This window comes from Schistocerca nitens, chromosome 12 (assembly GCF_023898315.1).
Source record: "Schistocerca nitens isolate TAMUIC-IGC-003100 chromosome 12, iqSchNite1.1, whole genome shotgun sequence".
Classification (NCBI taxonomy): Eukaryota; Metazoa; Arthropoda; class Insecta; order Orthoptera; family Acrididae; genus Schistocerca; species Schistocerca nitens.
In genome coordinates, this window is record NC_064625.1 from 176,886,946 (window position 1) to 176,959,034 (window position 72,089).

General features: G+C 38.0%; 2 long non-coding RNA genes across 2 annotated transcripts; one reads left to right on the forward strand and one right to left on the reverse strand.

Annotated features, from left to right (window-relative positions):
• Window positions 1-11,316: 11,316 nt before the first annotated feature.
• Window positions 11,317-13,717, reverse strand: LOC126215218 (uncharacterized). The gene is made up of 2 exons (XR_007542106.1): window positions 13,302-13,717; window positions 11,317-12,474 (listed from the first exon to the last, which is right to left on the reverse strand). It is a non-coding gene; the product is annotated as an uncharacterized LOC126215218 (long non-coding RNA).
• A 1,786-nt stretch (window positions 13,718-15,503) lies between these two features.
• LOC126215219 (uncharacterized) lies at window positions 15,504-42,202 on the forward strand. Its single transcript, XR_007542107.1, has 3 exons — window positions 15,504-15,965; window positions 23,880-23,963; window positions 41,718-42,202. It is a non-coding gene; the product is annotated as an uncharacterized LOC126215219 (long non-coding RNA).
• Window positions 42,203-72,089: the final 29,887 nt, after the last annotated feature.

Genomic DNA, 72,089 nt, shown 5'->3' on the forward strand with positions numbered 1-72,089 from the left:
AGAAGTGAAGTAATTTTCTGGTCATTCATTAATCCTATACCAATGACTACAACATAACTACACGCTTTACAATATGTTGTCAATAGTAGACAGCAGAAAGATGCCAAATTTACCAATCCAATCCATTTTCACCAACACCACGATATCAATGACAACAACACACTTACAAATACATACTCATTAAATAAACCAAAAATGACTCCACGGTATAAAGACAAGCTCAGTGAAGTTATTTTGTCAATTCACATAAGAGAACTGGGTAGGCAATGCTGGGGATGTATAGCCTGTCTATAAACTGAAAAGTGCGCATCACTTATGGTAGGGAAAGTTGTGTTTTCTGGAAGAACATTACACCTGCCATACAGGATGGCTAAGAACCAATTTTCCCTACAGCTGCATAGGTGTGCAGAGATTTATGTAGATTCTATCCATAAGCATTTCTTGCGTTAGCATTATTAGTAACTCATATCTGCATTCTGCGTAGTGTTAATGCATTTTGTAGAAAATGTGTACACTGAGTTGCTAGTAACTCATAAAGTGCACTGTGGAGCGTTGGTATAACTTTGTGAAACACCCCATAGTTGCTTCTTGCTACACAGTGGGGTACATAGCATGGGCATTCACCAGCTCAACCTTCAATTTGCAGACCTATGAAGGAGGGACGCACACGAATGCAATCCAACAACCTACCTCCCATTGCACTTCTATCGCACACTGACCACCCTCCACCATGTCACACCCCCAGGACACAATTTCTCCCTTAATACGGCTCTACTGCACTCAGACATGATAAATATACTTAACATTTGTTTTGTTCATTTAAAGACACATTAATTTCACACCATTAAAATAATATTTTTAATAATCTGTAACTTTTCCATCCCCTGAACACGGAAACTATTAATCCTAGAGAAAAATTGAGTATGACCTTTTTTGTAGGAAATTTAATGTAGTTTAATTTTGTACCTGGAAATGTTTTCACTAGACTTCTTAGTTCAGAAATTAAAGAAAAACATAAAAAGTGATGGATTTTTAGTGTGTTGTTCATGGCACTCCCTCCTACCACTGAACAAAAATTTATGACTGCACAATTTTTTCTAATTTTTCTTTGCTGACTTTGACACAGTGTCAAAACTCAAGTTAATAGCATTCTGTGAAAACATAATATACAGAAAGCTGGTGTTACCTTCTACTGGTACTAACAGCACGAGCTTCCTCAGGCTCCACATCATCTTGAGAGAGTACAGCTGGCAAAAGTTGATTAGCTCTTCCACTGCTTGGGCTACAGCGGCGAGCTGGTGCATGTCTTTCCACCCTGGGTGGTCTGAGAAGGCGACCACTTGTCGCGTGGATGTAACTGACAACAGACACTCGTCGCCTCTGCTGAGAGTCTCGGTGAGCTTTCATTCTGAGGAAAACAGAAGCTGTGGACAACAGAGCTTAAGCTGTGGCTCTAATTTCTAATAATGATGTGTATGCTGCTATTTTCTCTTAAGGTTACTACCAAATCAACACAATTTTTATCAGAACAGACTTGTTGCAATTTTTGTCCTGCTTCTGTTATGTAGGAGAGTTGTAATGAAACTGGCCAAGAAAATATTTACAAGACTGACATGAGACTGATCCTTGTTAACAAATACCACAGAAGATGCTAGAAATGGTCACCACTGCTGTCAATGCAGCACTGTGCTCAGTTTATCGAACTGTGGGACATGTGTAGCAGGTCTGGGATACCAGCAGTACTGCTGTAGCTCTTCCAGTGTGTCAAGATTATTTGACTGCATCTGACACTTCAATTTAACCCGCAGGTAAAGCTCACAGGGAGAGAGATCAGGCGATTGAGGTGACCAGGAGGTTGCAATGCCTCTTCCACTTGTGACAAGGTTGTCGGGGGAGTATATGCTATTGCTCAATATTGATGAAAATTTCCACACAGTCTTTCACCCTCTGGGAGTTGATCTTAATTTAGATTAGAATGTTTCTGGACATACTAGTCAACATTAACAGTTTGGTTGAATAATAACGTTACAATGCAGAGACCAAAAATTGTGCACCAAACATCGATCTTAAGATTATGTGATGGGTCTTCAAACTACTTCAGTAGCTCTTCTATGCATAATGGCATATGTCCTATGAATTTACATACCCTGACAGACTGAGATGTGCCTCATCTGAAGAAATTAAAAACTAAGGAAACAACAATCGTGATTCCATTTCACTCAGAAATCACAGGTAGAACCGAACACGCAAAACTTCGACTGGTTGCTTTTAACTTGTGTATAAGAGTAAATTTGTAAGGATGTAGATGCAGGTCTGTTTTGATAACATTTCAACAAGATGTCTTAATTCCCGCTTGCACAGGTAAATGTCATTCAGACTTTGTTCCGGCCTTTCCTTCACTCGTGCAACGTTTTCTGATGTTCAAACTGTTTTTGTACAGTAACAGTTTTTATTCACTACAGAGCCTATTTTGCTCCATTTTTCCACTAACTTTTGCATTGTAGACTTTGTGGAAGATTTTGCAAATACTTTCAATCTTAAACCATTGCACAAACAGTTCCACTCACATTTTCCACGCAATGTGCTTCGCGTAACACAACAATGAACACATGCTATTTACCGTGAACGCCGTTTTGTGTTTTATTTGTCTGGTCACTAAACACATCTACTCCTTTCACTCACCCAAATGTAATGACGCAGTACAGAGAATGCGGGAGATGTGCTTGTGCAGACATGTAACAGCATGCCATAGGTTGTAAAAGCAAGTGACTGATGCATCAATGTCATAGTTTCCAGCATTTTCAGTGATGGCAGCTCTCATGTTCAGTAACAAGGTTCAATTCCAAGGTGGTCTTATAAATATTCTCCAGATTAATTTAATTTTTCCACCCTTCATGTGCACTTCAGTGACATTTGTGAACTTTGACAATGATTTTGCAAAACAAATAATTAACAGCAAATTCACTGAAAGATTAGAATCTGGCTTTTGTTCATAAACTTTTTTCAGACCCACAAGCTATCTCACAAGAGGCAGTGTAATCCGCTCTCAGAGAACTTCTTTTAGACATTGAACCTGCACATGTGAATCTACATACATCCTCTGCAATCCACTGTCCAGTGGGAGGCAGAGCCTACTCTGTACTAGTATTTGCACTTTTCTGTTCTATTCCATTTGTGTACTGAACAAGGGAAACACGATTCTGTATATGCTTCTCTGTGTGTCCTTACTCTCAATATCCTCACAATAAATATAAGATGGTGGCAGCAAAACTGTCACACAATCTTCCTCACATACTGGTTGTTTAAATTTACCCATCGAGGTTTTGAGAGACAATGCTGCCTTTCTTTCAAAGATTCACATTCTAGTTTCCTGAGCATATCCGCTGCACTTTCACTGTACCAACCTGTTACAATTCTGCCAGCGTGTCTCTCAATTCTTTCACTACCTTCCATATTGCCCACTCGATGAAGACTTCACACAGACAAGAGCAACAGTCTAAATTGTTCGCACTAGTGTCTCATAAGTGGCTCGATGTCCAGATCTATCGGACTTTCCCATACCCTTTTCAACAAATCTATGTCTGACTTTCAGGCTTTCCCAGTGGATCGCCGCAAATACGCTTCTCAGATATGTCGCCAAGTAACACTGTGTGAGCCTCACAATATTTCATCGAAACAACTGTTCAACATTATTGTCACTGTTGCAAGATGCGACTGGTGATACTTGGCTCCCAGCAGGGAACACTACCAATACTACTTTCACCTAACTGCAAGCATACTTTTTACTTGTGGCCCCGATAAATTTCAAGAAAGATGCGCAAGTACTGTCAGTCGCATCTTGTGGCAGTGTTCAGAGCAACTACCACCACCAGTTGATGATGTCGAATACTTGTTTCCGTGAATGAGTCTGGGACCTACACAATAACATCTGGCAGCAAACCTGAGAAGAATATTTCCTGAAGATTGGCCAGGAAAGCCTGAAAAGTCATGACCAGTACCTCTACAGGTAGGACATGGCAAAAGATATAAATGAGTTTGATAAATTATGTACTAAGAGAGGTAGATTGCTGGGCATGCTGGTCCTTTGTATCGAGACACCATGCCAAGTAGACTTTTCCAATGTTTGCTAAATTTAAACATAATAATGACTCGGCATCCGCTATTAGAATTAAGCGATGTGTGAGTGCAGTCCTTGTGAGAGAGAGGGTAAGTTACACGGGACAGGAGCTACAAATTGTGCTCATGAAATTACTTTCACTACACCTGCATCTACATCTATACTCTGCAAACCACTGTGAGATGGAGTGAAGAGGGAACATCCCGTTGCACTAGTTACTAGGGTTTCTTCCCGTTCCACTCACTTATGGAGTGTGTGAAGAATGATTATTTGAATGCCTTTGTGCATACTGTAATAATTCTAAACTTATCCTCATGATCTCTAAGTGAGTGATAGGCATGGGATTACAGTATATTCCTAGTCATCATTTACAGCCGGTTCTTAAAGCTTTACTAATAAACTTTCTCGGAATAGTTTACATCTGTCTTCGAGAATCTGCTAGTTCTGTTCTTTCAACACCTAATGATCTTATCAAACCTCTCAGCTGTATCCTGGAGCTGGGTGGATAGCACTGCTTGGACACTAGCTGAGTGGACCAAACAACAAGCAAAGGTTCACCAAATGGCAAAGTAAGCCCCACTTGAAGCCAATCACAAGAAAATGTACCACAATGATGGACTGTGTTTAATCTAATGTAACTGCCCATAGCAACACTGCAAAAGCAAATCTCCACATTGATTATTTTTGTGGATATATTGTTTTAATCTCATGGACAAGGCTTAGGATAATACAGTGGATTCAGTGCTTCAGGAAAGTCTGAATTATGCAATGACACCTGGTACAGCCTCAGTCAACAATGTGATACCTGGAATAGCACAGGCAATCTTGAAAGTTTCCAGTGAGGTTGCAGAAGAGATTCAGTGACATATCTGCTGAATTGTAACCCAAGATTCAGTATAACTTCAGCAGAAGGAGAGGCTCTGTGAGACTTAAGAGTAGACCAAGACCTCATCCGTTTACCTGCCAACAAAGGGATCATTGTCGTCCTTCTCATATGTACTGAGTACAACAGCAAGATAAATGCATGATCCTGCATATCACAAGCAAGGAGAGGATTGGTTAGGCAAAACTCTCACAAAAATTCTAAGACTTCTTGAGGAGTTTTATTCTGGCAGACATCAAGTGCCTGCATCAACAGCCTGTGGTTCCCCCAGAACTAGAGGGCCTATCTAAGATTAAGAAGAATAGGCCACCTCTTTGGCCCACAGCAACACTGCAAAAGCAAATCTTCACATTCTGGCCCAGACAGACCAATTGACCGTCATATCATCGTTTGCAGATGTCATCATCTGATGTTGTATGGAAGGGCATGGGTCAGCACATCAACACACCACTCTCCTTGTTGCAGTTGGCTTCCCTTGGAGCTGCTACTTTTCAATAGCTCCTCTATAGAGCTCACAATCCTTAGTGCACTCCATTCCAGTCCTCAGACCACTGAAAAATTCCTGGCAGTACCAAGAATCAAACCTGGGTCCTCTACACAGTAGTCAATATGCTGACCACTTAACTATGGAGGTGGACCATAATAACACTGGAGCACTTACTTATTTTTTTGGCTAAACATCTTACTTCACTGTTCCGACCTCTCGTAGCCAAATGTAACCATAACATTTGGGGTTTAGGGACTTTCATAGGATGCCTGAAAACAGTTACACTACAACTGTCTGATCATTTGGTTAGACAGATTGCTACTTACTGTAAAGAAGACACATTAAGTTGGAGACAGGAACCATTAAATGATGCTTACACAAAGCTTTCAGCCACAGCCTTCATCAGCAAAAGAGAAACACACACCATTCACACACACACAACCAGGCACATATTGCCATGTAGAGCTGGCAGTCATATGTGCATGAGATGTGCTTGCTTGTGTGTATGAATGGAGTGTGTTTCTCTTTTGCTGATGAATATTGTGGCCAAAAGCTTTATGGATGTGTCTTTTAATTGTGCCTGTCTGCAACTTATGCCTTCTTTACAGATAGTAGCCATCTGCCTTTTCCTACACTATTGATAGTCATACCAGGAATTTCCACTGTTTGATCTTTTAGTTAGCTTTAATGTTGAATCCTTATTTATGAAAGTGCCCCTACAGAACTCATTGGAGCTTATTAGCAGTAGGTTTGAGAAAGACATTATGTCATTATTTAAATATGTGCTTATCTCAATCTATTTCTTATTTAGCACCCATTACTTTGAAAAAGTGGGAAATGTTGACATGGGAAGACCCATGTCTCCTAAGGTGGCAAACTATTTTATAGCAGACTTTGAGGAAAAAGGACTGCGGTTGATAACTCTCCAATCTTCCTGCCATTGATGGTATGTTGACAATACACCTCTACCTCTGTTTCTATAGCATTTGAACTCCTTCCAATTGAATAATCAATTCACCACAAATGTGGAAAAAATTGGCAGCTCACCATTTCTGGATGTCACGTTTACAAGAAAAAGCAACGGAACACTGGGACACAAATGTTTACCACAAACAGATTCGCACAGAGTTATATTTGCAGATCAAAAGCTGTCATCTTGCACAAAGCAATAATGTCTTGTGGTCCTGGGTACACACTGATTGCACAATTTAACTCAGCCCCTCTCTGATTGATGAAAGTGCCACTCCAAATTATTCACACTCGTGGCTAACTTCAGTTACATAACTGTATTCCACGCCATAACAATAAGTAGTTATGGCGGATCTAGTATTGATTCGTGTGTGGTGTTGTGCATAGTTACTATTAATGCTACTTACAATTACTGAGCGAAGAAGCCATATCTGTTCCTTCTAGCAAGTCACCATCAACTTTTTGTGTCACTACTATGATGTATAAATATGTTTCATGTTGATTTCCTTTAAAAGCTATAGAAAGGCTGCTCTGGGAAAAGGAGGTGTGGCATGTCTCAGCAGCCAATGTGCTACGAGCATTCGAATCAAAGTGAGATCAATTGAGGGATGTGAATGAAGATGCGGAGACAGCCACTGCAGTGGTCTTCTTTCTGTACTTTGGCAGAAAGTCTTCAAGAACCGAAAAGATCCTCAAGACACACTATGTGTGTTTTCACCACCAAAACTGAGGAAAAGATATAATCTTGGAAACACCATGCCAGTGTGAGAGGTCTTATACTGGGCAGACGTGTCATACTGTGCTACAACATTATGTTCCACACTATCGACAAACACTCGTGCACCGAACCAGCGAGGTGGGCTGTCTGAACGTGGAGCATCGGATGTCTTGTGAGAGATCTAACGCTTTATCTTCAGCGCCATCAGTCTAGGTTTGTACTGTTAAGGAGACCATCCATATCCACACAGCAGATGATCTTATCAACAGGGATTTGGGATTTCAACCGAGCACTACCTGGAATCCAGCATTGGTTGTCATTAAATTAAAACGAGAGAAACAAGAACCTTCAATCCCTGATCTGATGCAATGCATTACAGAGTCAATTCAGCTTTTAACCACAGTACAGTCCAGCACCACCATCACTGCTCATAGTACACATGTGGAAAGCCTCTCTTCTGGTCTCAGGAGGGGGTACTCTGATTGCTAGTTTCATACAACTGTGAGCACCTCTCAGCCATGTCAATTCCTGCTCATGATCTCTATAAACGTTGATGCCGTTATGTATCACCAGTCACGTCTTGCAGCAGTGACGACAGCAATGCCCATCACCTGATGAAGTCGGACAGCTGTTGTGGGACTTCCACAATGTTGTTCTGTAATAAACCCAAGAACTGTAATTGAAAATCTACGTCTTCCATTTGCCTCACTTATTACAGGCCACACTTGTTTGTTCCACTATGTACTGCCTGTTGGTATTACCCTTGAATATTTAGATGGCGTAATATGCTCCAGATGTTCAACACTAATCACCAGAAAGTTATGCAAATACCCATTCAGATCTTGATATGATTTCAACGTGTGGTTACTTGCCATAATAAAAAAGCAAGATACTGAGTTCATGTTTCAGTCTGTTACACAGTTTCAATCTAGCATGAAGTTTCACTGCCACCTTCCTTCAAATGTTAAGAAATGTAAAATTCTTTAGTTCACAATGTCCAGAAATGCAGTGTTCTATGACTACAATATCACTGAGTCAAACTGGAATCAGTTACCTTATATAAGTACCTGGTGTAACAATCTGTGGGGATATGAAATTGAATGATCATACCAACTCAGTCATGGATAAAGCAGTTGGAAGAAAGTGATTTGTTAATAGAATACTGGGATAATGCAGTCAACATACAAAGGAGATTACTTATGAAACGCCCATGCAACCCATCCGAGAATAATGCTCATATGTGTGGGACCCATACCAAACAGAACAAGGGATACTTAATACGTATAATAGGCAGCATTGTCACAGGTTTGCCTGACTTGCCAAAGAGCTTCTCAGAAATGCTGAGAAACCTGAACTGACACCTGAAAACGGATGGGAGCAATCCCATGAAAGCCTTCTAACAAAGTTTTGAGAAACAGTATTAAGTCAGGAATCAAGCAACTTATAGCATTACATTCCCCTACACTTCAATCCCATAGAGACCAGTCAGGCTAAAATAGAGCGCACAGTGACATTAAACAGCCATCCTTCACCTCCTGCCATAAGCAAATGGAATCGGAAGAAACTGTTAACAATGAGATGCAGAGGTTTTTTTTATTTTTATTTATTTATTTATTTATTTATTTATTACACACACAGACACACACGCACGCGCGCGCGCACACGCACATCATACCATAGAGAAAGAACACAGAATTGCTCCAAGTAAATTTAAATTACACATACGCAATGTCAGGTGACTAACGAATCTCTGAATAACAATTTATGTTACTCAGTTTCACTTGAGACTGACACACACATTGTGTCATTCAAATGATCTGGTGAATATGTTATTAAGGAGGCACTTTTGATTGGTATTGCTGACAGCACATACTGCTATACTGTTATTGACGGTAGACAGCACGACAAGCCTTTATATCAACATTTTTAATTAGAGCTTGTGGTGGTTACCCAAGGCATGTCCAAGTTTACATTTGGAACTGGAATTACTAGAGTATGAGCCAGTTTCCTCTTATATTTCTTCCATGAAGCAAAATAAATAAATTTTCTAAATTTTGCTGTAAGTGTTTCAACAGGGATGCTAATATGAATAAGAAGATTCCACTACATTTTTCATCATAATGTAGTCTGCTCTGTGATTTTTATCTTGGCCTACTGACAATGACCGATAATGTGTGCACAGATAAAAAATTCATTCTTGTTATGAAGAGGGGCTGGTTTGAATTAACTTTGTGAGTTCATGCAGTGGTTACTCAAAACACTTTAAAATTTGTTTTTTAATGCATTTCAGTTACACCTGCAGTTCTTGAATCTGGCACTTAGCACATTAAATTAATACATTGTGTTTGATATTCTTGTTTATACTATTATTACAATTCCGCAGTATGCATTTTTGTAACTGTCACTGTTTGTCATTTTGTTCATAGTGATAGATGTCTAAGATGTATAACAACTACTGAGGTAAGAAACAAATGGAAAATTACATTTTTTCTGCTTTCTTGAGACATATTTTGGATATATTCTAAAGTTTCCTCTGTCCACTAACAGAAGTGTTCCCAGGTCTGAGCTGACAGAGATGGTGGCCATGTATGCATGAGGTGTGCTTGCTTGCTTGAATAAACGTGTGTCTGTTTTCTTTTCTAAAGAAGGCTTTGGCCAAAAGCTAAATCATGACAGTCTTTTTGTTGCGCCTGTCTGCATCTCAATGTGTCACATTTACGGTGAGTAGCAATCTATCCTTTTCCATATTTTGTAGATAAATTCAATGGTCATTCTTCATATATCACATTAATGAATGGAATGTAATTGAAATTGCTCTCTAAACATGATCTTACAAATTTACAGAGTATAGATAGTAAAAATAAAATTAGCTACTGGAGAAGGGTATATTTCATATTTTTAATGCTTGAGAAAGGTTTTAATGATTTTGTGGAAAACAATTCATCATTCGTATGTGTTCTTGTCTGTAGTTCATGTCCCTTCTCAGTTGTGGATAGAGAATATTCAAATAAAAACACGAAACTACATTGAGGGTACTCTACCACAGCAGTAATGTTACAAGAAAGGGAAGTATAATCACAGGTGGAAAAATCAGAGTGGGAAGGGGTGACGAGGGGGGAGGGGGCTCAAAAGCAACAGGATACATTTAATGCAGATGGAAGGGAATGAAAGGAAACAAGGGGGATGCAGTACCAGGAATGGCCAATCTAGTTTGAGACCACATGACTATGAGAACAAAGCCTGTTGATAAGAATACTGTTAACTGGTGGTGGAACCTTTGCTACCTGCCCTCACCAATACAATTACTTTTCCATGTCCATAGAACAGGCATAGTAAAAAAATCTTTTTATTTTACCACATGCTGTGACTCCTTCCTGTCCCAATCACACATTGGGTGTCAAATGGATGCTGATATGATATGCCTTTGTGCAAATTGTGGTTAAAAGTTATGTAGTGGATCACCTTGCATTTTTCATAGTTTATGTGCAATATACATACATAAGATGCATCTGGTGCAAACATAAAAATTAGGCTATGCTAAAGATCCATCTGTTACCATAACCTATATTCTGCCTCCACATTCACTGGTTTCATCAGTTCACAAATACATTACCAACTTCTGCCTAACCCAGACCTCGGGCTACACTACCGATCACTCCGTCACAACAACCAAGATTTCAGGAGGGGGAGTAACACACTCTATTAATCTAACATAACTTTTATAGTACTTTTGGTAATTGCATGTATATGCCAAGAAGAGTCTACAGATTTCATTTAGAAAACAAGTTCTTGGAATCTTCAAAGCAGATGTTCAGGACATATAACACGGCTTTTCTTTTTTATTTCTACCAAGTCATACTTTTGAGACCTTCTTTCACAGTCCCCTTGGAGTCACAAAATAATCTTGTTGTTTACTTGTTTTCCTGTATAGCATCTACAAGTATCTCACTTAGTACTACCAGGTATCTGAATGCAGAAACTTGGCATTTTACTCATGGTTAACTGTAATGATGTCATCAGTTATTTCGGTACATAGACTCTGTTTTCTGTTCTGTGTGAATCTTTCATTTTGGATATTCTTGTGTGTCTACGTGAACAGGTGTCAGAAAATTTTATAGCAACATTATGACCACCAAAGCAGCTATTTTCATAATAATTTATTTATAGCTGAATGACTAATATAATACAAAACAGAATCTGTTGTATCAGTGACAATAGTTAATGCACTTCTAATAACAAACACAGCAAACACTGGAATACAGCTAAAGGGCCATTCCATACCAAGTCATGCAGGGCCCTGCACCCACTTGTCACAGATGTTTATGAAAATTTATATTTGAATTGTATGCATAAAGACAAGAAAATATTCCAAGTTTCATCCAATTCTGACAAGTAGTTTCTGAGTTATCACTATTTAAAGTTTTAGGCTAATTGTATTTCTGAGGGTGATTAAGATGAAACTAAAGTGTGCACGCTTTTACAGAATTTGAAGCAAAATCATTAGTTTTGAAGCTAGAGCCTTGAAATTTTCACTGGTTTGTTCTAAATTAAACATTGAAACTGATGTATCTACAAAATACAATTTATAATGTTCATTCATATTGGAAAACTGTACTAAACTGTTAATTTCAAAACTGTGATGTAGACGTAGAAAATTATGAAAAGCTAAAATCTCTCTCCAAATAACCCAATATAACCATATATTTATGAAAACAGCATAAAATTACATTTCAAATTGGTGCAAAAAATTGGTGGGGTTCTTAGTTGTAACAATTATATACCAAATTGAAATCAAATTTTGTAATTTACTTTGTAAAATACATGTTTGGTACAATAATCAAATATTTGGAGTCAATACAACTGTGAAAATACCAGATGAACTCAAGTTTTATGTATCAATTATTTTAAAATAAAAGACACAAGCATTGAGAATTTTACAAAATAGGTTTACTTTGATTTGAATACATGAATTGGCAATTACTCGTTTTCAAACAAATCCTTTGTAAAAAGAGGTTTCGATAACTTTAATAATTATTCAGTTGAAGTATTATACTAAGTTTACATGAAGCTGTATGTACAATAACTACACTTAAATGTCCATTAAGGTTTTTTTACAATAAAGAATTGAAATTGTTCCATGTTTTGATGGTTTCCTTTTGGGAATTAGCATCAATCTTATATGATGTGCTGAACTGAGATGCTACCTCTGGAGGAGTTATTACACATAGAAGATGGGTGAGTGGAACAGGACATCTTTCTTCTTTTTGAGGCCAAAAGGAAGTTCCTGCTGGTCCATGACACTGCATAAAAAGAATGTCACAGTTCCTTTGTTCTTCATTGAAACCCAGAACCATTCCAATGCACCAGTTTTGTTCATAAATACATGCAACAAAAGAATGTAGGTTAGGTTTAATAGTTGGGGCAGTCAAAAATATTTTGTTTCAACAAAATTTCCAAGTCTGAACTCACTCGTTTGGCTGTAATTTCTTCACAAGAAGCTGGCTTAAAATAATGAAAACTTCTTGTACCCACTATTGTTTAACCCGTTTGAAATCTGGTTTCAAGCATTGTTCTTTTAGTTTCAATTTCTTCTGCCTTTAAAAAGTATATTTTTGAGTATAAACGTTTCAACGGAAATTGTACATTTGTTCAGCGTATATGATCTGCTCACTTTGCCTACTGCTCAGCAAGATTTTTTTGTAACAGTTCTCTTGACTGTTCCCCCAATCCCATCGCATGTTGTTTTACCGTGACTCATAGCATGAAATTACCAGCTTGCGATTAATTTAAAACCTTTCATTAAACATAAATTTAAATGCGAACATTTTTAGGTTAGGCTTTACCGTGACTGTTACTGACATTAAATGAAACAATAAGTTCACTGTTACCAGTCACCGTTTTATTTATTTCCACGATGCGTTTCGAAGGTTTAAACCTCCATCATCGGGTGGATTTACATTAGTAAGTATTACATTTGTGTGTGTGTTGTGTTACGATTTTTGGAGGAACTTGTGGCACTGCCTAGTAGAGAAACGAGACACTATTTCAGAATATGGTTTAGGATAACTTTTGACGAAAAATTAAACTGATATCTAATGGTAAATATTAAATAGGTAAACTACAGTACCTTCAGTGATCACAGGTTCCTTTTGCTGTCGTAACACATCACATGTATACTGCCACATTTGTAAACAAATATGGCGTCTGGAATCAGCTGGGTGCAAAGTTCGTATAACAGAAGTGAAGACATACTCGCAAAGTGCAAAGAATATACATCATAACAATATTATTACAGAATAATTGCTTTAAGCATTTGGCGGTGTTTGTTTTGAGGGGTCAAATATATGTGTGTGTACTTCAGGTCGTATATAAATCCAATTCTGACAAGTTAGAACAGCAAACATTCGTACTCGTTTATACAATCAGGTGAAATGTTAAAATGGCTTAAACTTCATTCTTATTGATAACAATTAGGTGAAATGTTACAGACTATAATTACAATGATCATATTGGCTACAACAGTAAAATCATACATACATTACATTCTTTGATTGGGGTTAATAGACAAATATGAAGTGAGGGGCTAGAGGCAGAAGGAGAGGTAGAGAGAGAAAAAGTGTGTGTGTGTGTGTGTGTGAGTGAAAGGGAGAGGGAGAGGGGGGGAGAGGGAGAGAGAGAGAGAGAGAGAGAGGGGGGGGGGAGAGAGAGAGAGACAGAGAGAGAGGAAAAAGTGATTATTGAGAGGAAACATTTACATGGCAAGGAGTCTTAAGATTGCATGTTGCATATAGTAGCTGCCTAAAGGTTGGAGTAATACATTGGTTAATGCTATGAAATATGCAGATAGATATACATTTGTGCCAGTAGTTGATGTACATACAGTTTTAGGCTGACAAGGGGTACAAGCTGTTGGTGTGATGAATTATCTGTGAATGAGGTCAATCTCGTGTACTCTTGGCAACTGTCATTATTTTTGGTAAATATTAGGTGTGTGTGTGTGTGTGTGTGTGTGTGTGTGTGTGTGTGTGTGTGTGTGTGTGCGTGTGTGTGTGTGCATTTTATGAGTGTAGGCAGTCGCTGAAAATGGAGATGATACTATTGTAAATATTGTCATTTTTGTCATTTAAGATAGATTCTGGTTGTTTCATTTGATGTTTGTATATTTGGAGTGTTTCAAGGATGTCTAGTTTTCTGCCTTTTGGTTGGATGTGTAGGATGCTAATACTTGTGTTGTTAACATGGTGTTTTGTTTCATGCAAGTGTGTAGCTATTGCTGATGTGTGATATTTTTTGTTTTTTAGTGCTGCCATGTGTTCCTTGAACCTAATCTCAAATTATCTGCCTGTCTGGCCTATGTAGAAGCAGTCACAGTCCAAACATTCAATTTTGTACACACCTGTGTGATGAAGTGGGTTTCGTGTGCCGATGTAGTGGGGTAACTTCTGTCCAATCTTGTTGTCCGTTGTAAAGGATATGCTTATGCCTTTCCGTTTGAAGACATTGGCAATCTGGTATGAAATGTTACCCAGAAAGGGGATTGTATGGAAGATGTTATTTTCTTTTTGTTTATTGTGTTGTGATTCCTTTGCCATTATTGAGTGTTTTAGGGTGTCTACTATGGAGCTGTTATAACCATTTTCAATAGCTGTTTGTTTTATTATTTCAATTTCTTTATCACATTTATCTTCTGAGAGTGGTAGTTGGATAGCTCTATTAATCATGTACCGGAATGCTGCCATTTTGTGTGCTGCGGGGTGGCAAGAGGAGTTGTGGATTGTAGTATGTGTTGTGGTAGGCTTCCGATAAATTTCAAATTGATGCCTATTATTCTTTATTGTAATGGTAAGGTCTAGGAAATTTGTTGAAAAACTGATTCAACTCACTGATGTCATCTTTAGTGCCTTTGGTAAAAATGATGGTATCATCTACATATCTGTAGTAGTAGATGATATTTTTGAGGAGGTGGTGATTGGAATTCAGGATTTTGTCTTCTAGGTTACTTATAAATATTTCTGCTAGCAATCCGGAAAGATTTGAGCCCATTGCCAGACCATCTGTTTGTTGGTAGATTTTATTGTTAAATTTAAAATAGTTGTGTGAAAGTGTGAATTCAAGCAGGTCCATTAGTTCATTAATGTGAGTTGAAGGGATATTTTTGTGTTTATGTAGGTTGGCATTAATTATCTGTAGTGTGGGGTCTGTCTCTCTCTCTCTCTCTCTCTCTCCCCCCCCCCTCTCTCTCTCCCTCTCCCCCCCTCTCCCTCTCCCTTTTACTCACACACACACACACACACACACACACTTTTTCTCTCTCTACCTTTCCTTCTGCCTCTAGCCCCTCACTTCACATCTGTCTATTAACCCCAATCAAAGAATGTAATGTATGTATGATTTTACTGTTGTAGCCAATATGATCATTGTAATTATAGTCTGTAACATTTCACCTAATTGTTATCAATAAGAATGAAGTTTAAGCCATTTTAACATTTCACCTGATTGTATAAACGAGTACGAATGTTTGCTGTTCTAACTTGTCAGAATTGGATTTATATACGACCTGAAGTACACACACATATATTTGACCCCTCAAAACAAACACCGCCAAATGCTTAAAGCAATTATTCTGTAATAATATTGTTATGATGTATATTCTTTGCACTTTGCGAGTATGTCTTCACTTCTGTTATACGAACTTTGCACCCAGCTGATTCCAGACGCCATATTTGTTTACAAATGTGGCAGTATACATGTGATGTGTTACGACAGCAAAAGGAACCTGTGATCACTGAAGGTACTGTAGTTTACTTATTTAATATTTACCATTAGATATCAGTTTAATTTTTCGTCAAAAGTTATCCTAAACCATATTCTGAAATAGTGTCTCGTTTCTCTACTAGGCAGTGCCACAAGTTCCTCCAAAAATCGTAACACAACACACACACAAATGTAATACTTACTAATGTAAATCCACCCGATGATGGAGGTTTAAACCTTCGAAACGCGTCGTGGAAATAAATAAAACGGTGACTGGTAACAGTGAACTTATTGTTTCATTTAATGTCAGTAACAGTCACGGTAAAGCCTAACCTAAAAATGTTCGCATTTAAAGTTAATCTGCCCAGTCAGGCAATCAAGGCTATTTTCGATTACAAAAACAGTGCAGAAAAGGTCGCAATGACGACGCAACACATACACTTCAATAGGAATTGTCTCAAGTATAACGTCATCCCAAATTATGTCAAGATTGACATCAAAACAAACACAACAACTGCGAAGAGAACACTGGAAATCGCACGAAAACTCTGGGTGAAAAATGAACTGAAAGAACTTTATATTAAAAAACAAATGCTCAATACACAGCTTTATAATGCAGAATTACAGTTGGGAAAGTTGTTTCATAGATTAGAATATGATTCCATAACCAAAAAAGTCAAAGAGTACACCGAGTTCATCGTACAGAAAACGAAAACTACACAGAAGAAAAAACTAGCCAATCTTATAGAGTAACAACTACCTCCCAAACCGAACCAAAACAGTCAAAAGAACCACACATTTTACACACCCTTCCTCAACAACACGAACATAACATTCACTGCAGAAGAAGAGGCACTACTCTGCAAAGGCTTAAAGCACAATGTTCAAGCTCCGCTGGATCAAAAGAACCAAGAAAAGCTCATCACTTCTGCAACACAGATCTCGACCATCGCCCTTAAGAAGCAAACTGACAGAATATCAGCCTGCCACAAAATTAACGAAATCATTGAAAACGAGATTGCAAAACCTTTCCCAGCATACAAGAAAAGAGAAGAAGCCCTTACACGTACCATTAAGAGTAAATTAAACGTGAATAATGCAATAATTGTAAAAGCTGACAAGGGCAACACAACTGTTGTAATGGACAGAACAACATACATAGAAAAAACTCTAGACTACTTCCAAACCAGCAACATAACTGAAATACATAAAGATCCAACAGCCAGAATACAAAAGGAGATTAAACACATTTCAAACAACATCAATTTTCTACTCACCATCCAAGAAGCAAGAAACATTGTAACAATGAGCCCACAAGCACCTTACCTTAGATCACAGCCAAAGATCCACAAAAACGGGACCCCCATCAGGCCCATTGTGAACTGTAGGAACAGCCCAACATTCAAGCTCAATAAAATACTCTTCAGAATTCTCAAACAAGCATACACATTCAATAATGAGAGAACACTTAGAAACACAACAGAATTTACACAATATGTCAAAAACATACAAGTACCTGATGGAGCCACACTTGCCTCATTTGACATACAAAACCTATATATTCCTCTGTGCCAATAGACCCCACACTACAGATAATTAATGCCAACCTACATAAACACAAAAATATCCCTTCAACTCACATTAATGAACTAATGGACCTGCTTGAATTCACACTTTCACACAACTATTTTAAATTTAACAATAAAATCTACCAACAAACAGATGGTCTGGCAATGGGCTCAAATCTTTCCGGATTGCTAGCAGAAATATTTATAAGTAACCTAGAAGACAAAATCCTGAATTCCAATCACCACCTCCTCAAAAATATCATCCACTACTACAGATATGTAGATGATACCATCATTTTAACCAAAGGCACTAAAGATGACATCAGTGAGTTGAATCAGTTTTTCAACAACTCCCATGAAAACATAAAATTCACAGTTGAACACCAAAAAGACGACAGTATAAATTACCTAGACCTTACCATTACAATAAAGAATAATAGGCATCAATTTGAAATTTATCGGAAGCCTACCACAACACATACCACAATCCACAACTCCTCTTGCCACCCCGCAGCACACAAAATGGCAGCATTCCGGTACATGATTAATAGAGCTATCCAACTACCACTCTCAGAAGATAAATGTGATAAAGAAATTGAAATAATAAAACAAACAGCTATTGAAAATGGTTATTACAGCTCCATAGTAGACACCCTAAAACACTCAATAATGGCAAAGGAATCACAACACAATAAACAAAAAGAAAATAACATCTTCCATACAATCCCCTTTCTGGGTAACATTTCATACCAGATTGCCAATGTCTTCAAACGGAAAGGCATAAGCATATCCTTTACAACGGACAACAAGATTGGACAGAAGTTACCCCACAACATCGGCACACGAAACCCACTTCATCACACAGGTGTGTACAAAATTGAATGTTTGGACTGTGACTGCTTCTACATAGGCCAGACAGGCAGATAATTTGAGATTAGGTTCAAGGAACACATGGCAGCACTAAAAAACAAAAAATATCACACATCAGCAATAGCTACACACTTGCATGAAACAAAACACCATGTTAACAACACAAGTATTAGCATCCTACACATCCAACCAAAAGGCATTAATGATTCTTGATCATGCTGGTTCAGAGCATTTGCGAGAAGCTCAATGTTTTGGTGGTACAAGCAAACACACACACTGTGAGATCCAGGTGAACCCGCAAGCACACACCATTTCAGTCTCAAGGAGCAAAATTTGGAAAATCCAATTTTAATATTAGAGTGTTTTTCTTTAAACGCAATGAGTAGTTCCTCTGAGTTGCATAAAAGGATTCTTTTCTACTTGTATTTTTTTATATACTAACTTAGTCTTTAGCACCTGGCAACAAGAAAGAAAATGCGTCATCTTTGTAAAACAGTTGGACAGGGTTTATTGTCTCTTTGGGAAGGATTCTGCCATGTTTGGGTTCTGTCAAAGCCAAAATACCTTTCTCGTTTGCAAGCGTTCTGGCTTTTCGCAATAAATATTTTGGTACATTTTATTTTTCCACTAGTTTTCCGCAAGGCCAAGACTTTGGAGTGATTGTTAATATCTGTATTTTTTTCCCATGCGGTAAAGTTTGTCTACAGTTTTCCCTTTATTGCATCCACTAAATGATCAAGATTCCCAGATTTTTTCTTCAATTCATTACCTTTAGTTACACTGTCAGATTCAATTGAATTGTTGTATTCTTATACTTTCAAAACAAATAACAACTTTTTTTCAACCTGGTCTTTTGCCTTTTTGAACTTCCTTTTAGCATATTTTTTCTTCGATTAGGTAGATAATGACTGACGTTTAAGTGGTGTCACATTCAACCCTAAAAGCATTTCGTTCAACTTTTCTCTTTCTACTACTCTTTTTGCAATGGTTAATTCACTCTCATTTGCTTCATCACTTTCAAGTAGAGCAATATCTTGAAAAATAGACATTGCCTCATTCAACTGTTTTCTACGCATACCGCACAACAGCTTTCCTGGCACTAAAATAATTATCTTATTTTCCTTAACATAGTTTGCTTTTTCCAGAGTAATTATCCTGAAATCTTTCTTCTTGGTTGAAGGTACAGAATGTTTCTTAAATGGATCACATTAGGAGTTTTGGTTCTTTTTCAAAATACTTTAAAAAATAACATAAATGATGGGAACAAATGTCATCTGTTTCACTGTACTGCTTTTTAGTATGCCAAACTAAAATTTCTACTTCTTCTTTAGACAACTTTCCCAAAATTAAATAAATGTCTTTGCTTTTCGTCAGTGAAGTATTTTCACATAAAAAATTTAGTAATGAACCTACTGAACACTTGAATTAGTTTCATCTTTACTTGAACTTTCCCTTATCTCCATGGTAAGAAACACACGCACACGCGCACAAACACACACACACACACACACACACACACACACACACACACACACAAAACAATAATTTAAAAAAAAGTTATAACTGTCTTTATATTACAATTATTTAAAATGTCACTACGCACAAAACACTATGCAGTTAACTTGAACAGAGCCAAATACACACTGATAAGACTTGCAGTACAGGCAGGCTGTGAGGGGAGGGAGGGTTTCATGTCCTGACTTGAATTGCATGTCTTGACGAAGACACCCGGCAGACTGCTGAATTTTTCATGTGCATACTTGCATAGTAATACTGCCTTACCTGAACTTCAACACACTTCTCATGACTCCAAAAATGTTGTATGTTTCTTGACTTTAACTTCAGCTAAATAAAACAAAAAAAACATAAATACAATTACAACTCAACTGCAGTAAAATCTTTGCCCCAATTTAAAAATATATAACAAAAAATGTACTAATAAATTACGGTCTTCATTTGCTGATCTTTCAAATTATAGTTTTAAAACCTTTTACTTCTATATAACTTCTATTACAACCATTTTGAACTTTAAACCGCCGTTCTATACATTTTGAATAGATAAAACTTGTTTTGACTTCAATATACAATAAAATTGTTAAAACTCGGAACCCCAGCAATTATTTTGCACCATTTGAAGGGTAATTTTATGCTGTTTTCAAAAATATATGGTTGTAGTGAATTATTTGGGGAGATTTTAGGTATTCATAATTTTCTACACCTACGACACAATTTTGAAATTAACAATATTTTGAGTTTCAGTACAGTTTTTCAACATGAATGAACATTATAAATCAGAAATTTGTAGATCTAACAGTTTCAGTGTTTAATTTATAACAAACCAGTGAAAATTTCAAGGCTCTTGCTTCAAAACTAACGATTTTGCTTCAAATTCTGTAGAAGCATGCACACTTTAGTTACATCTTAATCGCCCACAGAAATACAATTAGCCTAAAACTTTAACTGGTGATAATTCAGAAACTGCTTGTTAGAATTCGATGAAACTTTGGATATTTTCTTATCTTTATGTATACATTTCACATATAAATTTTGGAACAGATCCTAAAGCCTTGGGTTTTATATCTAATTTTGGCTGGATGATTGTGTGTGGAATGATCCTAAACTATAATCTATCCTTTTCCTTATTTTGTTGATATTTCAACCTGACTTTAAATCTCCATCGACAGAGAGCAAGGAAGGACTGGAACTTAAGATTTAAGAGGACAAAGATGGGGAAGGAAGTTGGCTATGTCCTTGTAAATGTCCAGGTGTTCACTTCAATTGATGAAGGAAAGATAAATCTGGATGACTCGACTGGGTTTTGATTGTCATTCTTCCCAAGTATGAGCCCAGTACTTTCACCACTGTTGATACAAACATTTTTTTTTCTCTTCACATTACTGAGACAAATTGTGTGTAATGGTACCACAGAATTTTCAACAGTTTTCCAGTAAAACTGATTGCAGGAGTCAGGTTTCTGGGGATGAATAGCATTTTAAAATCCAGTAATATGTTGTTCTCTATGCAAAATATTTTACAGCTGGTTGCATTTTAATTGGTTATATTTACATTTTGCTACAATTCTGGTTCAATGGTATGGTTCAAACATGGCATTCTTCAAAAAGGTACATAGCTGATAGCAGGAGATTGCTATGTACTGAATGAAAAACTCAGTTCCTCTCAATACTGTTTTTTGGCGAATCTCACAGGTTGTTATTTTAAACATCAGTGTTGCCTTCCATAGACATTATATTGCACAGGCAAACAAAGTTGACACTCAGCGCATCGGTTGATGGGAGCGAGTGCAAAGGCATAACCCATTTACAAACACTCCCACGGGCCAGGGCGCCAAGTGTCAACTTTGTTTCTGTGATTAATACATGAAAATATAATCCAATTCTGTGATCAAGAAGAAAGATCTTATAATAAAACACGGGAATCTCTCTAACTTACAAGTGCTAAATTACACAGTTGTCTGACATGGAAAATGATTTAGATAAGAGTTACTCAAAAATGTTTGTCTTGAGGAAATAATCCCAAACAGGTGACATTAATAAATTGAACAAAACTTTCCAGTCTTGTTCATCTACAAATTCATACTAGAATCACATTGTCTGGACTGTAAATCTATGCAACAATCATCTTTTCACAGTTCATCTGATGTACTAAAAAAAACCATAGGTACAGAGTTATGTTGTCTGAGGTAACTATAATTACATATCTACGCAAACAGACTTGAGTAAAAGGAATAGAATCTCGTAAAGACTTATTTATATACATTACATATGAATCGTCATTAACCTATAAAAACATTATTTAAAAGTTGCCATTTTCACAGAAAAATTTAGATAATCTCAGCTTGCTGGCACTATGCAAGGCCTACTAAAATCTCGGGTCATAAGATACTGTAATTTTTATTCATGATATGTGTAACAAGGCACTTCCTTGTTTTAGACTTATGGAATACTTCTAATGAATCTTCATATATTTTTGTGTGATTTGTACAAGTAAAACTACATTACACAAGCCGTATATGAGGAATCAGAAAGGATTGCTTCAGCGAAATAATATTGTTTTCCCATGAAGAGCTGAATATTTATTTTTTTATTTTTTTTTTTTTCGAATAAAAGATTCTTCCTTCAGATGAACGATTCTTGCTAGGTTTACCACCAGCAGTGTCGGTGGTAATTTGGTAAGCAATTCCGTATAAAGTATTAATTTTGTCGGAACACGCAATGAAAACTGTAAAACTATTTAATTTCGGTATATATGAGCAAAATTCAAACATCTATGAATAAGCGTAACTGCTTACTTAGGTGCCGTATGTTGTTATTACCTCTGTAAATTGGAAGTCACATGAATACACGTAAAAAAAAGTGTATTGTTTTTCTTTTCTTTTTTGCATTTATACAGAGACTACATAGATTAATAACTTCTAAACACAATATTACAGAGGCGTGTTGACAGCACAGTAAACAGTGCCTCTAACCTAAAATGGTAACACCCGCAATGACAGGTGTTTATGTACCAGCACGAATTTCACATCCTTTTTCCTAATACAGCATCTATTAATTTGTGTCTGTTCTGTTCCTGACAGAACATATTGCTACTGGATTCGTACTTGTTCCGTCGATATATATATATATGTGAAATGTGAGTGTGTATATATATATATATATATATATATATATATATATATATATATATATACACACTCACATTTCACGTTTAACAAACAGACAGTTCAGAACCAAGCTATTGTTAGGTACTAAAATAAAACAAGAGCCAACAATCAGTCAGGTTATTTTCCTTTCGAATTTGATGCACAATTTAAATTTCGTATGCGCGGCAGGAAATCAACAAAGATACGCAGGAAATTGCCTCAGATGTTTCAATAACAAAGAAGCATCCATGGAGGTAAGAATAGAAGCATCTGCAAGCAATGATTTGACTACGCACAAGAACATTCCCACCCATTTCCCATCACATTTAGTTCCAGGTATTTGTTTCTATAGAATATATGTCTATTTGTACGGGTGACTTCGACCAAGATTAATTATACATGCATGATGTCACTGAGTATGGATTGCGAGATCAGCATGTAATTTGGAGAAAAAGATAACCATTGTCTATATTTTGGATGGTTTGTAGGAAACGTAATTTAAGTACTGTAAAAATTACAATAAATACATTATCAGTGCCTACATCAACGACCAAAAAAGTGCTAAAATTTCAGAAGAGTGTTGCGTCTATAAGGCACACAAAAAGACTGATCAATGAAACTTCCATAACAAGTGTATAATTATAAATCAAATAAATTATAGCCTACTTAAAAAACTTACTACTTTTAAGTTTATTTAGAAAAAAGACAGCAAGCATTTTCTTTAAAATACCTGCGAGATACATGTGTCAGCACGATAAAAATAATGCTATTACTGCACTTAAATTGATCATTATATACTATATGGTAAGCTGGCATGGCAGCAAAATAATGTAGATTATAATTTATTTTGTAGGCCCTATGGTGAGGACCAAGCAACTCTGCCAACATGATTTGCTTTCTCTCCTTTTTTTTAATTGGTATCTGCCCCTGAGCCACGGTATGTAGTTTAACAGGAACGTAATATTAATGCTCTGCATGCAGGATTGCTGGTAGTTCAATGCTTTGCTGGTGCAGTTACTTTATGTGATGAAACTGAATGATGTTTCTGTTATGTGATATGTATGAGTAAGCAAGTATTATTCAGATATTAGTGAAAGGCGATTTGCAGTTTCACTGCCACTCATTTAATTCTATAAATGATGGAAACCAACGTGACACTGGCCGTACAGTCACATTCTCGCAATGGCAACTTCAATGCTCTTAAATGTTTGACAAGCGGATTTGAGTAAGGGAGTAACAAGTTTTCTGGTGGTAGTATAATTAAAGATTGAGTGTACCATTAATAAAAGAAATCACCAAATGTTATACAGTGCCTTTTGGTCCATGAAGCGTAACTCCAAAACTCGCCATAGAATAATTTTAGTATTTCATCTTATTTACTTAATGAGGGCTGAAAGATTAACACATTAGTTTTTAAATGAATTTTAGGTCATCGTCAGTAGCATCCAGTGTCACAGAAGAACTCTGAAATCATGCTTTTGGGAATGTGGTATAAAATTGGGAACGATGACAGATAATCATAAGATATTAAGTATCAAAGTGTCACTTCTAGCTTCATTAGAGCTAGATTGCACCTATAAAATGAGTATCGTATTTTTAATAGATATTAAACCACACTTCAACAAGTATTCGATACTGCTCTTTGGTATTCGAAAGCAATTCACGAATGGATCTTCAGCTACAGATGTTACATCTATTACAAATTTCTTTGATGTTATTGTGTTATCTCTTTTGTGGGCGCATTTTTTGTAGCTACTAAGCGAAGATATTTTTTTGTATCATGTTAGATTTGTGATTAACTAACTATATTTATTTTTTGTTAATTTTATTTTTGTGATTTAGGACCAAAAACTGGTGATATGTATACCTCCCACAGATTTTTGTGAGCTGTTATTTCGTTGATAAGTGTATTTCCCACTCTGAAGACGAAGCAGTTTTTTTTCCGAATTCACAAGTGACAATAGTACTGATCTCGTAACAAACAGAAACTAGTTGTAGCAGTTTTATCCACCTGATACAGTGTACTGTTACAAGATTACAGGTATGTCCCCAGTAAGGTATGTTCAAAAAAGACTTGTAAAACCACTAAATTGGTGGTAAGTATGCTACCCAGCGTTTACAAAAGACATATTAATTTTGCATTAAATATATTTCCCAAGCCTCTTTCAGAAGCAAAATTAGTGGTAAGCATACTTCCCAAGTATCTTTAAAACAACGTTATTTGGTGGGATGTATACTTCTCAAGGTGCTAAAATCTATATTTCACAACAAACAGAAACCAGAACTGATGCAGAAAACTACCACCAGATGTCAGGAAGGCACAGAAGTGGTACACCATATTCCCATAAATGCTGTATTGAAATACATTCTCGATAAGTATATTCACCACAGCCCACAAAAAGTTTATTTCAGTATAAAATCCAGCTCCAAATCCAGTATGTATGCTTTTCCTCTTATAGGATTTTTGGCTCGCTTCTAATCCCATAACTTGAATGACCAATGCCCATACAGATATACCTAACTGAACTAATATTGAAAAGCAGTGCCACTAAACTTTGATGGGAGCATGTTGAAGCAGCAATACATGACACCAGTATCAGAGGGTGAAGCTCATATACAGACGTCTAGTAAGACAGCCTTGTTCCACTGCAGGCCACTTGGAGCACAAAAGTTTATGAACCCATCATCACGGCTTCTTATTAGGTGATTTAAAGTCTGCCATATTTGTTTTGGTTTTGTTCAGAACCGAGGTTGTTTTCCTACCATTGTCACTGAATATGACTTTGTGTGTATACTGCACTTCCTAAAATGCGTTGTGATGTATTTCTCACGTTCTGCCTGATGTTTGCTCACATACATAATGTTGGGTGGATTAAATGAGTCCATATTTGCTTTTGTCTGATGTCAAACAGGCGCTAGTTTTGCTGCATAGTATTCTGTGGACATTTGTTCCTGCCTATGAATCTGTGTAAGAGCTGCTGGATTTAAATGTGCTGTAAGTATATTGCTCGCATACTACTTTATTTTTGGTTGCGTCCATTTTTCTTACTTTCTTGCGTTTAATAGATAACTCATTGACAGAACTGCTGTTCAACTTTATTACATTGTGTCATGGAATGAATGCATATTTAAGCTTTGAATGGAGTTGCTTTTTGTCACAGAGTATGCTTTGTAGTATTAGTGACATAGCATGTAGTTACTATGCCAGTTACCATTATACAGCAAAAATATACTAAATCGAAGTGCATGTTTTACATGGGATTTTGTTACATAGTATGAATGTACTTCCACCTTATTGAACGATACTGCTTTCAGTAAACTCGAGTTATACAGAATTCACTAGTAAACCCAGTGATGAAAGCATGAGGGCGTGTTATTTGCTTTTAAATTTTCATTGGAGTAGTAAGAAGATTGTAGTACATTGATTTCTGCTAAAATGTATTGTTTCTAGTAGCTGTTACTAAAATTTGACACATTTGCATAACTACTGTTGCATTTTTAGCATTTGGAAGAAAGACTGCCTTAGTCAAGAGTATAAAGCATACTCAGTGGCACAAAAAACACAATTGAAAGCAGAAATGCGTACTCATTCTGTAGCAAAATATAATAAAATTCAATAGTAATTCTATCATAAGACAGCACCTAAGCAACAAACAACATCTGCAGTTGCAGAAGATTGCTTGGCTACAGGGGACTCAATTAAGTATGTGAACAATAGAAAAGACATTAGCTGCATTGTCAATCTATCACAGAGGTTGCACTACACCTTGTCATTTAGGGATTGCGTTCTGAAGCAGACTATTGACAGACGAGAAACAACAGAGATAATGATGACACCCTAAGCAAAGGTTGGGAACCAGTGTTGAGCATTGCCTGAGGGCCACTTCCACGTTGGAAGTTTCCTACAGAAGCATTCAGGAACTTGACATTGCACCCAGGCTTTGGAAATCCTGTGCCTCCACCACTCCACTTTAAGTGGAGTGCAATTGCATAGTGGGGGAAGGGATGGGGAGCAATCACTGTATAAAAGAGATCGGATGTGCTGAAGATGCCCATTCTACAGGAATCACCTAAAGAAGATGGCAATGTGTGCTGACAAAGTATCACTTTACAAAGAGGACTGCTCCCAGCTGGACACACGAGAACACCACAAACAGTCAATTCACCAGGAAACTTTAGATCACATACCACATTCCTCTATCGGGAATAGATGTATCAGAGACTTAAGAAGCTGAATAAGCTTCGATACAGGAAAGAGCATGTGCACAGCTTTCTCGCCTTCCTGATGAGGTGCCATGACCATAACATAATACCAACATTTGCAAGGATCACACATTATCTAAAACCCGCAACCTCCCAATGGATCAGAAAAGGAGCTAGTCTGGCCCTAATAAGGGAAAGGATCTGGTACACATGTCGCCAAGTGGACACATCTAAGGAACTACCGACACTCCACTCACAGATGATTTGTCTATTCTCGCCTGGTTATTGGGAGTGGACTGACACTGGCTCTTGGGCTCATGCAGAACTATCTTGATGCAGTGCTACTACCGAACACGTCTCCAAGTTCTAGTGTCTGGCAACAAGAGAGAAAAAGCCGCAAGAAGGGCAAAGAAAAACCGTAATCAGCTTCACAGGGAAGAGACTGACAATGTGACAAAATCAGTCCTGTAAAATGGACTCAACTTCGCACCAACACTGACTGCTACACCTGTTGCGTATTTCATCAATGGTATAGACCAAGTAAATTACATCCTCCCCAGCGATGATGTGGAAGAGGAGTGACTGGAAGGGAGAGCTGACCACCATAGTGAAGAAGAAGAAGAAGACCACTGATCTTCTATGATAGTCCCTGCCAAAGGAAATTGCCAAGAAACTTTGGGCACGAGCTGCTGCACCACTAAGATCCCATGGCATACCAAATGAACACAATGCAGATGTTCCTCTATGTCCAATTCTGAGCAACATAGGCTCAATCTCCCAAACATCGAAGCAGCAGTATTAAGCCTCTATATCGGTAAATATCGCCACCCCATCAGGAACTCTGTACCTTTAATTCAATGGGTGTAAGTAGTATGGCCCTGATGTGATCTTGCTCTTCATCAGAGTGCTGCTTGCCGATTTCCTCGAGTTTATCAGGGAGAAATTCAACCCGAAAATCACTAAGCTTTTCGAATTTGTTCTCACATCACCAATCTTTCTCTTCAGTGGCGAAACGGGTGGTGTTGCCATGTGGTGCCTTCTGTCACTGCTTGTGGTAAACTTGTTTATGGAGGATTTTGAAGAGAAAGCTTTGGGAACAGCTGCAATGATGCCTAAGATACGTTGATGGCACGTTTGTGGTGTGTCCACATGGGAGTGAAAAACGTCTACAACTACATACATACTCCACAAGCCACTGTACAGTGCATGGTGAAGGGTACCCTTTACCACAATTAGTCGTTTCCTTTCCCGTTCCACTTGCAGTTAGAGGAGGGAAAAGGGACTATCTATGTGCCTCCATATGACCCCTAATTTCTCTTATCTTCGTAGTCCCTATTTGAAATATATGCTGGTGGCAGTAGGATCGTTCTGCAGTCAGCTTCAAATGCTGGTTCTCTAAACTTTCTCAGTAGTGTTCTTCGAAATGAACGTCTTCTTCCCCCCAGGGATTCCCACTTGAGTTCCCAAAGCATATCCAGAGTTTGCATTCTGTTCAAAGATACCAGTAACAAACCTAGAAGCTTCGATGTCTTCTCAGTCCGATCTGGTGTGTATCCCAAAATACTCGAACAATACTCAAGAATAGGTTGCACTGGCATCATATATGGGGTCTCCTTTACAGTTGAACCACACTTTCCTAAAATACTCCAAATAAACTGAAGTCGACCATTCGCCTTCTGAACCACAGTCGTCACATCCTCGTTCCATTTCGTATTGCTTCCCAACGTTACGCTCAGATATTTAAAGGACATGAATGTATCAAGCGGGACACTACTAATGCTGTATCCGAACATTACACGGTTTTCAAATGATGGAGAACAGTTTTTCCTACTGATTCGCATTAACTTACGTTTTTCTACATTAAGAGCTAGCTGCCATTCATCACACCAATTTGAAATTTTGCCTACGTCGTCCTGTATCTTCCTGCAGTCTCTCAACTTCGGCACCTTACCATCATCATCAGCAAACAACCGCAGATTGCTGCCCGCCCTGTCCACCAAATCATTTATGTATATAGAGAACAACATCGGTCCTGTCACACTTCCCTGGGCTCTCTGACAATACGCTTGTCTCTGATGAATGCTCGCCATCGAGGACAACATCCTGGGTTCTATTACTTAGGAAGTTTTCGAGCCAGTCATATATCTGGGAACCTATTCCGTATGTATATGCCTTAGTTACCAGTACACAACGGGGTACCATGTCGGATGTTTTTCAGAAATGTAGAAATATGGAATCTGCCTGTTGCCCTTCATCCATAGTGAGAAAAGAGCCAGCTGATTTTCGCTTGAGCAGTACTTTCTAAATCCTTGTTGATTCGTGAATATGGGCTTTTCCGTCTCAGAATATGCTATAGAATTCTGTAACAAACCGATGTTAAGGATATTGGTCTGTAATTTTTCGGGTCCGTTCTTCTACTATTCTTATACACAGGAGTCACCTGCGCTTTCTTCTAGTTGCTTGACACTTCGTGCGTGTCGAGAGATTCGCGATAAATGCAAACTAAGTAAGGGACTAGTGACGTGGAGTACTCTCTGTAAAACCGAATTGGGATTCCGCCTCGGCCCAGCGACTTATTTGTTTTCAACTCATTCAATTGTTTCTCTACGCTAGGGTAGCTTATTACTATGTCATCCATACGGGACTTCGTGTGATGGTCAAACAACGTACGTTTGTATGATTCTCCTAAGTCAGCGATTTCTTAAACGTAGAATTTAAAACTTTGGTCTCCTTTTTGCCCCTTCAACTGCCAAAACAGCATGGTCAACAAGTGACTGGATGGAAGCCTTATACTCGCTTAGAGACTTTACATAGGTTCAGAATTTTTTCGGATTCTCCACCATATCTTTAGTCAATGTATGATGGTGGCAGCTGTTGTATGCTTAGAGCATAGACCTTTTCACAGACGTACGAATCTCTACTAATTTTTGCCTGTCGTCATTTGCACATCCTCTTTTGAGCCATGATTGCAACAGCCTTTTCTTTCTCGGCATTTTCCGAATTTCGTTATTAAACTAAGATGGATCTTTCCCATCCTTAATCGACTTACTAGGCACATACTTTTCCAGATCACGATTTGCAATCAGTTTAAATTTTGACCATCTACATCTACATCTACCCGGATACTCTTCAAATTACATTTAAGTGTCTGGCAGAGGTTTCATCGAACCACCTTCACAATTCTCTATTATTCCAATCTCGTATAGCGCGTGGAAAGAATGAACATCTATATCTTTCCGTACGAGCTCTGATTTCCCTTTAATTTTATCGTAGTGATCGTTCCTCGCTATTTAGGTCGGTGTCAACAAAATATTTTCGCATTCAGAGGACAAAGTTGGGGATTGGAATTTCGTGAGAAGATTCGGTCGCAACGAAAAACGATTTTCTTTTAACGATTTTCAGCTCAAATCCTGGATCATTTCTGTGACACTCTCTCCCATATTTCGCGATAATACAAAACGTGCTGCCTTTCTTTGAACTTTTTCGATATAGTCCGTCAGTCCTATTTGGTAAGGATCCCACACTGTGCAGCAGTATTCTAAAAGAGGACGGACAAGTGTAGTGTAGGAAGTCTCCTTAGTAGGTCTGTTACATTTTCTAAGTGTCCTGCCAATAAAACACAGTCTTTGGTTAGCCTTCCCCACAACATTTTCTACATGTTCCTTCCAATTTAAGTTGTTCGTAATTGTAATACCTAGGTATTTAGCCCAATTTACGGCTTTTAGGTTAGACTGATTTACCGTGTAACCGAAGTTTAATGAGTTCCTTTTAGCACTCATGTGGATGACCTCACATTTTTCGTTATTCAGGGTCAAGTGCCACTTTTCGCACCATTCAGATATTTTTTATAAATCGTTTTGCATTTTGTTTTGATCTTCTGATGACTTTATTAGTCGATAAACGACAGCGTTATCTGCAAACAACTGAAGACGGCTGCTCAGATTGTCTCCCAAATCCTTTATAGAGATAAGGAACAACAAAGACCTTGGGGAACGCCAGAAATCACTTCTGTTTTACACGATGACTTTCCATCAATTACTACGAACTGTGGCCTCTCTGACAGGAAATCACAAATCCAGTCAGATAACTGAGACGATATTCCATAAGTACGCAATTTCAATACGAGCCGCTTGTGTGGTAGAGTGTCAAAAGCCTTCCGGAAATCCAGAAATACGGAATCGATCTGAAATCCCTTGTCAATAGCACTCAGCACTTGATGTGAATAAAGAGCTAGTTGTGTTTCACAGGAACGATGTTTTCTAAACCCATGTTGACTGTCTGTCAATAGACAGTTTTCTTCGAGGTAATTGATAATGTTCGAACACAATATATGTTCCAAAATCCTGCTACATATCGACGTTAACGATATAGGCCTATAATTTAGTGGATTCCTCATATTAACCTTTCTTGAATATTAGTGTGACCTGTGCAACTTCCCAGTCTTTGGGTACAGGTCTTTCATCGAGCGGACGGTTGTATATGATTGTTAAATATGGAGCTAATGCATCAGCATACTCCGAAAGGAACCTAATTGATATACAGTCTGGACCAGAAGAGTTGCTTTTATTAAGTGATTTAAGTTGTGTCACTGCTCCGAGGGGTCCGCATCTCGTGGTCGTGCGGCAGCGTTCTCGCTTCCCACGCCCGGGTTCCCGGGTTCGATTCCCGGCGGGGTCAGGGATTTTCTCTGCCTCGTGATGACTGGGTGTTGTGTGCTGTCCTTAGGTTAGTTAGGTTTAAGTAGTTCTAAGTTCTAGGGGACTGATGACCATAGATGTTAAGTCCCATAGTGCTCAGAGCCATTTGAACCATTTGAACTACTCCAAGGATAATTACGTCTATGTTACTCATGTTGGTAGCTGTTCTTGATTCGAATTCTGGAATATTTACTTCGTCTTCGTTTGTGAAGGCATTTCGGAAGACTGTGTTTAGTAACTCTGCTTTGGCAACACTGTCTTCGATAGTATCTCCATTGCTATCGCATAGTAAATGCATTGATTGTTTCTTGCCGCTAACATACTTCACATACGACCAGAATCTCTTTGGTTTTTCTGCCAGGTTTCGAGATAACGTTTCATTGTTGAAACTGTTGTAGGCATCTCGCATAGAAGTCCGCGCTAAATTTCGAGCTTCTGTAAAAGATCGCCTATCTTGGACATTTTGCGTCTGTTTAAATTTGGTATCCTCTATGACCATCATTCTGGAACTAAATGATTGCAGATGCTAACAACTGTTTATGTGCTCTTTCTAGCAGAAACACTCCTTAGCCCTCTTGACTGATTTATTAACATACGTAACCATAGTCGCTATAATGACATAATGATTACTAATCCCCATCTCTTCACTGACGCCGTCGTTAAGGTGGTCGGTACAAGGTGCAAGATACTTCTATTGTGTATGGACTGCCAAAATAGCTACTCAAGAACGTTTTCGGAAAACGTGTTTAGAAGTGCTTCCCAAGACTGTTTGTCTGCACCCCCTGCAATGAATCCATACACATCCCAGTCTGTACTCGGTAGGTTAAAGTCACCACCAACTAGTATTGCATGAAATGGGTATTTATGCACAACTGACCATAGACGATCTTTCAATGACTCTAGAACTGTCACAGAGGAGTCAGGTGGTTGCTAAAAACATCCAACAGTTAGTTTCCCCTAGACCTGTTATGTACAACCAAATAACTTTACTATGAAATTCAGTCTCAGCCTCAGTAGAGACAACATTTTTGTCAACTGCAGTGAACAGTCCATCTCCTTCGGCGTTTAATGTCTTTCTGATAAATATTCCAAAACTCGCTAAACATCTCAGAGCTTTTTATTTCTTGTTTTAACCAGCTCTCAGTCCCGAGAATAATATGAGGTTGAGAACTTTCCTGCAGGGCAATAAATTTAGGAACTTTGTACGAATACTTAGACAATTTATTGATAAAATTTTTACAATGGAACTGTCTTTACTCTGAACGTGGTCTGATTTCCCTACATCTATTGGTGAGTGTTCATGAGAGTATCTCAGACTACTGCCTGGCCTAAGAAAATACCCATGAACACTTCACAAGCACTCTGCTACCCGGGTAGCTGCTTCCTTTGTGTAGTGCACCCCTCACCTATCAAGGGGTGTCCTACAAATCCCCACCTGATAACGCAGGTTCAGAAATCTACAACCAAGACCATTACAGAGAGGGCAAATCTTTTGGCTGAGACCCTCCACTGACCTCCAAACCAACTACGGGAATGATACTGCAAATTGAGAGCTCTGGTTGCACCCCATGTGTGAGATTAGCAGCCTTCAATAGCTCCGCCAGCCGCCTGCAAGAACTTAGGATGGCCTCAAAATCCATGCGACAGGTGTCGTTGTTCTTGGCATGAGCCACTGCTTGCAGACAAATGCATCCTGTATCCTCAATAGCCACAGGCAAGGCCGTCTCCACATCTCGGATGAGACATCCACAGCAGCCATACGGAGTCTGCATTGGCCCTAACGAACACCATAAGGCGCCTAACACTGGAACATCCAAGAACTACCAAACTTCTGCCCCCATGTTCCTGCTAAGACCACATTCAACTCTTCGCAAACAGCAGCCAGCTCTTCCAGCATCTGTATGCAGCAGGCGCACATCCTACCCATCCTAGCAAGACTAACTGAACAGTAAACAGTAAAAGCCGGCACAAACCTAGGTAAGCAACGTGTAACCCCCTGACCTGTATATGGATGAACTATGCAGACGAATTGACAACTTTGTTACAGACTGCCTGAACTGGCACTTACAAATTAAAAAAAAAAGCGAGACTAAACTTCCTAAATGCCAAAACATGTTGTTGTTGTTGTGGTCTTCAGTCCTGAGTCTGGTTTGATGCAGCTCTCCATGGTACTCTATCCTGTGCAAGCTTCTTCATCTCCCAGTACCTACTGCAACCTACATTCTTCTGAATCTGCTTAGTGTATTCATATCTTGGTCTCCTTCTACGATTTTTACCCTCCACACTGCCCTACAATACTAAATTGGTGATCTCTAGATGCCTCAGAACATGTCCTACCAACCGATCCCTTCTTCTGGTCACATTGTGCCACAAACTTCTCTTCTCCCCAATCCTATTCAATACTTCCTCATTAGCTATGTGATCTACCCATCTAATCTTCAGCATTCTTCTGTAGCACCACATTTCGAAAGCTTCCATTCTCTTCTTGTCCAGACTATTTATCGTCCATGTTTCACTTCCATACATGGCTACACTCCATACAAATACTTTCAGAAATGACTTCCTGACACTTAAATCTATACTCGATGTAAACAAATTTCTCTTCTTCAGAAACGCTTTCCCTGTCATTGCCAGTCTATATTTTATATCCTCTCGACTTCGATCATCATCAGTTATTTTGCTCCCCAAATAGCAAAACTCCTTTACTACTTTAAGTGTCTCATTTCCTAATCTAATTCCCTCAGCATCACCCGACTTAATTCGACTACATTTCATTATCCTCGTTTTGCTTTTGTTGATGCATGCACGCAATTAAATATATATACTATTAAGAACACACAGGAAAAGCTAAATATGTAACTTCATGTCCTGGAGATGTGTCACAGGCGATAGCTGGCACCAAACTGAGTGGCTAACTAGGCTGACTACAGCGGTAACTAGTCTCAAAACAAACAGCTGAGTCCCTACTATGCTACTGATTAATTGAATATACACTCGCAAAACGTGAGATTAAACTCCGAGAATCTGAGGCTGAAAGTCTACTGAATATTTACTATTCACAAAGGGTCGTGGAATCAAGTAAAATGAAGCGACACAGGCGGCGGAAAACTACACTAGAAAGTAAACTCCCTCAAGGTAAAAGTTAGAAAAATACGCAAATTCTTGCAACAAAAACATATACCACTACTAAAAACATCTAAATAATCAGATACTGTTCATTTCTGCTCAGAAGTAAGTTAGAATACCACTAAATTAAATGATGTAAACAAACTGCATCAGCTGATAAGCTGCTGATCTCGGCTATGCTCTGAGGCTGGACATCTGAATTCTTTGCACCTCAGTATCGAGTTCACCATGGAGATGGAAGAGACTTCTTAGTCAGGCGCAAAATGTATGGCTCTATAGAACACAGTGTGTCCATACTGATTTGTGTCTTCGATGTTGCCAGCTGTCATTGTGCTTCACAGCATGTAGGTGTGTTACATACACTGGTAAACAAGACCTGTAGAACATCGAACGAAGAAATTCCACCAAGGAGGCTCAACCACCTTAAGGACGTATTCAAGAATAACAGATTCGGCAGGAGACAAATCCGACGTACTTTCAGGTAGAAGATACAGTTCCAAAAAATACGACATGACGATTAGGATCAGACAATGGTGCATCTGCTATAAGCCGGCAACGTATTGAACAAAATCGTCGAATCCTGGCTCGACATAACATTAAATGCGTTTTCCATCCACCTCAGAAAACGTGTGCACTATTAAGTAAGGTAAAAGATGACTTGGGGTTTCATAAACCCAATGTTTATCGTATTGCATGGAAATGTTGTAAAACATACATCGAGCAAACAGTGCAGACAATTAAAGGAAGGTGAAGGAATATAGAAGAAAGCGTAGTTCAGCAGTCAACAAATTCTGTGGTTACGGAACACTGCATTGGCACAGGGGACTTAACAAAGTATGAAGAAACAGGAGTGTTAAGACAGTTGTTATCGTTCTTGGATTGTGTTCTGAAGTAGGCTACTGATACGCGAGCAGTCCATGGGCTGATCAACAAAGACAGTGGCTACATCCTAACAGGAAGTGCACGTCACTCTTACAGGCAAAGGAGCTATGTCCAACACTTGCCACACCAGATGTCTACAAACTTCCTTGCACACGTGTACATAGAAACTGCAAATAGAAGCATTAACACCAGTCTTAACTAACACAAGAGTAATTATCATCTGAGAAACACAGATAATTTGGCTGTATCGTATCATGCACCAGCGAATCAAAAAATAAGTCTCCCTAATACTATGGTTTTACCAAGATCTAGTAGTTATTATGGTAGGACTTACAGAGAGGCCACAGAACAAATAAGTTCGACAGAAAAAAAGAAAACTGTAATTAGAGACGTTGGCTTTAGTGCTAGATAAAGCGAACAGTACCAACTCTTCCCCACTAAGCGCTCCATAACACATGCCAGCGTGATTCTCTGTTCTTAGCCAGCTGTCTGATGACATCACACACTGACCATTACACGGATATGTATAAGAATTTTGGCTAGCTGGGCTTGCTTAAATTTGCTACAGCTACCCAAGCCTTTACAGCCTCTGGCAATGTCTCCAGCATTGCAAGACAAAAGGTTAGGCAGAGAATTATCCCTTGGAGAACAGCGTAATGCCCATGAAACAAAAATCGCCAGGTACACAGACACTGGCAATGAAAGCCTGCATAGCATATATAGAGTGTTACAAACTAATAAAATAAGATATTTTATAGCTAATTGTTGAAATTACTTCATGTATCACCTCTATTAGTGTTAAGGATGCTAAAATGGCTATTCACTTCTTCCGGAAAGTTAGAACCTATACAGACATTGCACTTTTAAAGCAGTTACCCCATCAACAACTGGAAGATGTTGCACAAACCACAGTCAATTTGAGGCAGATCAGTCATATTGGAATTTGAACTAGTTACCACCTGACAATGTGTTTTATCGTCTACTGATAGTTCATTAAGGTAAGATATATTCAGTGTGTAAGCATTCATTATGTGTATTTATTCTGTTTTGTACAACTTTATAGAGTAAGAGTGTGTTGTGCAAGAGAACTAAGTCACTATAAAGGAGATCAAGGTAATTAGTAAGTTGAATAATGTGGATATTATCAGTACAAAAACAAATATTTCGTTCCTTCATGTCAATGTGTATTTAGGAGTGTGAATGGAAAAGAACAACTTATCTTATAAATAACACAGTCTAAGTAATACAGTCCCTGGTTCAAAACTGTATGCTGTATTTTGTAATACTTACATAATAAAATTGTGAATCCATCATGTCTGTATGTGTGTTACAAATTAAACAAGTGAAGTGCATTATTTATGATGAAGACTTACTTGCCTACGTGTATGTATGTATTTCTCTACTGTAATAGCAGTTGCAAATGAAATAAAACAGTAATTTCCTGATTACTGATTGTAAACTTAGGTGATCTTGAGTCCATGGTTTGACGAGTGTTGGAAGAAACGAACAATGTATGCTCACTGAACAGCATCCCTGATACTTGCCAATTCTCATAAATTCTGCAAGTAAAATAAACAATTCTGCTTAATATCAAGACACTAAAATCTTCAATTCTCTCTACTACTGGGGATAATGAGGTGTCTGGCGTTTCCTAAAGTAAAAAAAAATTCATTCCTCAAAGAACTTCACTGACTTAATATGATAATCCACTTCCACAGTTCCTGATCTTTTGTCATTCACCTTGTACAGTTCTTTGAAGAAATTCCTTCAGAACGAACTGAATTTCTCTCTATCTTGGCTGGTACTGCGCTTTACTGAGCAATACCACTCATACACAGTACAGTATACTGACTGAACATCAATATATTTAATGTTATACAGTCTCTATCTTTCAATATATTGTGCAAACCATCAATAACGCTCTCAGATGGTCAATATTATTGCGCAGTACTCAGTAATGTGGTAAAGTCTGGGCTTCATGAGGCTATTTCAATAGGTCTGGAAATGTTGTTGAACTATGCCCAATCCAGTGGCGTCGAAACTGTTAAATACGGAACTGAAGTACATGAAGGTGTGACTTCCTCTATCCACACGTGATCAACGTGTTTGTTATAGTAAAACCATTTTTCAGGAAAGGTAACAAAACTAATTAGTTTATGAAACTACCATCCAGTATCTCTTCTAAATGGCTTCTCAAAAATATTGGAGGAATTGATGTATAAAAGAATTTAAACAACCTCAACAATCACAACATTTTCAACATAAACCAAAAAGCAGATCAACAGAGTGGGCTATTTGCTCTCTCACAAATGAAATTCGTGAGTCAATAGTAAAAAAGTCACATGTTGGAATTTTCTGTGACCTGTGAAAGGCCTTTGAGTTTGAAGACCACAACATTCTCTCAGAAGAAGAACGATCTGTATGGTCTGAATGGCAGCACCAGTAGGTGGACTGGATCATATCTACAGAACAGGAAACAGAAGGTGATGGTACTGATGGCTGTCCAGTTTCATTTGACTGGGGCACATTAAAATTCCTGACAGCCAACTTATTCTTTTTGCTAATGACACTGCTGTTCTGCTTGAAAGAAGAACAATCAGTGAATTAGAAAATAAAAGTAATACTGCTCTTAAAGATATCTTACGCTGGCTTAAGACTAATGGATTAAAACTAGACACTGAAAAAACACAATACGCGCAATTCCGTGCATCTCAACAAGAAAATGAAGTAATCCACTTGAATTGTGATAACCAAAGTATATTACATTGTGAAGCTACTGCGTTCATAGGCATTCTAATTAATGGCAATTTAAATGTGCCTTTGCATATTCTAAATCAGGGGTAGTCAACCTTATTTACTTATTGCCCACTTTCCTATATCTATTAGTAGTAAATTTTCCCAACTGACTTATGGTTCTGCAGAACTGGGGATTCATAAGGAAAGTCCTATTCTTTACAAAATGTATAAAGCACAGCGTATTACTATAATTAGCTACCAAATACTTTATGCCAAAATTTTATGAAAAGTTTATGAAAATATTTTTTAAACCCCTAATGCCCACTGCCAATCACAAAAGCTGCAACGCTCACCAGTTGACGGTAGGGAGCAGGTTGACTACCACTGCTGCAGACCTTCAAAAAAGACTCTTTGTAGTAGCTTATGCCATATGTATTATTACCCATGTTTGTGATATGAATTCTATAAAAGCTGCTTGTTTTGGCTATTTTGACTCTATCATTTCATGTGGTACAGTTCTTTGAGGTAATCAATCCTCAGAAAAACTTTTTGCAGAAAAGAAAGTAGTTAGAATCATGAGTGACATTCATCCATGATATCCTTGCGGAAACCTGTTCTGTACAATCCAAACATTAATGACCACATTTCAATACTTGTTTTCTTTGATGCTTTTGGTGTCTAATAACCATTACTTTTTCATCTAATAGTGCATACCATGATCACACACAAGGTCAAAAATGATTTGCATAGCAATAAAAACAAACAAGTGTAGTGCAAAAAGATGTTCACTATTCTGCCACAAAAGTTTTCAGATTTTTTAACAGGTATTGAATTTCACATTAATATCCTGCCTACATTTAATTCTGAATTAAGAAAATACCTTGCGGATAAATCATTTTGTTCTCTAGAAGAGTATGTTCAGATTAATCAACAATTGTTTCCGTCATTTTGTACTGTCATTTGTATTTAGGTTTTAAAACTTTCTATTTATAATGTTAGTCATAATTCGTCTTTCCTGTTTATATTGATCGATGTATAAATATTCTCTTTCTGTAGCTTAAGTTATTCTCCATAATTTATATCACTTTCACTCGTAATGTACCGTATTAATTTTGCTTAAAATTTTAAGTTTACTCACCAGCTTGCTACATTTTTGTTATTGTATCTCTATAATGATGTAAACCTCACTCATTCCATATCACTGTGATTTATCACATCATGGCTCAATAGAATTCGAAACAAATAAGCAAAATAAATAACCATGTTTGCAATGTGTCCAAGTAAGAATTTCCATTTACATAAAATTCCAATAATTTGGCCCAAACAGTTATCATGATGACATTCCAGTACCTATCACAACATGAGGTGCATTCCTTTCCATCTCTTGCAACTCCTTAGACCATGAAACCACATTCCTCCTCTGTGAACTGTAATATATTGTAAGGTGATCAGAAAATAACACTTGTGAGCAACATAACGATTTGAAAATTGTGCCAGTTCAGCAGGGCAGAAACAGTTCAGTCCTCCATGCTGTTGCCAGGTAACTCATTCACAAACACTGCTCTGAATCATTCCATTTATAAACATTTTTTTAATGTGGTCGTGCACTGTTAACCGTGATACTTGGATATCAGGTGCTCTTTTGTGAATCGATTCCATTTGTGACTTGGAGATTGCTCAGTTCCCTGGACCTGAGATGGGTTCATTTACATTTGTGTCATAACATGACCCTGATCAGCATCCTATCTGTGATGTCACAAGCCCCATCGCCCTTATCGGTGGTGTCATCACTCTTATCAATAACACCACCATGTAACAAGCCACTCCCACACTCTTTGCACCCTTTGCCGCCCTCCTCTTTGCCACTCTCTCACGACAACCATAACCCAGCATTATAGGAACTATTAAAATGAAACAGCCAATCAAAATACAAGAAGGTGGAACTAACCCACCTGCGCTGTTGGAAAAAAATAAACAATGACGGAGCAAGCCCAGTTGTGGTTTATAACCCTTACCCTCCCTCACCTCCCCTCCCCTCCACCCAGTCCCTGTGAAATATTAAAATAAGGCAGCCAGTCAGAATGTAGATACAAGCTTCTGCCACTACGTCCAAAGATATGCATTATTTCCATTACCTTCACTTGAAAGTCACACATACTTCCATAAAATAGTGTAAGATGTTTACCTTTGAATTTCTTACTTACACATACCCCTGTATTGTAAGTGCATTATTAAAACAGTGCAGTCAATTGGATTAAAATGGCTTCAAGTTCGAAGATATGTAGTATATCCAAAACAATTACGTATTCTTCACTTGAATAGGATTCAAGTTCAAAGATATGCACTAGTTCCTATACCTTCTCTTGAGAGTCAAAGATATTTGCCTTACATAACGTAAGATGTTTGGGTTACAGCTCGCGGGCCCCAAGGAATCATGACGTCATATCTTGACATGACGTCGTCTCTCATGCTAGCCAATATCGCTTTGAACATGACATTCTGATGCCTTCTGGGCTTGTGTATGATTGTGGGTTTTGTGTTTTGTGTGCGTTAAAGCTTATCAATCACGGAAAAAATTGATAATACTTGCTGCAAAAGCACATGTTTGCAGAGGAGAAAGGGTAGTTTATATTCCAGACAATGGACAGTAAGTAACTTCCGTTAGTAATCTTATCATGCGCAAGAAAAGTAAAGTGTATGGTAAATATACAGAAATTTCATTCTTTGTGCCTATAGTATTCTGATGCATTATGTTACGCAGTAAAGCTTCTTTCAATTCATCTATGTGGATTATTTGTGGTAATGGCGTATTCTCATAACAAATGGCTTCGGTATTTAAGTTGCAATCATCGTAACTTTTTCCTGATCAAAATTTGTGTAGCAACTGTATTCTAACTTCAGTAACCTGCACATTTGAAAACTTTTGAACGTTCAAAATTACATCATTGACCATAGTTGGTATTTTTGACAGTAAAATAGATATGAATTGCAGTGACTTAATTCAGATTTGTGAGTGGTGTAATCTGTTTTTGTAATGGATGTTTCAGAGTTTCTGAATTGAAAGTCCAAAGAAGAGAAGACAAAGAGAAGTAGCTTTTTTGTCTGTTTCATGGCTTATACGCCTACTGGGGAAACTCGCCATGTAAAAAAACGAGTAACACATCAAGCTTGGTACCTCTATGGTGATGTGGAAATCCGAGCGTTGTTAACAAAGAAATTAATTCATTATGTGTCTGTTTCATTTGATTATCATGTTGCTTATAGTACACCAAATTTAATTAAAATACCCAGGTGATAATTTCAACATAAATTGGACTATGTGCATAGCTGCTTCTCACAGGCAAAGTATGAATATTTACCATCCTCTGGCATGTGTGTTCACTAGTCAGTTATGGCAAAAGAAATCACTGACTCAAAGCATAATTTGCTTGCCTTTTTAGTTATAATTTTACGTTTTTAGATTATAGTGCTCCCTGAGAGATTATCTTCTGCATTTCTTGGCCCTGACATGATATATAATGGATGTTTCACCACTAGGTCAGGCATACAGCATTAAGTGTGCTGCTCTGCTGTCAGCAGCATGGTAGTCAATGTGTTAAGCAGTCATTTAGGAACTTTGAGTGTGAGGTATATGCATCTGTACAGTCTTGGCTAAAAAGATACAGCTAGAATGCTAATTACTGTTTCAGGAATTATCCTTTACACAGTTAAATATCTTATGTTAAATATTTATCTAAAACTGAATTCATGAATAACTTTGTAGTCATTTAATCACTTGGTTTTCCAAGATATTTAAATAAAAATACTGCAGACCCAAAAATCGTCTGGAAATGGCAAGGAATATCAAGTATAAGTAAATATTTTTCCTCAGTAAGATTAAAGTGTAAAACTGCTGATACCTGGTTTTAATAGGAAATCACTGCTGGCCCCAGCAGAACAATCTGCTGTGACCACTGGCACCTTCATGCCAGTCAATGGGTTAATACACAAAATAGGGCAGTGCAAGACTTGGTCCGTAATTCTCATTCATTGAAGCAACTAAAATTAAATTTCTGAGGTATGCTGGAACTGTGTTATTGGTATATTCCCCAGCATGATTTAAAATTTTTGCATTGAAATGGCACTGACAATGCATAATATATTTTGCAACTGAGAATATATACTTAAAAATTTATGTGGGAATATATTTCAAGAAACCCTTTCAAACCAAACCTGACAATTATATTGGCACACAAGTAAACCCACCTGAATGGCACACTGGGTTACACAAGCATTAGCTGTAGGTGTAGAATAGGTAATTTACACAGAAAACTTTTCATACAATTTTTATTGCAAAGCACACTAAAGTTAAGGGAAAGATGCAATGCCTAGATGAGATAAACTTGGACACACAAGAACTGGTTTTGCTCAAATATATGGAAAATTAACTGTAGTATTATATGACATCTAACACATCTGAGCTGCAAATTTGTGGAGAGGAGAGATTGCATTGAACCTGCTGTGTATGGTGCACATTTTGTTGCAGTGCTGGGATGATGTCATCCAGATTTCAAAATTAGGGGTCTAGTAATGAAACTCTCATCAGTTTTAATATTTAATATTTAAAAATAAACACACCTAAAAAAGGAAGCTGAATTAGGACTTTCAATTAAATTGCAAAAATTTTCTTATTTGCACATTCACTGCGGCTGACACTTAAAATCTCTTGGTTAGTAGCTCTTATTGACCTTTCTGTCAGCCACAGTGAACATGTTGAAGATTTTAAAGTAACAAAGTAGTTGTTGACGTTCTGGTATTAATGGATGACAGCAGGCAACACAGCAATGAAATAAAGTGTGTTACCAGGAATTAAAGTGTGCTATAACTAATACAGCAACCTTTTATTTTCTCATCTTTGATCTTGGACACGTATCACATCTTACTTGTTTTTCTAGAGCAACTCTAGGTTTACAAGATCCACATTTCAGAATTCTGGTAATTGCTAGTCCTACTTCATGTTGAAAGTGTGGGTTGATAGCTGTCTCTTCATATACGATCTCATCAACTGCCATTCAGAAACTTGAAGCAAAAATGTGATTATTAAATTTCCTATCAGTGATGAATATATCACTAATGTATATACCACACAAATATTCATGATGGTATAGAATAGTGCAAGTCCATCTTCTGGAACACCTGCTGGGTAGACTAAACTGTGCACTTCACATCCAGTGCATTAATTTCTTCATAGGTAGTATCATAGTACACTACTATCTCAGGCTTGATTGTTGCAATGCTGAATGAAACATCATTATGCCTTGAAGACACTAAACTAACAGCCTTCTTCAGTTTTTGAACGAAGGATATAAGTAAGTAATATATCCAAAAACAACTAAGTTTTACATTTTGCTGTCAGGAACTCTCTTGGAATCTTTCCTTTTATTATTGTTATTATTATTATTATTATTATTATTATTTTGTACATGTGTGGCCTTTTTGTGTCCTCTTCCCAGTTTGACAAGCACATCTGATTTGCTTAATCAGGATATTTATGGGTACAAACAAAAAAAAAACAAAAAAAAATGTAGTGACTGCAACCTGCAAACCAAGATCATCCTCCAAAACTTTACGAGCCTAGGAAATAAGCACAATGATTTGGACGTAATAGCATGTTTTAATAAACCAGATGTTTCAGTTATTACTGAGCACTGGTATACCAAAAAAGAATCGTATTATGCACCCATTAACAAAGAATTTCTGCTCATCTTTCAGTAGGGATATCAAACCTTATGGTGATGTTGCAAAAAGTGGCAATAATTGGTGCTCAAAGATGTAATTCCTTACGTGTTGAACGTGTTACTGAACTTTCTGTGATAAGCTATAGATGGGAAAGGAAACATAATTTCAGATATAGACAGACCTCCATCTGAAAGCACAGATATTTCTTTTAGCTAATCTCTATCAATTGCTTCTAGAGAGAAACAGTAAATACTCTGGGAAAACGGCTGGGTAATTATGCTGATAATTGTTCAGTTTAATAAAACCTTATTTAACACAAATCAGTTTTCACTGTTAAGGTTGGCGAGTGGCACACACAGATCTAACATTACTGCTATGTAATACAGGGTACCCAGGACTTTGTACTGGGATACTTTCTTTTGTTGATTTATGTAAATGAGAAAATGCTGCTCCCCAAATTCAAGGATAGTTCTGTATGCTGATGCTACATCCATTGCATGCAAGTGTAAAGATCATGAGCAACTACAAAAACTGTGAAACTGTATTACAAATGAAATAATTCAGTATTTCTATGAAACTCATCTCATTATCAGCACAAGATAGCAGCAGTAATGGTTTAGTAGTAGTAGTAGTAGTTTTTTCATCCAGAGACAATTTACATTGCATGGATTTCGTCAAAAAATGCATAGTATATATATACACACATATAGGGTGAACAATACTATACAAAATACAGATGTGCATAGTAGACTACATAACATCAGACCACATTGAAATAGCATGTACAACTTTGATTGTTTACATTGATCTATGATAAAGACTTTTTACATGGAATACACAGTTGATATTTAGATATAAAACATACAATTCTAGCACTTCTGTACATATTATTTATTTAGATCATAGCAACAGTCAGATAAAAATTTACTATTGGCACAGAGAACATAAATATAATCGTTTAGTATGAAGCTATTCCAGGTATTCTTTTACACTATAATAGCAGTTGGTCATTAAAAATTTGAATACTGCTTCTTTAAATGAAGACAATTTTTTTATTTCTTTTATCTTTACCGGTAGTTTGTTATACAATCTGCTTCCTTGTATGTTTGTTTGTTTCTGCGCCAAAGCCTTGTTGACTCTTTTTATATGAATGTCATTGCACTTTCTTGTGTTGTAAGTATGTAGATCCGAGTTGGATTGGAAATTGTTAATATTTCGTTTTACATTAATTACGCTTTTCTGTATATAGAGGCACGGTAGGGGTAGAATATTCAGCTGTTTAAATAATTGCTTTGAAGGAGTTAGCCTTGAACTGTTGGTAATTATTCTAACAGCTCGTTTTTGTAGAGTGAAGATGGTTTTGAGGTTTTTCTTACTATGACCCCAGAAGATGAGGCCATAGGTAATAGCAGAATGTATACAAGCAAAGTAAACAGCTCTGCTACATTCCCTACTACATACAAAGCTAATAACGCATAAAGCAAAGCAAGCAGAGCTTAACTTATGCGAGAGATACAGGACATGGGATTTCCAGTCTAAATTTTCGTCTATATGTACACCTAAGAATTTTGTGGTAGCAACTCTCACAATTTCTTTATTTTGTATTCTGAGATCTAGATCAGAGTGTGACTTTGATTTCCTGTAATGGATATAATTAGTTTTAGAGATATTTATGGTTAATTTGTTCACTTCAAACCAATTTTGCAAATATTCTATAACTCTGATTGCAGATGTTGGCAATACCCGGTTTATGTCAGTTACTACAATGTTTGTGTCATCCGCAAACAGGATTATATGAGTAACATTTACTTTTTCACCCCACAAGACAGATTTTGAAATTCAGTTGTGCACTGTAACTGATATTGTCATCAAAGAAAACTACTGCTTGGTTACAGTTAAACTTTCTGTAGTTACCATGTTATAACATGGAAACTAATTACCATACAAGTACACAACTTGGTAGCATTAATGACAAGGACATGGGGAAGAGAAATAATGCAGAATCAATTCAATTGAAACACTTTTAATGTGCTGCTACAGTACACCATATCATTACATACCAGTACCTTGACTAGTGACGGTGATGAAGGCTGTTATGAAAAGCTTACAATTTTATTCAAATCTGATGTGGGAAGTTAACAGAACTTTTTATCCATGTGAGTAAAATTATTGTGTAAAATCGATAGCGCAGCTTCTTACGGAAGTCTCTTCAGGGCCCTTCGGAGTCTTTCACTTACATGTCAACATATTTAATCTGTAATAGTATTTGTTGTTCATAATAGGGGTAAGTTTACTCTGTTCAGTGAAATGAACTTGCAAAATACTGGAAGTAAAAACAATGTCCATATAGACTATACATCCCTTCTTACAATTCAGAACGGAATTTCACATTCTGATTGAAGGTCTTTAATGGGTTGCTGCTAGACATCAGGCAGAAAACTGAAAATCCTAAGGTATTAAAAAAATACAAAGTAAAAAAATTATTTTATTAGCCTCTCCTTCTATAATTATATTTAAACATAATGTTTCGACTCACGGATGCATATGCTAGTTAACACTAAGGTTCAAATTAACAGGATTTTAATGTTACCATTATATGTACGGCTGACAGTACTCATTGTAAAAGTATGACATGCTTTGTACGAAGTATGACAGAAAAACAGCACTTGAATAAAAAAAAAACATTTCTAGCTTTCAGGGTCATTACTTCCTTCCTCTGGGAAGATGAATATGTTTTGTGACTGGAAATGAGGGGAAGATCACTTGCACCACCTGTATAGAACACTTATGTGACACATTCATGAGTACAGCTCCAATGTTTGAGATCCAGGTCAGATTTAAGCAACACATTGAAGCAACTCAGAGGCTGGATGGTAGATAGGTTACCAGTAGTTTCAAACTATGTGCGAGTATAATGAAGATGCTTGACAAACTCATGTGAGAATTCCTGGAAGGAAAACAATGTTCTTTTTGTATAACACTACTGAGAAAATTTAGAAGTCATGAGAAATCAGGGCTCGGGTGGTAGATAGCCTTTCTTCCCTATCTCTGTTTGCGAGTGGAACAGGAAAGAAAATGATTTGTAGTGGTACAAGGTACCCTCCACCGGGTACCATTTGGTTGCTTGTGTAGTATGTATATACATCAAAATACGGAAGAAAATTGTGACTGCCTACTACATTAAGAAGTAATAGTTGAACTAACTTAAAGCTTACTTCAAATGTTTTGTCCCACTGATACACTCTGACAAGCAGTGACTTGCATCTATAGCAGTCTTACAATTTGGAGATGTCAGTATTGCTTGGATCTATTAATATTCCCTCATTGAGCTCTTTTTATCTTAAGATCACATAAACTGGATTTTTGAGAAACTACATACAGGACGATGTGATTGGCATATAGCTGTTTGTTTACAGAAAAACAACGATCAAAATTTAGGCATATCGGTAACACACACTGGGCAAGAGCACATATCTCGGCTAGACCACTATACTGGATTTCGCCGCCTCCCCCCCCTTTCCCCCAGAAACCTTGGCTAGAGTAATAACTTCATTTGTAGAATAGTCTGAGGTCTACATTAGGTTGAAAAGCGATAATTTCGGTGACAGTTGTGGAACACAGCGAATAAGAAATATAGGTTGTAGTAACAGACAGACGTGTGACTTTGTCTAATATTTGTTTGCGGCGTATTTAAATGCACTTTCCCACAATTAACGCATTTAAAATAAAACTACTAGGTCATCCCCAAAAAACATATATTAGAAAATGAATAATCATCCGACGTGTTTTGATGCGTACTACGTACAGATATCGTACACAAACTGTAAAAATGCAATGGGCGTTCCACTACGTATCCTTTACCAAATTTGATTCGTTTTTCCGCATTTGCTACTGCTGGTATGGGTTCAAAGACAAATTCGGGCTGCAAACGTCTCAGTGATAGTTAGCCTACATTAGTAAGCTGCAGTTAATGCGTTAAAAACATTTATACACATTGTCCTCAATGCGTAATATGTGTTATGCTATAAATCACTGTGCCTTTCGATCAACAATTTATCAGTTGGCTTCAATCAATCACGCAAGACTCTAATATGTAACTTTGACTACGCTGCGGATTATCATGTCACCATAATCCAGATTATTCACATTCAAACCTTCTTTCTACATTTAATTCTGTTAACGGAAGCTTCATTCAAACAATCTGGATTGATTTGACGTTCCAAAACAACATCTGAAGGCAAGTCTGTATAAACGCTGTGGCCAATGTGTTAAGCATGGAGGTATAAGGAGGGGAGATGGCACTATGGCCGTCTGCTGTACGTCTGTTTGCAGCCGGTGGGCCGCCTTGTTTGATTGGTCAAAACAGAGACAGAGCTCTTGTTAGAATTGCGTGTTCTTCATATTTAACGTTATGTCTGCGAAATAATTTCAGATGATGAGTGTTACAATGTTTACATGCATAACACAACGTCAGAATAGCTTTTTCAGGTGTTTTCGTTCTGTTGTTAATGCGTTTTTGCCCCAGCAATACAACTGATTTGGTCTCATTAACTTAAGTGTTTCTTTTGGATACGAACTTCGAATAATGAAAAATAACAGTGTACAAAGCTCTTTTCAAACTCAAATCACCTTTTACTGTATTTGTGTCGATGTAAACTGAAAGCAGAACCCGAAAGCTATGCTAGTTTACATACCGGATGATATTTCTTACTCGCTTACACACTTATACAAAATTTCATTTGTAAATACAAACATCGTTTGTGCTTTGTCAAGAAAAATAAGCATATGAACCCACAGAGCCCTACGAGCTTCATTGATCGGAAATCTGAAATAAAATAAGAAGAAAACAGTTTCACAAAACGTAAACAAGGCCGCACATCTCACGAATATAAACGACAATATTTTACGAATGGGGCCACTTACGTATGGAACGTGATTCCTTTTAACTTGGTAGCACTATTCCAACGGTTAGTACACACGCAAACAACGCAAACCGGCATTTTAAAATGAAAAAACCTTCAGCAGCTCTACACAGTAGCACAATCGGAAACGAGTCTTCTGACCAAACTGCAATGGCGGAGCTCGGTTTCTCTCGGCTTCAAGTTTGTGACGTCATGGAACAAAATAAGTTACTTTGATCGTTTAACGAGCTTAAGTTAAACATTTTATGGTGTGTATATGCGGATTAGTAATTGTTCTCGGTGAGTAACTAAAAATACGGCGATCTGTTGAAAGAACAGGGACATATTGTACTTTGAAACTAACTAGTGGACAATGGCCGCGACCAGTTCGGAAAATTTGAATTCTATTTACGAAACAAGTGAGGAAGCGTGGAATAAACCGTGTTCCTGTAACAAAACAGCAAGAAAAGGCGTGTGTTGTGTAAAGTGTAACAGGAAATTCCATTACTCGTGTGTAAGTTCAACGAATAGAGTGAAAAGCTGGAAATGCAGTGATTGTTTTCGTACTGACGGTGACGATATGGACGAAAGCAAAACAGACCCGTTAAAAACGTGTGTGTGGGAAAAGTTACAGAATGAACTCAGAATAGTAAGAAAGGAACTTAAGTATTCGAAAACAATTATATGTTTGCTAACAAACGAACTACAGAAGCGAGAATCAGGCAAGATAGAAATGTGCAAAAACTACAGATTTGATGCACCCAACATAAATCACGATTCACAATACAGTGTGCATACCACAACACAGAACGCAGTTCAAAAAGGAAATCAATCTATGGGTGCAGCAATGAAAATGCAAACCTTTGCTCCTGAGAGTCAGTCAGTGAATAGGAGACCCAAAATATTCGTTGCCTCAGATAGCCATGGCAGAGACTGTGCAAGAAGCATAAATATGATGTTGAAGGGAAGGTGATACCAGGTGCTCCCACTAGTGTAATACTAAAAAAATGCAATGACCTCCATAAGTTGACAAGTGAAGATTTTGCAGTTATCTGGGCAGGGGCTAACGATGTGGCAAAGAATGAAACCAAGTTGGCAATTCGTTCACTACATAAAGCCTTGTCAGCATTACAAAATACAAATACAAAAGTGATTGTAGTTGGTGTACCACATAGACATGACCTGCCTGAATGGTCTTGTGTAAACCAAGAAATTCAATCTGCAAACAGAAAGCTAAAAAAAATAGTGAAAGGATTCCATAACACTTATTTTATTGATACTCCTAGTAACAAGGAACTTTATACAGCACATGGACAACACCTTAATGCAACTGGTAAAGAACTAATTGCCACAAGGATTTATGAATCAGTGGAAACAAACAGGAAAGTGTACAAAACAGCAATAGAACTTAAATGGAAGGATAATGAAGTCTCTGATAAAGAATCAGTGAGAATTGTTATTGATACAACTCCAGCACAAATAACAACAGAATCCTTAAAAGTGAACTCTATTTGTGGGGAGAGGACAATTACTCAAGCAATAAACTTACCCAAGAGGACAGTGCAAACGTTTGAAGAAGCAGCAAATAAGGTGGCAGGAAAGAAGGCACCATATAAGAAGAGAGACCTACTTGCAAAAAGAAGAACAGCAAATCAAGCTCAAGGGATGAGAATACCAACACGTGGAGTACGGCAGTCAACCCAAAAAAAGAAACCACAACCGAGGGACCAGGATTTTTGGTGGGATCAGCAGTGGTTTCACAGACGAAAGCAGTTAACCAAGTGAGTCATCAAGTGGATGAACAGGTATGTGACTATCATAACACACATGATCACAGTGCATCAAGATTAAAGACATTAACGGAACCTACAACTTCAAATATAAAGTCAAATTGCTCTCAGAGGAATACAGACAGAGACAAACTACTTACTTTTCTACAAGTTAACTTACGTTGTATTAGAAATAAAATTTTAGAATTAGAACATTTATGTAACACTGAGCATGTAGATGTTATATGTGTATCTGAGCACTGGTTAACACAAGAACAAGTAAATATGTTCATTCCCCAAGGGTATGTTGTGGGAGACATGATATGTAGAAAACAGAGAAAGAATGGTGGGGCGGGAATTTTTGTCAAAGAAGGAATAATGTTTTCCAGAATTGACGTATCTACATACTCCTCAGAGCTAGATGGGGAGTTTAGTTGTGTAAAACTAATGAATGAAAATATAGTGGTAGTTAGTCTATATAGGTCGCCAGATGGTGATGTAAATTTGTTTATTGAAAAATGTGAATTAATAATTAAAAAAATATTGAAGAATAAAACGAGAATTGCTATATGTGGTGATTTCAACATAGAAATGGTAAACACACAAAGACCAGTTACTAGGACATTTTTGAATATGCTAAGATCATTAGACCTCTATTGCACAAATAACTGTGCCACACGTAAGAATGCCTGTATAGACAATATTATTGTGAATTTCCATAGGGAGGATTTTACAGTTAGACTTGCAGGAAGTGGACTTGCAGATCATGAGCCACTACTCCTTACCCTCTGTAAGAGGCAGCCAGTTAAGACTGAAGAATCTAAAGTAGTAGTGGTACGAAGACAGAAGGAAGAGTACATAAATATGTTTGTTGATAGATTAGGAAGTGCAGATTGGGACTTTATATATAATTGTCAATCTGGAAAAAGGGAAGCTGAAATTAGCTTTGGTAACTTCTTTAAAAGTACACAGATTTATGGTATTCCTGCTCACCAGTAAAAAAAATAAGATAGCCAAATGAAATGAAAAAGAAAAGTCTGAACTGGTTCACACAAGAGCTAGTAGAAATTAGAGGAAACTTGCATATGCTGTACCAGATGCATAAACAAGCCTCTGACCAAGGGGCAGAACAGAGTGTGAACATTCATAGGTCATATCTGAAATGCAAAAAATACTATAAAGCCAAACTACTTCTGGCAAAAAAGCAAGCAGTGGAGAACTATATAGAAAGAGCTCCCAATAAATGCAAGGCAGCCTGGCAAATAATAAAACAAGAGAATACACCGAAACGCACAGAAACAGCACTGCTTGATCCTGAAGAATTAAACAAGTACTTTTTAAACTCAGTTAAAGAAATAAGTAACAGTATCAAAGCAACAAATTCATCTGCAATGAACCTTGTTGGAACACCACTGCCTGTTAACCTGGCATTTCAATGGAGGGCTGTCACATCTGCTGATGTTAGAAAAGCTGTATCCAAATTTTCAGGTTCTAAAAGTATGGACTGTTATTGGTTATCAAATAACATAATTAAAAAGACAATACACTCAATCGCCAAACCATTAGCTTATATTTTTAATAAATGTGTAGAATTTGGGGTTTTTCCGGATGCACTCAAGGTATCAAAAGTTGTCCCAGTTTTTAAAAAAGGAGACAAACATCTCCCCCAAAGCTACAGACCAGTCTCCATTGTTCCAATATTCTCAAAGGTATTTGAGGCGCTGATACACACACAAATAAGCAACTTCTTTGAAAAACACAATATCCTATGTAACAATCAGTTTGGCTTTCGAAAGGGGAAGAACACAACAGGGGCCATCTTGGAAATCATTGACCAAACCTTAACAGCTTTTGAAAATAATAACATGGTATCACTGGTATTATGTGACCTAAGCAAAGCTTTCGATTGCATTCCTGTTGACAAACTACTGGGGAAACTAGAGTTTTATGGGGTGAGAGGGAGCACTTTATCTGTGATAAATTCTTATTTAAGTAACCGAAAACAATTCGTTTCAGTCAGAAATTTAAATTCTTCCATCGCTGAAATCAGCACAGGTGTACCACAAGGGTCTATCCTTGGACTCTTCTTCTTCATTGTCGCTATTAACGATTTACCTAAAAATATAGCTCACCCTGTTGTGTGTTATGCTGACGATACAACACTACTTACCACACATCAGAACATTTCAGATCTGAATAACCTAACAAAAGAAACACTAGATAAGGCCCTGGACTGGTTTGCAGCCAATAAGCTCCTATGCAACCCTGACAAAACACAACAACTTTTAATGGGAACATCAAATGAAGTAGGCAATAAGTCAGTAAAACTCTTAGGTATTCACATTGACTCAAAACTATATTGGGAGGAACATGTCAATCATGTATGTGAAAAAATATCTCGGGTGGCATATCTTCTCTTGAAACTAAGGGAGGTAGTGAGCTTGGAGTACCTCAGGGTGACATACTTTGGGCTATTCCAGTCACATATTTCATTTGGTCTTATTATATGGGGGCACTCCCCTCACATCAAAAACGTATTGAAATTACAAAAAAAAGTCATACGTATAATATGTAAAAGAGGTCATAGGGAGCACTGTCGTCCTCTTTTCTCCAGACTCAGAATACTTACAATTATAAATTTATACATCTATGTGTCTGTACTCTATATTAAAAATAATATTTCAGAATTTATTGCCAGAAAGGAAATACACGAACACAACACCAGGGCGAACGGTAATTTAGACATACCGCGCCACAGATTAGCGAGAACAGGAAATTCCCACAAAGCTAACCCACTCAAAATGTTCAATAAACTGCCAATTCATGTTCAGTCTATGGATACAAATTCTTTTAAAATTAAGTGGTACAGCTGGCTGTCAGATCATCCATTCTATGACATCAAAGAATTCTTTGAGATGCCTGAGGAGTATATAAGCATTTAAAAGTTGTCTGTAGTTAAACATATTATTTTGTGCTGTGGTTAATAGTGTGTAATTACAAAGTTTATACTATAAACAATAAAATACCTTATTATATTAGATTATAAGATAGCTTGTTGCGTTAGCTTTTAAAAGCTATCCTTTGTAATTTGGTACACTGCCATGCTTCAAATGTATTTATAATGTATTGACAGAAGTTTATTTTGTTATTCTGTATGTACCAGTACATCTTGTATGACGAAGCCAATATCATTGTAAAATGATCTATGGTGAATAAAATTCTTGAAATTCTTGAAAATCTCCCCTCCTTATACCTCCATGGTGATAAGCCATTTACGTCAACAGAGTTGTTTACAGGTCTAGTCACCAGGCAGCGCTGTCACGCTTTCAGCCTTTCTGATAGTGATGGGCTAAACTGCGATTTTCCGATATCAGTGATTTCTGTGAATGCTACTTTTCAGTATCTGTTATTCTTAACTGTGATTTGTCGCAGTTAAGGAACATAGGTCGTGTATCCCTCCGCCATTGCGATTTCTGCTACTTCCGCGATTTCTGCGACCTCTGCTACTTCTGCGACTTCTGCTACTTCTGCGATTCCTGCGACTTCTGCGATTTCTGTGACTTCTGCGATTTCTGTGACTTCTGCGATTTCTGTCACTTCTGCTACTTCTGCGATTTCTGTTACTCTTGCGATTTCTGCGACTTACCACCGTATGAAAAAGTTACATCTGTCAACACAGAAAATTGCATCTCAACAAACCTGTCATTGGCAAGTATGTTTTACGTTTTTTCTTCCGTTGGCTTTAATTTTGTATTTAAGAAACAACTGTGAAAATATTAATAGTGTAATTAATATGTAAGTAGCCGTACAGTATCGTAATAGTTCGTGTTTAGAAAATGAATTCTAACATATTGTTATGTTCACAGGTACCTGAACTACATTTCAGTCACTCAGTAAAGTCATAACTCAAAATATCGTTGTCAGCAGATCTGAAGAAATTGCCACTGCGTCTTTAGACCGTTTTCGTCAGACGAGAGGTTAGTTTCTAAGCTTTTCGATGGACTTAATTACTTCAGTGAGATAGTTCTTGCAAATGTGACATTCATTATAGCAAATATTAGCAATCCACTCTGTCAATTATATTGCTACTAATTAGTGACAGCAAAAATTGTTTAATACTCCTTGTGTTTTTGCAGACGCAGTTCTGACTCTGATTACTGGTTGCTGTACGTATCTATCCACATCAAGGCTGTTGAGAGAGACTCGTGAAGATTCAAGACAGCTCTTAGAGGATTTGCAGTTTAAAAGTGAAATAAGTGTGTGAGTGATTAAACTGTGTTTTATTGAAATTGTTGTGCAATTTTAAACGAATAATAAATGTTAAATACAGTGAGTGAATAATAAAAATCTCATTTTCCACATGTTAAGCCGTCCAATACCCGTAATTTTCCGCCACTTACTTATTGGTAAACACTTGTTGGATAGCGACGTGCCCCCCTCCCCCCCTTTAAGTGTGTGGCGACGTCATTTATCCACTGCGCCAAAAACAGCGGGTGAAAGCTGTAGCTGACAGATTTTTATCTTTGCCGTAGTCGGCTTGGTTACGTGTTGTTTATTCTTGTGAGTTCTTTTATCTGTGCTTGGAAAATAAAATGTTTTCTCACCTCATGAAAAAGCTGTTACTTCATTAAATATAAAGGCTCCCATAAGTGCATTACTTAAAAGTAACACAGGAAAAGCTTACTTATGTAGATGGTAGTAGTGTCGGCAAAAAGTTCTTGTGTGTGAAGTTGCCATGTAGAACACCAGGTGTAAAACATTTCTCCTGAGTCTTAAACTGTGTCGGAACAAAAGTGAGGCATTCATATGACTCCATAATACTGTTTTCATTTCACTACACTTATACGGATGTCTGAGTTCTGCTGTGTTAACATTGCAAAGTCCTGTAGGCATGTGGAGTATTAGCCAAAACTGTCATATTGGAAGCAGAGTCAAACACATTTGTTACATTACTTGATATTTTCAGGAGAAAAAGGCAATGTTGCTTCTTATTAATATAATACATTCAGAGTCACAGCAGTATTTGACTGATGCCGAATGTGCATGTCGTCATATAATATGAAGGGCTAATTTCAATAGTGGTACAAGTCCATTACCTCCACTTTTCTGTCTATAATGCTTCTGAAATTAATGATCCAAACAAACATAAATAAAGGTTCATCTCTAGCAAGAAGCCATATGCTTCAATATTTCTGGTATCTCAACTGCAGATTTTTCAGCACTCATTTAACTTTACGACTCTGTATCTCAAAATGAGCAAAAATGGACTAGTACCACTATTGAAATAAGCCCTTCATATGCACACACAGCACATCACATCAATCTCGTGAAGCACAAGGCTCTCATAACGAAGTACGTACGTCGGTCAACAGATGGCACTAGGAAAAGTATGTTAACTGCGCTTTTTAGTTGCTACTTGCGACTCTTAGTTGCGATTTGTCACAGAAAACGCAGTTTGTCTCGGTAGCGAATAGCGTAGTATGAACTTTGCTCAACAGATGGCAGTGCTAACTGCGCTTTTTAATTGGTACTTGTGACTCTTAGTTGCGACTTGTCACGGAAATCGCAGTTTCACTCGATAGCGTGTCGCAGAGATACTAGCGTCTCGCGGGCCCCGAGGAATCATGACCTCACATCATGACATGACGTCGTCTCTTACGCTAGCCAATATCGCTGGTAGTTTTCGAAATGCGGATATTCTTTGAACATGACATGCTAATGCATTGTGGGTGTGTGTGTATAATGGCGGGTTTTGTGATTTGTGTGCGTTAAAGCTTTTCAATCACGGAAAAAAATTGATAATACTTGCTGCAAAAGCAGATGTTTGCTGAGGAGAAAGGATAGTTTATATTCCAGTAAGACGGTAAGTAACTTCCGTTAGTAATCTTATAATGCTCAAGAAAAGTAAAGTGTATGGTAAATCTACAGAAATTTCATTCTTTGTGCCTATAGTATTCTGATGCATTATGTTACTCAGTAAAGTTTCTTTCAATGTATCTATGTGGATTATTTGTGGTAATGGCGTATTCTCATAACAAATACCTTCGGTATGTAAGTTGCAATCATCGTAACTTTTTCGTGATCAAAAAGTGTGTAGTAGCTGTATTCTAACGTCAGTTACCTGCACATTTGAAAACTTTTGAATGTTCAAAATTACATCATTCATCATAGTCAGTATTTTTTTACAGTAAAATAGGTATGAATTGCAATGACTGAATCCAGATTTGTGAGTGATGTAATCTGTTTTTGTAACGGATGTTTCAGTTTCTGAAGTGAAAATCCAAAGAAGAGAAGACAGCGAGTAGCTTTTTGTCTGTTTCATGGTTTATAGGCCTACTGGGGAAACTCACCATGTAAAAAACGAGTAACGCATCAAGCTTGGTACCTCTATAGTGATGTGGAAATCTGAGCGTTGTTAATAAAGAAATTAATTCAGTGTGTGTGTGTTTCTTTTGATTCCTTTATCATGTTGCTCATAGTAGACCAAATTTAATTAAAATACCCAGGTGATAATTTCAACATAAATTGGACTATGTGCATAGCTGTTTCTAATGGCTTTGCTGCTTCTCAGAGGCAAAGTATGAACATTTACCATCCTCTGGCATGTGCGTTCACTAGTCATTTATGGCAAAAGAAATCACTGACTGAAAGCATAATTTGCTTGGTAGACATAATTGGAAATGACCTTTTTAGTTATAATTTTACGTTTTTAGATTATAGTACTCCCTGAGAGATTATCTTCTGCATTTCTTGACCCTGACATGACTAGTAATGGATGTTTCACCACCAGGTTAGGCATACAGCATTAAGTGTCCTGCTCTGCTGTGAGCAGCATGGTAGTCAATGTGTTAAGCAGGCATTTAGGAACTTTGAATGTGAAGTATATGCATCTGTACAGTTGTGGCTAAAAGAACAGCTAGAATGCTAATTACTGTTTCAGGAATTATCCTTTACACAGTTAAATATGTATCTAAAAATGAATTCATGAATAAATTTGTAGTCATTTAATCATTTGGTTTTGTAAGACATTTAAATAAAAATACTGCACACCCAAAAATAGTCTGGAAATGGCAAGGAACATCAAATATAAGTAAATATTTTTCCTCAGTAAGATAAAAGTGTAAAATTGCTGATACCTGGTTGTTACCATATCACTGCTGGTCCCAGCAGAGCAGTCTGCTGTGGCCACCGGCACCTTCATGCCAGCCAACGGGTTAATACACAAAATAGGGCAGTGGAAGACTTGGTCCGTAATTCTCATTGGTTGAAGCAACTAAAATTCAATTTCTGAGGTGTGCTGGAACTGTGTAATTGGTATATTCCTCAGAATGATTTAAAATTTTTGCATTGAAATGGCACTGACAGTGCATAATATATTTTGCAACTGAGAATAGATACTAAAAAATTTATGTGGGAATATATTTCAAGAAACCCTTTCATACCAAACCTGACAATTATATTGACACACAAGTAAACCCACCTGAATGGCACACTGGGTTACACAAGCATTAGCTGTAGGTGTAGAATAGGTAATTTACACGGAAAACTGTGCATAAAATTTTTATTGTAAAGCACACTAAAGTTAAGGGAATGGTGCAATGTCTAGATGAGATAAACTTGGACACACAAGAACTGGTTTTGCTCAGATATATGGAAAATTAACTGTAGTATTATATGATATACAACACATCTGAGGTGCAAATTTGTGGAGAGGAGAGATTGCATTGAACCTGTTGTGTATGGTGCACATTTTGTTGCAGTGCTGGGATGATATCATCCAGATTTCAAAATTAGTGGTCTAGTAATGAAACTCTCATCAGTTTTAATATTTAAAAATAATCATGGCTGAAAAAGGAAGCTGAATTAGGACTTTCAATTAAATTGCAAAAATGTTCTTGTTTTGCACATTCACTGTGGCTGACACTTTAAAAGCACGGTGTTAGTAGCTCTTATTGACCTTTGTGTCAGCCACGGTGAACATGTTGAAGGTTTTAAAGTAACAAAGTAGTTGTTGACATTGAGATATTAATGGATGACAGCAGGAAACTGCAATGAAATAATGTGAATTACTTAAACCAGGAATTAAACAAGTCTACATAGCTTTGAACACAGCCAAAAAATGGTTGGTTCAAATGCCTCTGAGCACTATGGGATTTAACTTCTGAGGTCATCAGTCCCCAGAACTTAGAACTACGTAAACCTAACTAACCTAAGGACATCACACACATCCATGCCCAAGGCGGGATTCAAACCTGCGACCGTAGTGGTCGCGCGGTTCCAGACTGTAGCACCTAGCACCGCTCGGCCACCGCGGCCGCCGAACACAGTAATTTCACACTTCTTATTCACTGCATATTTGTGTGCTATAACTAATACAGCAACCTTTTATTTTCTCATCTTTGATCTGGAACACGTGTCACATCTTACTTTTTTTCCTAGAGCAACTCTAGGTTTACAAGATCCACATTTCAGAATTCTGGTAATTGCTAGTCCTACCTCATGCTGAAAGTGTGGGTTGATAGCTGTCTCTTCAGATATGATCTCATCAACTGCCATTTCAGAAACTTGAAGCAAAAATGTGATTATTCAATTTTCTGTCAGTGATGAATATATCACTAATGTATAGGTATATTCATGATGGTATAGAACAGTGCAGGGCCATCTTCTGTTGGGTAGACTAAACTGTGCACTTCACATCCAGTGCATCAATTTCTTCATAGGTAGTATCATAGTACACTACTATCTCAGACTTGATTGTTGCGATGCTCAATGAAACAGCATTATGCCTTGAAGACACTAAACTAACAGCCTTCTTAAGTTTTTGAATGAAGGATATAAGAAGTACTATATCCAAAAACAAGTAAGTTTTACATTTTGCTGTCAGGAACTCTTTTGGAATCTTTCCTTTTATTATTATTTTGTACATGTGTGGTCTTTTTGTTTCCTCTTCCCAGTTTGACAAGCACATCTGATTTGCTTAATGGGGATATTTATGGTTACAAAAAAAAAAAAAAAATATATGGATACAATGCAACCTGCAAACCAAGATCATCCTCCAAAACTTTACAAGCCTAGGAAATAAGCACAACGATTTGGACATAGTAGCATGTTTAATAAACCAGATATTTCAGTTATTACTGAGCATTGGTATACCAAAAAAGAATCTTATTATGCACCCATTAACAAAGAATTTCTGCTCATCTTTCAGTAGGGATATCAAACCATATGGTAAGGTTGCAAAAAGTGGCAATAATTGGTGCTCAAAGATGTAATTCCTACGTGTTGAAGGTGTTACTGAACTTTCTGCGATAAGCTGTAGATGGGAAAGGAAACATAATTTTATATATAGACAGACCTCCATCTGAAATTGCAGATTTGTTTTAGCTAATCTCTATCAGTTGCTTGTAGAAAGAGATAGTAAATACTAAGGGATAACGCCTGGTAATTATGCTGATAATTGTTCACAGTTTAATAAAACCTTATCTAACACAAATCAGTTTTCACTCATAAGGATTGCGAGTGGCACACACAGATCTAACATTACTGATAGGTAATACAGGGTACCCAGGACTTTGTACTGGGATACTTTCTTTTGTTGATTTGTGTAAATGACAAAATACTGCTCCTCAAATTCAAGGATAGTTCTGTATGCTGATGCTATACCCATTGCATGCAAGTGTAAAGATCGTGAGCAACTACAAAAACTATGAAACTGTATTACAAATGAAATAACTCAGTATTTCTATGAAAGTCATCTCATTGTCAGCACAAGATAGGAGCAGTAACGGATTGTCACTCCACAAGATTTTTAAATTCAGTTGTGCACTGGAACTGATATTGTCACCAAAGAAAACTACTGCTTGTTACAGTTAAACTTTCTATATGTAACATGTTATAACATGGCAATAAACGGTCCTTATCAGAGCCACCTTTAACTATCATATCTATAAATATTGAAGGCATATCACCAGCCAAAGAACATCTGCTATCCAACCTATGCCGTGACAAAAAATGCAACGTCCTGTGTATACAAGAGACGCAAAGAGATGAGCGACAGAGACGACCAAAAATACCGGGCATGATACTAGCTGCAGAAACACCGCACTCTCAGTATGGAAGTGCTATATTTGTAAGACCAGGGCTTCAGATAATCAGTGCTCACTGCACCGTAGAAAATAACATCGAAGTCATTTCAGTGGAGCTGAGTAACTGCGTGGCTACCTCTGTGTATAAGCCCCCTTCGGCTGCGTTTTCCTTCACACCACCCAGGAACTTCCATAACAGCAAGACGTCTGTAGTAATCGGTGACTTTAACAGCCATAGTCATTTGTGGGGATACTCTGAAGATGACGAAAATGGGGAGGCAGTCCTCTCCTGGGCTGAATCCTGCCAGTTGTCTCTTATACATGACAGCAAGCTACCCCCCTTCCTTCAACAGTGGCAGGTGGCAACGTGGATTTAACCCTGATCTCCTCTTGGTGAGTGAAGACATCACACAGCTTTGCTCCAAATCAGTGTGCTCGCCCATACCAAAGACGCAACACAGGCCACTACTGTGTCAAGTTCTTCCAGCAATAAGGCCGCAGGAGGTGAATTTCAAACGGAGATACAATTTCAAGAAAGCTGATTGGAAAAAATTTGCTAAGAGGCTGGACAAGGAGATTAAGTCTGTGCGATCTATTCCTGAAGAGTATGACAGCTTTGTTCAAACTGTCAAACATTGCTCCCGGGCATCAATTCCAAGAGGGTGTAGGACAATGTATCTGCAGGGTGTGACACCTGAAACAGCTGCTCTGATGTACGGATACTATCGACTATATGAAGAAAACCCTTATAGCGAGGAGACTTATCTGGCTGCGCAAAATACTCTCTCCTCAATCTCTGAGGCGAAGAGAGAACTGGATTAAACTGATGACAGAATATGAGTAGAAGTAGTCAAAAGGCCTGGAGATTGTTACGACACCTTAACAATGATCCCTCCCAAATCAATACGCATACAAATGTGAAGGCAGACCAGATCGCATACCAGCTTTTGAAAAATGGTAAACCTGATCATACCAGTAAAATCGGGAGACGAACCCTGGAAAGGGAGCCCGAACAAGAGGGAAACACTCTGTCTCGACCATTCAGTTTGAATGAGCTCGACTCAGCTCTAAATAAGTGCAAAGTCGGAAAAGCAGCAGGGGTAGATGACATAAGAAGTGAACAGATCAAGAACTTTGGTCCAGGCGCAAAGTGCTGGCTACTCGAGCTAATGAATAATTGTATCAAGAGCGGCAAGATACCAAAATCTTGGCGGAAAGCAAAAATTATAGCTATACATAAACCAGGGAAAGACCGGGATGACCCCAAAAGCTATAGGCCAATCTCCCTCCTATGCCACCTGATCCTCCAAAGAATTACAGATATGATAGAACCATTACTGATCCCTCAACAGGCAGGATTCAGACAAGGGAAGAGCTGTACAGCACAGGTGTTGAATTTGACACAGCATATAGAGGACGGCTTCCAAAGGTGGCAGATAACAGGAGCGGTGTTTATAGATCTTTCAGCCGACTACGACACTGTCAACCACAGACTCTTGTTGTTGAAGCTATACAACCTCACCAAGGACTATAAACTAACCTGTCTAATTAGAAATCTTCTGCAGAACTGAAGATATTTTGTGGAATATCAAGGACAAAGAAGCAGATGGAGGCATCAGAAAAATGGGTTGCCACAGGGCAGTGTACTGGCACCCACCCTCTTCAATATATACACTAATGACCAGCCGTTACCAGAAGGAACACAAAGCTTCATATATGCAGATGACCGAGCAATCACAGCTTTGAGAGGGTGGAGCGGAAGCTAACTGATGCTCTGAAAGAATGAACTGCCTATTACAGGGACAATCAATTGAAACCAAATCCTTCTAAGACCCAGACCTGCGCTTTCCACCTCTGAAACAGACAGGCTAGTAGAACCTTGCAGATAGATTGGGAAGGAACCTCTTTAGAACACTGCAAGACTCCAAAATACATCGGAGTCACTCTGGACCGTGCTCTTACATATAAGGAACACTGCTTAAAAACAAAGCAAAAAGTGGCTGCCAGGAACAATATGGTTAGGAAGCTGACTGGAACAACATAGGGAGCACAGCCAGACACAGTGCACACATCCGCATTAGCCCTCTGCTACTCTGCAGCTGAGTACGCTTGCCCAGTATGGTGCAGATCTACACATACAAAGAAAGTTGATGTTGCTCTGAATGAAGCATGTCGTATCACTACGAGTTGTCTAAGAGCCACACCTGTGGAAAAACTGTACTGCTTATCCGGCATAGCCCCCCCCCCCCCCGGACATCCGAAGAGATACAGCAGCACGGAGTGAAATGAAGGCATTAACATCCGAAGCCCACCCATTACATGGCCACCAACTGGCACAGCAAAGACTTGTGTCTAGAAAGAGCTTCCTGCACAGTACAGAACCACTTGCTGACACTCCACATCAACACTGGGAGAAGAGATGGCAGGTCAGATGCCAGCATCTGGAGGAGTGGCTGATCCCGCAAGAAGTAGTTCCCCCAGGCCTCACAGAGAAATGGTCCACTTGGAAATCACTCAACCGCCTGTGTTCTTCTGTCACAAGATCCAAGAGTAATCTGGAGGGGTGGGGCTTCCAGGTGGACTCTCTCCAGCGTGACTGCGGAGCTGCTGTGCAGACATCAACACATCTACTACAATGCACATTACCTCCAACTGTGTGCACCAAGGAGGACCTCGTAAACGCTACACAAAGTGCACTGGACGTTGCAAATTTTTGGGCATCCACTGTATAGATTGATATTACCTTATGTTTGACAACACAATCTGTGTCTACTCATTTATTTCATTCTTGACTAGTTTAATTTATAAACTATAATGTATGTATGTATGTAGTAATGTATCTGATATTGTTTTTTTTTAGTTTGCTTCTGACACGATAAATAAATAAAATAACATGGAAACTAATTACCATACAAGAACATAACTTGGTAGCATTAATGTCAAGGACATGGGGAAGAGAGATAATGCAGAATCAATTCAATTGAAACACTTTTAATGTGCTGCTACAGCACACCATACCATTACATACCAGTACCATTACTAGTGACGGTGATGGAGGCTGTTATGAAAAGCTTGCGGTATTATTCAAATCTTATATGGCGAGTTAACAGAACTTTTGATCCATGTGAGTAAAATTATTGTGTAAAATCGATAGTGCAGCTTCTTACAGAAGTCTCTTCAGGGCCTTCGGAGTCTTTGACTTACGTGTCAACATATTTACTCCCTAATAGTATTTGTTGTCCATAATAGGGGTAATTTTACTCTGTTCAGTGAAATGAACTTGCAAAATACTGGAAGGAAATGGAATTTCACATTCTGATTGAAAGTCTTTAAGAGGTTGCTGCAAGACATCAGGCAGCAAACTGAAAATCTTAAGATATTAATAAAATACAAAGTAAAAAAATTATTTTATTAGCCTCTGCTTCTATAATTATAATTAAATGTAATGTTCTTACTCAAGGATGCATATGATAGTTAACACTAAGGTTCAAATTAACAGGGTTTTAATGTTACCATTATACTCATTAGAGCCAGTACTCATTGTAAAATTCTGAAATGCTTTGTACAAAGTATGAGAGAAACAGCACTTGAATAAAAAAACCATTTCTAGCTTTCAGGGTCATTACTTCCGTCCTCTGGGAAGATGAATATGTTTTGTGACTGGAAATGAGAGGAAGATCACTTAGACAACCTGTATCGAACACTTATGTGACACATTCATGAGTACTGCTCCAAAGTTTGAGACCCTTGTCAGAATTAAGCAACTCAGAGGCTGGATGCTAGATAGGTTACCAGTAGTTTCAAACTATGTGCGAGTATTATTTTGTATAACACTATTGAGAAAATTTAGAAGGCATGAGAAATCAGGGCTCGGGTGATAGACAGCCTTTCTTCCCTCTCTCTATTTGCGGGTGGAATGGTACTATTTGGTTGCTTGTGTAGTATGTATATACATAAAAATACGGAAGAAAATTGTGACTGCCTACTACATTAAGAAGTAATAGTTGAACTAACCTAAAGCTTCGTGATTTAGCTCAAATGTTTTCTCCCACTGACACACTCTGACAATCAGTGACTTCCATCTATAGCAGTCTTACAATTTGGAGATGTCAGTATTGCTTCGATCTACACTCCTGGAAATTGAAATAAGAACACCGTGAATTCATTGTCCCAGGAAGGGGAAACTTTATTGACACATTCCTGGGGTCAGATACATCACATGATCACACTGACAGAACCACAGGCACATAGACACAGGCAACAGAGCATGCACAATGTCGGCACTAGTACAGTGTATATCCACCTTTCGCAGCAATGCAGGCTGCTATTCTCCCATGGAGACGATCGTAGAGATGCTGGATGTAGTCCTGTGGAACGGCTTGCCATGCCATTTCCACCTGGCGCCTCAGTTGGACCAGCGTTCGTGCTGGACGTGCAGACCGCGTGAGACGACGCTTCATCCAGTCCCAAACATGCTCAATGGGGGACAGATCCGGAGATCTTGCTGGCCAGGGTAGTTGAATTACACCTTCTAGAGCACGTTGGGTGGCACGGGATACATGCGGACGTGCATTGTCCTGTTGGAACAGCAAGTTCCCTTGCCGGTCTAGGAATGGTAGAACGATGGGTTCGATGACGGTTTGGATGAACCGTGCACTATTCAGTGTCCCCTCGACGATCACCAGTGGTGTACGGCCAGTGTAGGAGATCGCTCCCCACACCATGATACCGGGTGTTGGCCCTGTGTGCCTCGGTCGTATGCAGTCCTGATTGTGGCGCTCACCTGCACGGCGCCAAACACGCATACGACCATCATTGGCACCAAGGCAGAAGCGAGTCTCATCGCTGAAGACGACACGTCTCCATTCGTCCCTCCATTCACGCCTGTCGCGACACCACTGGAGGCGGGCTGCACGATGTTGGGGCGTGAGCGGAAGACGGCCTAACGGTGTGCGGGACCGTAGCCCAGCTTCATGGAGACGGTTGCGAATGGTCCTCGCCGATACCCCAGGAGCAACAGTGTCCCTAATTTGCTGGGAAGTGGCGGTGCGGTCCCCTACGGCACTGCGTAGCATCCTACGGTCTTGGCGTGCATCCGTGCGTCGCTGCGGTCCGGTCCCAGGTCGACGGGCACGTGCACCTTCCGCCGACCACTGGCGACAACATCGATGTACTGTGGAGACCTCACGCCCCACGTGTTGAGCAATTTGGCGGTACGTCCACCCGGCCTCCCGCATGCCCACTATACGCCCTCGCTCAAAGTCCGTCAACTGCACATACGGTTCACGTCCACGCTGTCGCGGCATGCTACCAGTGTTAAAGACTGCGATGGAGCTCCGTATGCCACGGCAAACTGGCTGACACTGACGGCGGCGGTGCACAAATGCTGCGCAGCTAGCGCCATTCGACGGCCAACACCGCGGGTCCTGGTGTGTCCGCTGTGCCGTGCGTGTGATCATTGCTTGTACAGACCTCTCGCAGTGTCCGGAGCAAGTATGGTGGGTCTGACACACCGGTGTCAATGTGTTCTTTTTTCCATTTCCAGGAGTGTATTAATATTCCCTCATTGAGCTCTTTTTACTTTAAGATCACATAAACTGGATTTTTGAGAAACTACATACAGGAAGATGTGATTGGCATACAGCTGTTTGTTTACAGAAAAACAACGACTAAAATTTAAGCAAATCGGTAACGCACACAGGGCAAGAGCACATATCTGGGCAAGAGCACTATGCTGGATTTCGCCCCCTTTTCCCTAGAAATCTTGACTGGAGTAATAACTTTATTTGTAGCATAGTCTGAGGTCTACATTACGTTGAAAAGCGATAATTTCGTTGACAGTTGTGGAACACAGCGAATGAGAAATAAAGGTTGTGGTAATAGACAGACGTGTGTCTTTGCCTAATATTTGTTTGTGGCATATTTAAATGCACTTTCCCACATTTAACGCATTTCTCAAAATAAAAAAAATAACACTACTAGGTCAGCCCCAAAAACATATATTAGAAAATGAACAAGCATCCGACGTGTTTTGATGCATATTACGTACAGATATCGTACACAAACTGGAAAAATGCAATGGGCGTTCCACTACGCAACCTTTACCATATTTGATTCGTTTTTCCGCATTTGCTACTGCTGGTATGGGTTCAAAGACAAATTCGTGCTGCAAACGTCTCAGTGGTAGTTAGCCTACATTAGTAAGCAGCAGTTAATGCGTTAAAAACATTTATACACATTGTCCGCATTGCGTAATATGTGTTATGCTATAAATCACTCTGCCTGTCGACCAATAATTTGTAATGAGTTGGTTCAATCAATCACGTACGGCTCTAATATGTAACCTTGACTACGCTGCGGATTTATCATGTCACCATAATACAGATTATTCGCATTTAAACCTTCTTTCTACATTTAATTCTGTTAACGGAAGCTTCATTCAAACAATCTGGATTGATTTGACATTCCAAAACAACAGCTGAAGGCAAGTCTGTATAAACACTGTAGCCAACATGTGACGTCACTTACGTCAACAGAGTTGTTTACAGGTCTAGTCACCAGGCAGCGCAGTCACGCTTTCAGCCTTGTTGATGACGTCATGAAGCGATTCCTTGGGGCCCGCGAGACGCACGTCACGCTAGATCGCTGGTAGTTTTCGAAACGCGGATATTCTTTGAACATGACATGCTAATGCCTTGTGTGTGTGGGTGTATAATGGCGGGTTTTGTGATTTGTGTGCGTTAAAGCTTTTCAATCACGGAAAAACATTGACAATACTTGCTGCAAAAGCAGATGCTTGCAGAGGAGAAAGGATAGTTTATATTCCAGATAATGGACGGTAAGTAACTTCCGTTAGTAATCTTATAACGCTCAAGAAAAGTAAAGTGTATGGTAAATCTACAGAAATTTCATTCTTTGTGCCTATATTATTCTGATGCATTATGTTACCCAGTAAAGTTTCTTTCAATGCATCTATGTGGATTATTTGTGGTAACGGCGTATTCTCATAACAAATGGCTTCGGTATTTAAGTTGCAATCATCGTAACTTTTTCGTGATCAGAAATTGTGCAGTAACTATTCTAACGTCAGTAACCTGCACATTTGAAAACTTTTGAATGTTCAAAATTACATCGTTCATCATAGTCAGTATTTTTTACAGTAAAATAGGTATGAATTGCAATGACTGAATCCAGATTTGTGAGTGATGTAATCTGTTTTTGTAATGGATGTTTCAGTTTCTGAAGTGAAAATCCAAAGAAGAGAAGACAGCGAGAAGTAGCTTTTTGTCTGTTTCATGGTTTATAGGCCTACTGGGGAAACTCGCCATGTAAAAAAACGAGTAACGCATCAAACTTGGTACCTCTATGGTGATGTGGAAATCCGAGCGTGGTTAATAAAGAAATTAATTCAGTGTGTGTGTGTTTCTTTTGATTCCTTTATCATATTGCTTATAGTAGACCAAATTTAATTAAAATACCCAGGTGATAATTTCAACATAAATTGGACTATGTGCATAGCTGTTTCTAATGGCTTTGCTGCTTCTCAGAGGTAAAGTATGAACATTTACCTTCCTCAGGCATGTGCGTTCACTAGTCATTTATGGCAAAAGAAATCACTGACTGAAAGCATAATTTGCTTGGTAGACATAATTGGAAATGGCTTTTTAGTTATAATTTTACATTTTTGGATTACAGTACTCCCTGAGAGATTAACTTCTGCATTTATTTACCCTGGCTTGATTAGTAATGAATGTTTCACCACCAGGTCAGGCATACAGCATTAAGTATCCTGCTCTGCTGTGAGCAGCATGGTAGTCAATGTGTTAAGCAGGCATTTAGGAACTTTGAGTGAGAAGTATATGCATCTGTACAGTCGTGGCTAAAAAGAACAGCTAGAATGCTAATTACTGTTTCAGGAATTATCCTTTACACAGTTAAATATGTATCTAAAAATGAATTCATGAATAACTTTGTAGTCATTTAATCGTTTGGATTTGTAAGACATTAAATAAAAATACTGCAGACCCAAAAATAGTCTGGAAATGGCAAGGAATATCAAATATAAGTATATATTTTTCCTCAGTGAGATAAAAGTGTAAAATTGCTGATACCTGGTTGTTACCATATCACTGCTGGTCCCAGCAGAGCAGTCTGCTGTGACCACCGGCACCTTCATGCCAGCCAACGGGTTAATACACAAAATAGGGCAGTGGAAGACTTGGTCCGTAATTCTCATTGGTTGAAGCAACTAAAATCAAATTTCTGAGGTGTGCTGGAACTGTGTTATTGGTATATTCCCCAGCATGATTTAAAATTTTTGCGTTGAAATGGCACTGACAGTGCGTAATATTTTTTGCAACTGAGAATAGATACCAAAAAATTTATGTGGGAATATATTTCGAGAAACCCTTTCATACCAAACCTGACAATTATATTGACACACAAGTAAACCCACCTGAATGGCACACTGGGTTACACAAGCATTAGCTGTAGGTGTAGAATAGGTAATTTACACGGAAAACTGTGCATAAAATTTTTATTGTAAAGCACACTAAAGTTAAGGGAAAGGTGCAATGTCTAGATGAGATAAACTTGGACACACAAGAACTGGTTTTGCTCAGATATATGGAAAATTAACTGTAGTATTATATGATATACAACACATCTGAGGTGCAAATTTGTGGAGAGGAGAGATTGCATTGAACCTGTTGTGTATGGTGCACATTTTGTTGCAGTGCTGGGATGATATCATCCAGATTTCAAAATTAGTGGTCTAGTAATGAAACTCTCATCAGTTTTAATATTTAAAAATAATCATGGCTGAAAAAGGAAGCTGAATTAGGACTTTCAATTAAATTGCAAAAATGTTCTTGTTTTGCACATTCACTGTGGCTGACACTTTAAAAGCACGGTGTTAGTAGCTCTTATTGACCTTTGTGTCAGCCACGGTGAACATGTTGAAGATTTTAAAGTAACAAAGTAGTTGTTGACGTTCTGGTATTAATGGATGACAGCAGGCAACACAGCAATGAAATAAAGTGTGTTACCAGGAATTAAAGTGTGCTATAACTAATACAGCAACCTTTTATTTTCTCATCTTTGATCTTGGACACGTATCACATCTTACTTGTTTTTCTAGAGCAACTCTAGGTTTACAAGATCCACATTTCAGAATTCTGGTAATTGCTAGTCCTACTTCATGTTGAAAGTGTGGGTTGATAGCTGTCTCTTCATATACGATCTCATCAACTGCCATTCAGAAACTTGAAGCAAAAATGTGATTATTAAATTTTCTATCAGTGATGAATATATCACTAATGTATATACCACACAAATATTCATGATGGTATAGAATAGTGCAAGTCCATCTTCTGGAACACCTGCTGGGTAGACTAAACTGTGCACTTCACATCCAGTGCATTAATTTCTTCATAGGTAGTATCATAGTACACTACTATCTCAGGCTTGATTGTTGCAATGCTGAATGAAACATCATTATGCCTTGAAGACACTAAACTAACAGCCTTCTTCAGTTTTTGAACGAAGGATATAAGTAAGTAATATATCCAAAAACAACTAAGTTTTACATTTTGCTGTCAGGAACTCTCTTGGAATCTTTCCTTTTATTATTGTTATTATTATTATTATTATTATTATTATTATTATTTTGTACATGTGTGGCCTTTTTGTGTCCTCTTCCCAGTTTGACAAGCACATCTGATTTGCTTAATCAGGATATTTATGGGTACAAACAAAAAAAACAAAAAAAAAAATGTAGTGACTGCAACCTGCAAACCAAGATCATCCTCCAAAACTTTACGAGCCTAGGAAATAAGCACAATGATTTGGACGTAATAGCATGTTTTAATAAACCAGATGTTTCAGTTATTACTGAGCACTGGTATACCAAAAAAGAATCGTATTATGCACCCATTAACAAAGAATTTCTGCTCATCTTTCAGTAGGGATATCAAACCTTATGGTGATGTTGCAAAAAGTGGCAATAATTGGTGCTCAAAGATGTAATTCCTTACGTGTTGAACGTGTTACTGAACTTTCTGTGATAAGCTATAGATGGGAAAGGAAACATAATTTCAGATATAGACAGACCTCCATCTGAAAGCACAGATATTTCTTTTAGCTAATCTCTATCAATTGCTTCTAGAGAGAAACAGTAAATACTCTGGGAAAACGGCTGGGTAATTATGCTGATAATTGTTCAGTTTAATAAAACCTTATTTAACACAAATCAGTTTTCACTGTTAAGGTTGGCGAGTGGCACACACAGATCTAACATTACTGATATGTAATACAGGGTACCCAGGACTTTGTACTGGGATACTTTCTTTTGTTGATTTATGTAAATGAGAAAATGCTGCTCCCCAAATTCAAGGATAGTTCTGTATGCTGATGCTACATCCATTGCATGCAAGTGTAAAGATCATGAGCAACTACAAAAACTGTGAAACTGTATTACAAATGAAATAATTCAGTATTTCTATGAAACTCATCTCATTATCAGCACAAGATAGCAGCAGTAATGGTTTAGTAGTAGTAGTAGTAGTTTTTTCATCCAGAGACAATTTACATTGCATGGATTTCGTCAAAAAATGCATAGTATATATATACACACATATAGGGTGAACAATACTATACAAAATACAGATGTGCATAGTAGACTACATAACATCAGACCACATTGAAATAGCATGTACAACTTTGATTGTTTACATTGATCTATGAGAAAGACTTTTTACATGGAATACACAGTTGATATTTAGATATAAAACATACAATTCTAGCACTTCTGTACATATTATTTATTTAGATCATAGCAACAGTCAGATAAAAATTTACTATTGGCACAGAGAACATAAATATAATCGTTTAGTATGAAGCTATTCCAGGTATTCTTTTACACTATAATAGCAGTTGGTCATTAAAAA